At 41.5% G+C, this 72,089-nt stretch overlaps 1 protein-coding gene across 1 annotated transcript; it reads left to right on the forward strand.

Moving 5' to 3' along the window:
• Window positions 1–26,072: 26,072 nt before the first annotated feature.
• On the forward strand, window positions 26,073–55,520 carry LOC122927984 (V-set domain-containing T-cell activation inhibitor 1-like). Its single transcript, XM_044280388.1, has 5 exons — window positions 26,073–26,353; window positions 38,539–38,606; window positions 43,675–44,010; window positions 54,243–54,368; window positions 55,254–55,520. Exons 1-5 carry the CDS (start codon window positions 26,346–26,348, stop codon window positions 55,325–55,327), a joined length of 612 nt encoding a protein of 203 aa, XP_044136323.1. The 5' UTR covers window positions 26,073–26,345; the 3' UTR covers window positions 55,328–55,520.
• The last annotated feature ends 16,569 nt before the right edge of the window (window positions 55,521–72,089 follow it).

A 72,089-nucleotide genomic window follows, 5' to 3' on the forward strand; every position in this document is an offset into this window, starting at 1 on the left:
CAGAGGTACAGTAGAGGGCTCATACACGTCCATGACAGCTCTATTATGGCTCTGTAATACGGTTGTGCAGATGAGCCCTTAGTAAATGCATACTAAACTGCAGGATGTTTTTCCTCTATGTGTACTTGTTTCTCCTGAATAATATGTGATATCCGATATGTACGCATATTGTATTATTTGTATCGATTGTATATCTCTTGCTGAAATAATAGAAAAAGTGATCATTCTAATACATTAGTAGAAGAAAATTAAACAGTGTGCTGCCTTCATTTAACCACAATTGATATTCAGCGAACAGGCTAAAGTTGGGTAACTGCTGCACTGGCAATAATAAAATCTCTCATTTGACATAAAATATTTGCTATGTTCTGAAATTCTAATTAGAGAGGGTTTAATCAGTCTTAAAATCACATATGCACTAAATCAAAAGAATTAATCCTTGCAGTGAAACTATTATGTGGCCATATAAAACCAGCATTCCTGGCCATTTCGACGCTAGAAATTTGGCAAATATTAATCCATCAAGTGTCCATATAATCCCAAAATTGTGCTGTGGATATTAAATAGCTCTGTTTAGCTGCTGGATCATGGTAAGTCGAGCAGGAAAGATTTCCAAACAGAAATAATTCATGATTTTTTTTTTTTCTGTTCAAAAGTAAGGTAGATATATTACCGACTGACTGCACTTTTAGTCCAACCAGTTTAAGATGGTCGGATTTTAAAGGGCATGTGTAATCAGAAAATGACCTATTGTTTAACCCTTTAAAGTCAACCATACTCGCCTTCTCCCTGCCGCTCCATTCCAGCTTCTTGGCTCCTTGCCTCTTCACTTGTCCTCCAGTCTCCATCTGTCAACTTCTGCATGGACGGGGTCTGGTGCGCCACTGCATCCATTGCCTATCTTCAGTGATGATGTTCCCCAAGCAGCACATCACTGGCTGCAGCCGCACACATGACCCTGATTGTGTAGAAGTTTACAAGACCGGAAAACCAATGGTGAGAGGTAGGAGTAGTGTTCCCTCAGGCTCGGGTGCAAATTAAAACAACCTGAACAACCCCTTTAAAGGGACTATCCACTAAGTAGGGGCTAGAGAAATCAGTACAAACCTACCTTTTGTGGATTATTTATTATAAGGAATAGTGTCAGTATGTACTTTTATTCCGTCGGGGATGGCTTCTGCATGTCCCCAGGAGGTGGCGCTTTACTGTGAAGTTCTCTCTGCCTTTAACTGTTTCACGGCCCCTTTTTAGTGGTCTCCTTTTTGGATTCTACAGTTGTTACTCATAATAAAATCTCCACAATGCATGTTTTTACTGCTTTACCCGGCCCCTACCTAATGGTATAAACAGTTTGGCATAGTCAAAAATGCTGACAGATTCCTCTTGAAGATGTTATGTTATTTCTAGAACCAGCCCTGTACCTCATATGGATCCAGAGATCTCCTCATTTGTTGCTCCAATTGCTGTAGTATCTTCAGGCTGGCAACTCTCGGGGGTGTGTCCTTCCTGTTGCAGCTCTCTCCCTATCACAGTTGGGAGAGTGTCCTTCCTGTTGCAGCTCTCTCCTTATCACAGCTGGGAGAGTGTCCTTTCTGCTGCAGCCCTCTCACTATCACACCTCAGGGGGTATGTCCTTTCTGCTGCAGCCATCTCCCTGTAACTGTCACAGCTTCTAGCAGTAGATATGACTGGTGGCAGCTGACAAATTAAACTCAACATGCGAGCACCGCAGTAGGTTAACGTACACTGTTCTGAACTCAATAGCTAGGCTGAAATGTGAGCTCATGAGACAATATGGCTATACTTGTCTGGTTTGATCAATTTCATCTGATGTAGGTGGTGATGGTGAATTCACTAAAAGAGTTCAAGAGGGGCCTGGATGTATTTCTGGAGTGTAATAATATTACAGGCTATAGCTACTAGAGAGGGGTCATTGATCCAGGGAGTTATTCTGATTGCCTGATTGGATTTTTTTCCCCCCTAACGTGAGGAAAATTGGCTTCTACCTTATGACTTTTTTGCCCTCTTCTGGATACACTTTGCTGGGTAACAGGCAGAACTGGGTGGAAAGATGTTTTATTTAGCCTTACAAACAATGAGGGAGATTTATCATACTGGTGTAAAGTAGAACTGTCTTAGCTGCCCATAGCAACCAATCAGATTCCACCTTTCATTTTTGACATCTCCTTTGGAAATTGAAAGGTGGAATCTGATTGGCTGCTATGGGCAACTAAGCCAGTTCTACTTTACACCAGTTTAATAAATTACCCCCTATGTTACTATGTCATAAGATCCATTTGGTTCCTAAGCTGCTACAGTGTGTTTGTTATATCCACAAACCTACTTGCTTTCTCGACCTTGCTCTCCTGGCTGCCCTCCCTGTTGTCAGCCTGATCTCTGTTTATCCCCTTCCCAACCTGTGTCATACATACACTGGGCGGGAATTTAAATATGGTGCCTGCTCACAAGCGCTGCGGGCACCATGCCGAGTTCCTGCTGTTTTAAAAAGCTAACATATACAATCGACGATAATGTCGATCGCATACTTTTAACCCTTCAGATGTCATGGTCAAATGTGACTACTGCATCTGGAGGAGCAAAAACCCTGAAGCACGCGCTGTGTGGCAGGGCTGCATATGAACATAGTGTATTTCTCCTACACTCCAATACTAATGCTTTGGAGTCTATCTTATGATTGCTTGTTATAGTTCCCTATGACAACTATAAAAAATAAATTAAAAAATAAATAACAATTAAAAAATCTCAAAAAAATATAAAAATTCAAATCCCCCCCCTTTCCCCAAAATGAAAATAACAATACATAAACAATAAAAAAAATACACATCATGGGCATCGCTGCATGCAAAAACACCCAAACTTTTAAAATATAAAAATATTTATCCCAGACAGCAGACAGCGAAACGGACAAGTCAAAATGGACAATTCTCAGTTTTTGGGTCACTTTATCTCCCACACACAAAAAAATGTAATAAAAAGTGATCAAAAAGTCATGCACACCCCACCAAAAAATGAGCCCTCACTATACATATGTGGTATCGCTGTAATCATACTGAAATGTAGAATTAAAGTTAAAGGTTAGTTTTACCGCATAGTGAATTTCATAAAAACGGAATCCATAAAACTGGTGCGGCATTGCATTTTTTTTTTCCAGCTCCCCACTACATCATATGCAATTAGAAATCGAACTTGTCCTACAAAAAACAAGCCCTCATATGGCTATGTGAACTGAAAAATAAAAAAGTTATGGCCACGGAAATGCAGAGAGGGAAAGCAAAAAAAAAAAAAAAAACCTCTGGAGGTGAAAGGCTTGAGTGAATTGACCTTCGGATCATAGATCTGAAGTCAATTTGTTCAAAAACTTTGATATTAATGCTGCTTCTGTACATCTGTACTAAAGCCCACTTCAGATTCCTATTTTAATCTGTTTTTAAATATGTATATATGAATACAGTAGTAATTCACCGAAGTCTCGCGTGACTTCGGTTCATACGAACTTTGGCTCCATGGAGCTAATACATTTTAATGTTGTATGGAAACAGCATTAATATCTAAGTTTTTGAATTAATCGACTTCGGATTTATGATCCGAAGGACGATACGCTCAAGCCTATTGAAAGGGCTAAGGTTGATCTCATTCTTCCTTGACCTATACTTTGAGTGACTGCTAATGCTAATTGAGACTACTTCAGAGGTAGCCATATGGACATTGCCTAAGGAAAAGTCCATACCTCCTTGTACAGTTTAAGGCTTCATGCACAGAGCGTATGTATTTCGCAGTCTGCAAACCGCAGATCCACAAAACATAGATACTGTCCATGTGCAATTAGCATTTTTTCATGGGCCCATTAACTCTAATCTATTTGTTGTCTGTAGCCGCATGTCCGCTCCACAAAATATAAAGCATGTCCTATTCTGGTCTGCAAAATGCCGGTCCTGATGAGGGGGACACTCCGTCCCAGAAACGCGCTGACATTTTATTATTACAATAAAGAAGAACTTCTGTTTCTGCATCTATACTGCTCACAGCGCCGACTTGTGGGTTTCGTCTACTTTTTCTCCATTATCTACAAACTATTCTGATACTCGCCCGTTCGAGCCAGGAAGAGACCTGGACAGCAGCACAACATCACCTTTTGCTGGTAAGAATTTAAAACAAGGAAGCCCTTATAGCTGTTGTGACTGCTCACAACGGTATTCTGTAAGCGCATATATATCCATTATATTTGCGCATACACTAAGACGATATCGCACATGAGACGCTGTATGTTTTTGTCTTTGTTTTCTTTATATATAGTCTGCAAAATGTAAGAGAAAAAGACACAGACAGTATCTGTATTTTGTGGATCCACAGTTTGCAGACTGCAAAATACCTAGAGTCGTGAGCATGAGGCCTGAGGATGAAGAACGCACAATCCCTTAGACCAGTGATGGGCAAACTACGGCTCTCCAGCTGTTGTAAAACTACAAATACCATCATGCCCTGCTGTAGGCTGATAGCTGTAGGCAGACTGGTGGTGTGCTTTTCCATGGACGCAGTAATCTTCCCATGGACCTACTTCAGCCTACATGAAAATCCATACAAAATAGTGAATATGAATCAACATTGCTCTTAAAGGCAATGAATACCCATTATAATTACAAAACGGATTCCAAAAAAGTTGGGACACTATACAAATCGTGAATAAAAACTGAATGCAATGATGTGGAGGTGCCAACTTCTAATATTTTATTCAGAATAGAACATAAATCACGGAACAAAAGTTTAAACTGAGAAAATGTACCATTTTAAGGGAAAAATATGTTGAATCAGAATTTCATGGTGTCAACAAATCCCCAAAAAGTTGTGACAAGGCCATTTTCACCACTGTGTGGCATCTCCCCTTCTTCTTACAACACTCAACAGACGTCTGGGGACCGAGGAGACCAGTTTCTCAAGTTTAGAAATAGGAATGCTCTCCCATTCTTGTCTAATACAGGCCTCTAACTGTTCAATCGTCTTGGGCCTTCTTTGTTGCACCTTCCTCTTTATGATGCGCCAAATGTTCTCTATAGGTGAAAGATCTGGACTGCAGTCTGGCCATTTCAGTACCCGGATCCTTCTCCTACGCAGCCATGATGTTGTGATTGATGCAGAATGTGGTCTGGCATTATCTTGTTGAAAAATGCAGGGTCTTCCCTGAAAGAGATGACGTCTGGATGGGAGCATATGTTGTTCTAGAACCTGAATATATATTTTTCTGCATTGATGGTGCCTTTCCAGACATGCAAGCTGCCCATGCCACACGCACTCATGCAACCCCATACCATCAGAGATGCAGGCTTCTGAACTGAGCGTTGATAACAACTTGGGTTGTCCTTGTCCTCTTTGGTCCGGATGACATGGCGTCCCAGATTTCCAAAAAGAACTTTGAATCGTGACTCGTCTGACCACAGAACAGTCTTCCATTTTGCCACACTCCATTTTAAATGATCCCTGGCCCAGTGAAAACGCCTCAGCTTGTGGATCTTGCTTAGAAATGGCTTCTTCTTTGCACTGTAGAGTTTCAGCTGGCAACGGCGGATGGCACGGTGGATTGTGTTCACTGACAATGGTTTCTGGAAGTATTCCTGAGCCCATTCTGTGATTTCCTTTACAGTAGCATTCCTGTTTGTGGTGCAGTGTCGTTTAAGGGCCCGGAGATCACGGGCATCCAGTATGGTTTTACGGCCTTGACCCTTACGCACAGAGATTGTTCCAGATTCTCTGAATCTTCGGATGATGTTATGCACAGTTGATGATGATAGATGCAAAGTCTTTGCAATTTTTCGCTGGGTAACACCTTTCTGATATTGCTCCACTATCTTTCTGCGCAACATTGTGGGAATTGGTGATCCTCTACCCATCTTGGCTTCTGAGAGACACTGCCACTCTGAGAAGCTCTTTTTATACCCAATCATGCCAATTGACCTAATTAGTGTAAATTGGTCTTCCAGCTCTTCATTATGCTCAAATTTACTTTTTCCAGCCTCTTATTGCTACTTGTCCCAACTTTTTTGGGATTTGTTGACACCGTGAAAATTTGAATCAACATATTTTTCCCTTAAAATGATACATTTACTCGGATTAAACGTTTGATCTGTTATCTACGTTCTATTACAAATAAAATATTGACATTTGCCATCTCCACATCATTGTATTCAGTTTTTATTCACAATTTGTTTAGTGTCCCAACTTTTTGGGAATCCGGTTTGTAAAATAAGTACCGTATTTTTCGCCGTATAAGACGCACTTTTTCTTCCCCCAAAATGGGGGGAAAATGCCCCTGCGTCTTATACGGCGAATGCAGTCAGTTTTACATCGCTGGCAGCGATGTAAAGCGAGCGGGGACTCTGGGAGGGACTGGGAGGAGGAGCTGGGGCCAGCAATAGCGGCGGGGCGGTGCAGTCACTGTACTAAAGGCCCGCCCCGCCGCTCCGGTGTACTAATAAAATATGTCATATTCAATTAATTGTTATTAAATATGCCGCTTTATGCCTAATAGTACCTTAAATCCTAAGCGCATCCGTACAATGCAGGCCGGGCGGGCGGCAGCGTTACTCCCTGATGTCACGTGCCTGCGCCGCCTACTTTATGAATGAAGCAGGCGGCGCAGGCAAGTGACGTCAGTGAGTGACGCGCCGCGCCGGCTGCCCGGCCTGCCGGCATTGTACTGAAGCGCTTAGGATTTAAGGTACTATTAGGAATAAAGATGCATATTTAATAACCATTAATTAAATCAGACATATTATATTAGTATACTGGAGCGGCGGGGGATCTGTGGATGGCACAGTTATGGGCTGGGAGGGTCTGTGGATGACACATGTATAACAGTGCCATCCACAGATCCCCCCCCCTGTAACAGTGCCAGCCACAGATCCCCCCATAACAGTGTCTGTCATCCACAGTTCCCCCATAACAGTGTCCGTCATCCACAGTTGCCCCCATAACAGTGTCCGTCATCCACAGTTGCCCCCATAGCAGTGTCAGTCATCCACAGATCCCCCCATAACAGTGTCCGTCATCCACAGATCCCCCCATAACAGTGTCCGTCATCCACAGATCCCCCCCATAACAGTGTCCGTCATCCACAGATCCCCCATAACAGTGTCCGTCATCCACAGATCCCCCCATAACAGTGTCCGTCATCCACAGATCCCCAGTAATAGTGCCATCCACAGACCACCTAGTTCCAAACCCACAGCACACCTTTTGGTTAAAAATATTTTTTTTCTTATTTTCCTCCCCAAAAACCTAGGTGCGTCTTATACGCCGGTGCGTCTTATACGGTGAAAAATACGGTAGATATAACTGTTTACACTAACAGTTATAAATACTTATTTTAATTATAATGGGTATTCATTGCCTTTAAGAGCAATGTTGATTCATATTCACTATTTTGTATGGATTTTCATGTAGGCCGAAGTAGGTCCATGGGAAGATTACTGCGCCGTTCAAAGAGCTAGTGTTATTGTAACAATATATTATACATTTAGACAGTTAGAAGATACACGACACCTGCAGATTTAGAGGCTTCATTGTATTTCTTATCTGAACATGAATTCCACAGTGTGAGAATTGTCTAGATGTTCCTCAAAGTATACATTCATGTATCAAAGTTTGTCCATCGGCTCTAAGACAAGGCCTCTAGATGTCAGAGGTGTGTAGTATTGAAAATATCAGGCATGTATGAGTTAACCCTTAATGGTATGATGCTTATAGCTTATACAACAGTGCCATCTAGATATGAGCAGTTAATACTACACCAGTAGCAAAAGTGCATTCTGGGTAGTATTATGACGTCACATTCCTTATCAATGCACACGCCCATCCAACAATGATTGGAAAGTACCAAACTAGGAGGGTGTGTTCATCTGATAAGTTTTGGGTTAAGAAACCAGATACCAAAAAGAGGGAAAAAAATAAAAAAGACAGAAAGAAAAAAAGAAGAAAGAAAGGGAGATCTCTGGAGAAAGATTTGGATTATCGGAAAAACTCTTGAGAGCTGACTGCCCCAAGACTCTGCACATCACTTGACCCTTGGGTAATGTATATTTTTGTTTTTTGTAGTATTGATCTAAATTAATTGGCTTGATACTTAGCCAGATACCTGCTCATTTGTGGATGTGTAACGTTAGTTGCTACATCAATATTTTCGCTTGATTTTAGTTACGATGCATAAATGTAATGACCGGTGTCACGCACAGGGAGGAAAACAGGGAAAGCCCTGCCTAAGGGAGAGGGAAAGGTGGTGACCCCTAACTCACCTTGCGGCTGGCACCTGACTGCCCTGACGTCCCTAGACAGGTTCCTCACCCGTGCGGCGATCACGTGCCTAAACCCTGGCTTTCCCTGAAATGAGCCCTAGATAGTGAACGGGCCGGTGGGATCGCTAGTCCTCACCACTGCACTAAGAGGGAAACACCAGGGAGAGGACAGACAAACACAAACACCCAGGTGGACGACAACAACTGTCCACAAAGGTCCAACAGGGATCCGGAGGGTAGCGTTCTGAATCAACAGTCAGAGAACGCAGCAACACAGCTCCAGTGGGTCAGGATAAATGTCCAGGCAGGAAGCTCTATCTCTGGCAACCAGAGAAGTGTGAGAGAGGAATATAAGGAGGTTTGGGAGTGCTGGACAAGGAACAGCTGAGGAGAAGGAGCTACGGATCCCTGAGTGAGCCAAAAGGGTTTGCAAAGCAAACCCAGAAAGCTACCATAAGGAAAACAGCCCTATCTTAAATAGAGCGTGCAGCCAACCGCTACGACTTCCTGACCCCGGGTATAACGGAGTCAGGCGTGGTTCTCGATACCCTCGTGACAATATAACTGAATAAAGGGAATAATATTGGAGAAACTCTCTGTTGGGAATCTTTATATTCCCTAGTTTGATATCAAGCCAATAAGTTTTGTTTCAATACTTCCCCATATCTGAGATTGGTCATCATTTTGGGCAGAGCAAGGGCTCGTATCTGTCATTTTCTTGATTGAGTTTTTGCGCATAATCCATTGATTTTATATCTCTCACAATTTTAAAGCCATATTGCATAATATTTTTGTGTTGGTTGAGTAGTGTTTTGTTGGCACCATATAGTGGCGAATTCTGGGTTCTGCATATCATTGTATATTATTGAAATTTACGTTGATTAATTTTTGATTGTATTCTAAACTATTGTATAATAAACGATTTATATTTTTGCATAGACGCTTGTACCCTGTTTTACTGATTGCAAAAAATAATCAGGTTCTCGATTGGACTGTTTTTGAGATGTTTATGTCCATCTTGCGGATTGCATAATTTTTATTTTGATCCATTTATTTATATATATATATATATATATATATATATATATATATATATATATAGCATTTGCTTTATATACCCGACACTGGGCATACTGAGAGTTGTAGTTTTTCAACAGCTGGAGAGCCGCAGTTTGCCCATCCCTGCCTTAGACTCTTCTCCCTGGTTTAGTCCTAGGCCATATCCATTAACGAACCAGTAGGATTATTTTACAGACACAAGAACGTACAATATAGGCCCATAGATTTCTATGGGCTCCTGGCCAATGATTTGGGTTCCATGAGACCTAAGTGCTAATATCTCTACATTCACATGGTCCATCTCCACTCTGTATCCCGTGTATGCAGTGTATATATTTTTAAGACAATATACATTTTAACAGATGGAAGAAGAAAGAAAACCTTTCCTTTTAAATCAGCCCTCCATCTGTTGGTTTGATCCAAAAAAGAAGTAAGAAGCAAAGCAGACAGGATTTAGGCCTCTTTCACACGAGCGTGACGGATTAGGTCCGGATACGTTCAGTGAAACTCGCGCCATTTTCAAGCAAGTTCAGTCAGTTTTGTCTGCAATTGTGTTCAGTTGTTCAGTTTGCGGGTGCAATGCGTTTTGATGCGTTTTTAACCGGCGTGATAAAAAACTGAAGGTTTAAAAACAACATTTCCTAGCAATCATCAGTGAAAAACGCATTGCATTCACTTCTATGGCGCCAGGGCTGCGTGAAAAATGCAGAATATAGAACATGCTGCGTTTTTCACGCAACGCAGAACTGAGGCGTGAAAGAAAATGTACACAGACCCATTGAAATGAAAGGGTCAGGATTCAGTGCGGGTGCTATGCGTTCACGTCACGCATTGCACCCGCACGGAAAACTCACTCGTATGAAAGGGGCCTTATAGAATAATTGCCTGGAGTTACGAATTATTAAATTAACATTTTTAAAGAACTTTTTATATACTAACACGTTTATTCTGTGTCTGTCAGCGTGATGACATACAGGTCACTTGTACAGCTGGTATATTTAATGGAATTACTATCAGCAATACTTAGGAATTCCAAGCTGATGCCAAACATGATCTTCCATCTGTTTCTGTCTCTGGTCCATTGAGACAAATGTTAAAGCCACAAGTCCTTTTTTCCTAACAATATCAGACTATTACTTATTAATGTCTCACATATGTTATCAGAAGATCTGTAGAGCACATTCAACCTAATTTAAATTTCCCTATTAACACAGAAAAAATGCACGATATGCTTAAAGACTGAAGAAAAAAGTAGTTCTGCAGTTCAGATAATGCTGCACTCTAAGAAAGGCTTAAAGAGATTGTTCAGGACTTAAAGGGTTTTTTCGTGATTTTGTCCTTTTTAATTAGCCCCTCTAGCGTGTGTTGCCTAATGAAAGAATCATAGTCAGCTGGTCCGGTGCCTTGGCTCGGTTTGGCATTCTTCCAGTCACCATTTTGTTTACTGGGTACAGAAGGGGTTATGTGTGCCACTTCAGTCAAAGACTGCAGTGCATATGACCGTGGCCATATCCAGTCCAGAAGAAAATAAGCCAGGGGCCGGAAGATCACAAAATGGAAAAACTCCTGGAAAAACTCTTTAAATATTGATGACTTGTCCTCAGGATAGATCAGATCGGTGGGGGTTTGACTCTTTGTGTCCCCCTCCGATTAACTGTTTGCAGGAGCCATGGCACTCAGGTGAGTGCTACCAATCACAGCATCAAATATTGTATAGTGAGTGTTCTTGATATTTTAGCTTAATTTCATTTGCTTGAATGGAACTGAGTTGCAGAAAGAACATGTAACTGAAGAACATGATATCAAATGCTAAGGAAGAGGCCATAAGCCTCACCAAAGCACCACAGCCCCTTCCAAAAGCCGATCAGTGAGGATGCTGGGCGTCGGACCCCCACCGAACAAATATTGAGGATCTGTCCTGAAGATAGATCTTTGATATTTAAGTCCCAATCTCTTCATAATTAGCATAACATAACAATTTTTATGGAATCTACACCTAAATATCACAACAGGATACAGTACAATGAACACAAAGTACAGTGAATGGGGTTTGACAAAACATATTGACTCAGTCTAAAAGAATCTGCGACGGATTCTAGGAACACCGCAAATTTTCTAATGTCCTATCTCTTGCATAAATTTCACTGATTTTCACATCTGTTTTCATTCTTTTACTGCCGCGCAACTGTGTGATCAACAGATTTTCACCCCCTGGGTGTAAGCCATGTTGGTTCCTTTTGAAAGATAACAAGCCAAAATGCTGAAAATCATGAGAAAAATTAATGGAAAAAATTGATTGAATCTTTGGCACTGGAATATTATACAGGTTTCTACGTAAATTAAAATGATGATGGAATATTTCAAGTACCATGCCATTACTATATGTTCATGATTTTGCTCTCCTAAATAAAAGACTCCTGTTGAAGTTGTCCATTCTGATAGAAATGTTATGCCACCATTACCCTCCAAATGCAAAGCTTTTGTTCTGAAACACCTGGCACATGCGCAGTGTTTATCATGCCATGGTAGAGGCATGGGGGAAAAAGTTGACAGTTTCCCTTTAAGGAACTGTGGCTACAATTCTGTAATATATTTCAGCCAACACAGGTACAAGCTGCAATACATGAAATGCACAATTTATCCAGACACTGCACAAGGCCTCAGTCTGTTGACCGGATGATCATCAGATCTCACTGGGGCAGGACTACCTATTTCTCCGGTAGCATCTGCTACAGCAGGAATGTAGTATTACTTTCAGTAGGCAATCTTGGTTGAGTGTACCAGAGCAGGATCCATTTGTAGGGTCTCTCTGCTCTATGACAAGTGATCTAGAGCAACTCACCATATCCTCCATAATTTTCTTTTTTCTTGACCTGCATGCCCTCAGAATTAAAATTACGCTTACAATAACAATGTTTCAAATGGAGAGTAAGTGAAAATAGGGAGTAATGAACTGTAGTAATTGCAATGCCAAGTTAAATTGCACCAGTAATAATCCAGATTAATGGCTCATGAACAGTAGTTTACTAATATGTTCCTTATTCATCTTCCGCTGATTAAGATTATCTATGGATGTTCACTGTGCCTTCAAGTATCATAGTGCTGCCTCGGTTTCTGCTGGTGTTATGGTATGTGATTGTCCCGATGACTCCTAATTGGGCAGTTAGAAGCTGTGAAAATGTCTACAATGTTATACACAGGGGGGTGCATATTGAGTCATGTTATACAAGCCCTCATGTCTCACCTGTTAACCACCTATGCAGTTATCACTACGGTCTTAAACTCTGATGTCTCATGTCTTTCAGAATAAATATCCTCATTCCTCTGTTCTTAGTTGTATTAATATACTCTAACCTACTAAAACATTACATTTGGCAGTCATTTTGGGCTTGGGATATGCATTTCAGTTGCAACATTATGATAAGCCGATGTTACCACTATTGTGGATAGCAGAATACATTACTGTTTACTTGCTGGTTGCTTGATTAACCCCTTCCCGACCAGCGCCGTAATAGTATGGCGCAGCAGGACGTGACTTGCCGCCCAGCGCAGTACTAATACGGCACGCTGATCGGGCAGGTGCAGGAGCTGTTCGCGCCCGATCAACTGCAAGGGATCAGCTGTTCCCGTTAGCTGTACCCCTTCTGTATGTGCCGGCATCAGTGTTTTCATTGATGCCGGTGCATTAACCCCTTCTATGCCGCGGTCAGTGTTGACCGCGACATAGAAGGGGTTTGCTGCGGGTGAGGAGGCATCCGATGTGTGAGAAGGCAGCCCGATGCCATGCAGAGACTGCCCAATGCCTTGCACGGCATCGGGTCCTGCCTTCTACGGGTGCCCAGGAGATCCAGCCTCAGGCTGGGTCTCCTAGGCAACCTGTTAGTGTATTGCTCTGTGTAATACACTAACAGGCAATGCCTTACAATACAGATGTATTGTAATGCATTGCAGAAGAGATCAGACCCCCAAAAGTTAGTCAGAAATAAAGTAAAAAAAAGTTTAAAACTGTGTTTTTAATTAAAAAAAGTGAAAAAAGAAAAACGCTCCTTTTCCCCTGATTTTATAATACAAAATTGAAAAAAAATAAAATAAATACACATATTAGGTATCGGCACATCCATAACGACCATAAAAAAAATAATAATAAAAAAACTGTCAGAAAAAAGCAATTTTTGTCACCTTACATCACAAAAAGTGCAACACCAAAAGGGCGTATGTCCCACAAAATGATACTAATAAAACAGTCACCTCATGCCGCAAAAAATGATCCCCTACATAAGAAAATCGCTCAAAAAATTTAAAAAACTATAGCTCTCAGTACATGAGACACTAAAACCAAATTTTTTTGTGTGTCAAATATGCTATTATTGTGTTAAAGTGAAATAAATAAAAAGAAGTATACAAATTAGGTATCGCCGTGTCCGTTACATCACCTAACCCCTCAGATGAACACCGTAAAAAAATAAAAGCTGTATTAAAAAAAAACAAGCGATCAAAAAGGCGTATGCTTCTAAAATTCTAAGCCTTCTAACATCCTAAAAAAAAAAAAATTGCATTTACAAAATGAGGCTAACATAAAGCAGACATATGGGGAATTTTAAGTAATTAACATTTTTTGAGGTATCACTTTCTGTTTTAAAAGCAGAGAAATGGAAATTTTGAAAATTGCAATTTTTTTTATTTTTTGGGGTAAATTTGTAATTTTTTCATAAATAAAGGTGAAATATATAGACTCAAATTTATGATTGTCATGAAGTACAATGTGTCACGAGAAAACAATCTCAGAATGGATTGGATAAGTAAAAGCATTCCAAAGTTATTACCACATAAAGTGACACATGTCAGATTTGCAAAAAGTGGCCTGGGCAGGAGGGCGAAAACTGGCCCGGAGTAGAAAGGGTTAATATTTTCCATCGCATTATGCACTACTTGTCTCCAGGGGTAGCTGCCACCAATGCAGCACATATACAAGGTGGGTGGGATGGGAGCTGCTGCGCATGTATCCTTTGGCCTGCTTCCGGCCAAGAGAGGTCAGAGCTTTTTCCTATAATGTGCAAGCACTATCACTGCTGGACTGTAAGATGGTCATAACCATGGAAAAGAGCAGTGTATAAGGGGATGGAAAACAGAATCAAGCCAGCAAATGAGGCAATACACAATACATTAGTAAGTGCCTTTTATTAAAAGGGGTTGTCTCACTTGGCACAATGATAGTTATGTTCAATATAAGCCCATAATAAAGAACTTTCTAATATACTTCATGTTTTAAATCTGCCTCCTCTCCTAGATAATGCTCATCTTGTACTCTTTTAGAGCATGCCCGTTGTCAGGGGTTACGGCCACCGCTGCAGTGTAGCAGCATTAGAAAGTACAGCGCTGGCTTGTATAGTGGCCGGGATCAGGGGAGCGCGCTCTCATACCTGCACATGCGCAGTAGCTCCCTCCTGCCCCGGCCACCTCCTATGTAATGTGCTGAACAGCTCTCGGCAATGTCAGAAGCCTCAGAGCTGTTCAACACAAGACAAAGCAGCTCCAGGCATGGGGGAACTAACCTATTATATGTGCAGGATCGGCTGTCATCTGGTGATAGGGGACTGCTGTTCAGGGCTGTTCGGCCTGCTTTTAACTTCCTAATATAGTGTGCCTGTTCGCTCACAGCCAGGGGAGCAAACACTGCACAGACAAGCTGTGGGCGTCATTACAGCGCTGCCTATGCCATCAATCAAGTGAAGTGAGACCGCCCCCAGAATGAACTGAAAGTGCACAGCTGAGCGAACTTTCACACTTGCGACAGAGGATTCCAGCAGGCAGTTCCGGAACTGCCTGCCGGATACGGCAATCCGGACGCAAACGGATGGCATTTGTCAGACGGATCCAGATGCGGATTTGTCTGACAAGTACATTAAAATACTGGATCTGTCTCTCCGGTGTCACCCAGAAAAAAGGATCCGGTATAAATTGTTTTTGCATTTTTAAAGCCGGAGCTGTTTTGTCGGAACACTTAATGTCGGATCCGGCACTAATACACTTCAATGTAATAGATCCGGCATTCTGGCAAGTGTTCAATATTTTGGGCCGGAGAGAAAACTACAGCATGTTGCGGTATTTTCTCTGTCCCAAAAAACCAAGAGGGACTGAACTGATGCATCCTGAATGGATTGCTCTTCATTCAGAATGCATTAGGATAAAACTGATCAGTTCTTTTCCGGTATTGAGCTCCAGTGATAGAACTCTACAGGAAAAGAATAGCGCTAGTGTGAAAGTACCCTAAAAATCCACGATGTGCTCAAATTGCAAGGTGAGACAACCCCTTTAACTTTGTCTATATGATGAATGCTATTTGCTGAAGTGAGACAACCCCTTTAAGACCATTCTGAATCTGAGGAATGAGGACACATTCATGTAGTTTTCAAGGGATGATATTTGGGCAAGGAGGGAATTCATCTGTTTCTCACACTGCTTTTTAACCCTAGGGAAAGTTTGCTACATAATAAATGCCATAATCTGGACGTAGTGACCTCGGAAGTGTCATTGAGGTGGAAGAATTCAGTCAGTTTTTTTTTTACATTAAATCCACTTGTGCTTTATCTTCAATAGGGGTTTCTTTTAAGCTTCATGACTGTGAGTGAGTAGGAAGGTCCATAAGCGACAGAGTCACCAAAGTTGGTGCATAATCTGAGATGTAGTTATGGAAGATATGGAGCCAATTTCCAGTAAAGTGTCAGAACTGACATATCTATTGGGTATGAAAATATGAACTAGCGTCAGGAGGGAATAACGGACATGGGAATAAAATGTATAGTCTTTGACCTTCAGGTTGAATGTGCACCAGATATCAATGAGGTGTGAGTGTCGGAGGGCCAAATTCCCTTTCTATAAAGCTCTATGAGATAAAGAAGAACTACTAGAAGAGGTGTCCAATTGGGGGTCTAGAACCATGTTATTATCTCCTCGGAGAATGATCAAACCAGATGCAAAGTCAGAGAATTTACGTAGAGTGTGCCTAACCATTGGACCTATTTCATGTTAGGGACATAAAAAGAGGTTTAAGAGACATTTGTATGAACTGTTGTGCCTTTGTATATTTGCCTTCTGGGTCAATAATGGACACAAAGAGGTGAAAAGAAACAGTCTTACGAATAGGTGTGGATGTCCCTCCTGAAGCTAGGGAATGTGTGCAAGCATCTCTTGCAGAAAAACTGAGTAGATGTTATGTAAGGTAGAGAAAACCTGACTTCCTTTTTGCTGAGTGTTCATGCCATTGACACTAAAGAAGGTAACTTTAATGGATGCACAGAAGACTTCTCATGTCTGGTTACAGGGGGGGATGAAGTAGGAGGCATATGGTAAGCCTACCAGACTGCTAAAAACAGTGGAGAACATACTATAATTTGTATGGTAAAAAAGGAAGACTAACATTTAAATATAAGAAACACAAACCAAGTGCTAGTAATACTCAAACTCAACACTAATCTTATCTTGAGAGGGAGCATGTCTTGGATCCAGAATGGTGAAGTATGAATGAGGTGGGTAACAAAGAGGAGCCAAAATAGGAAATTGTTGAAGATATAAATGGTCAAGAATTGACAAACCTGAGGATTCAGTCCTGAAAATTTGGGTGAACTCCATCTACAAGTGAAATCAAAAGGGAGACAGACAAATGCAATATCTGAGCAAGTGTTCAAGTTGCGTCTTTGCTTGCAGTAAACTTTCAACGTTTTAAAAGACTTCATCTTGGAGTTAAGTTGCCAGTGTCCTCAAGGTGGTTTATCTAGGGGCACAATATACAAAATGTCCTACAGTTTTTGCAAGTCGGAAGGCAACTTAGCGTAAATGCAAAGGAAGCCTCTTGGCATGTAAGGGGTTTTAATATTTGCCACTTTGTCATAATGCTTGCGGCTACATCCTGGAAAAGTTGCACCCTATAGCCCCCAAGGGAGAGGTCAGAGGTCTCTCTGTATTATTTTTTTTTGTATGGCAGCAGTATCCACAAAACGGAATAAGCCACATATAATGTTTCTAGGAGGGTCAGTTGAGAATGATTTGGGGTGCAGAGCCAGGTAAATGCACTTTATGTCAATCTCATTTGCTCTATTTTCACTTAAAGACCTAAAAATTTGTTGAGCGGTTGGTTTTACTGCCTCGTTGGTAATAGACTCAGGTATGCCGCAAAAATGAATATTCTTCTATCTACTTCTATTCCCCTGGTTTTCCAGTATAGGAAAAGCATGATTCAGATGATCTTGTTGTGAGAGGAGGTTAGCTTCGCTGTGACATACCATGGAGGAGTGAGACACTTCCAGTGAATTGACCCTGTGGCCAATTTGACTGAGATAGGCCTTTATATCTGTGAAGTCTTTTATCACAGGAGACAGGGCTCAGGTCAGAGCTTTTTTAATAATGAAACGAGAAATAAATCTTGGGTCTTGACCCCCTGAGGTTCAGATGCACTGTCATTGTCCAAATATTCCACTTCTGGGTTCGGAGTTATATTATTTGCCGCTTTGCCCTTACTGGAGGCCAGTGAGAGGACTTTCTTTTTAAGGATTTTGTCTATAGGAGCCTATTCTTTGCCAGGTCTAGTGGTGTCCGAGGGATCTTTAGATTTGTCTTTGTTGATCTTGACCGTGTCAAACGTGGTTTGTGAGAAATCCACTGAATTCCACGGTCCAGTAGAAGTATCTTAAATTACTGTGACATGTAAGACATCATACCATTATAAATGGGCAGGAAGGGGGGAGAGATGAAGAATATCAGATGTCCAGTGAAAAAATACAGGTCTGTAGTCCTAGTAGTATGATGCATGGAGGAGTTTTGTAAGTCAATAGACGCAGTAATGTACAGTATGTCAGAAAAATTAAGATTATGGCTCTTTAAAAGCAGTGTGTGTGTAGCAGATATCCAGTGGGAAACAATTATTCTCAGTCAAATAGATGGTGCAAACAGCAGTTCAGCACAGTGGAGTAAACTGTCCCAGGAGAGGAGCTGCGGGAGGCAAGGAGCTTCAGGAGCCTCTGTGCATACTGGGCTCAGAATATACATGAAAGTACATTACAAATGCTAAGGGCAGATGTCTGTGAAAAAGTTCAGCTGACATTTTTTAGACTAAGTCCGGTACTGTCCTTGGCATAGTTTAAAAGTCATTAATGGCAAAAAATATAATGGACCCTGTGTGATGTAGTTCAAAATGGCAGCATTTTCGAAATATTTGTTAACAACAGAAAAGGCTTTTGTCTTAAATTTAACTTACGGCCGGTGGAACACACCAGCGGGAGGGACTTCCAATCAGTGGAGCGCACCATAGCACTAATAAACAAAGTGTACTTGCTGAGAGGGGGCCGTGTATTCAATTTAAGACTGGTAATATTGTACTCTAAGGGAGCATTATATAGACAGCGCCAAATCAGTAATATTCTTGATACAAGGGAAAGAACCCCCTTCCCCCCCGTTCCGGTGGAACACACGGGCGTGAGGAACTTCCGGTCATAATTGACCAATCATGGTCCGATATATAAAGGGGGTACTTTCTATCAATCTTTGCGCCTACATCATCCTGGTTGCCATTATCTTCATCAATCTGCTGCTTAATTTCGTCCCCTGATGAACCAATGACTACCTTCAGCGGGGAAACGCATCACCTTCAGTGACAGATCTTCTAAGGGACTTCTAGGGTTTTCACAGGGTTTAGCCACCGATAAGTGGGGTCGCCCCTTTCAGGGCGCGTGCTCCACTTTTAGGCAGGGATAGCCTGAAAGGGACACCCAGGGACAGATCCTACCCCGACATCATACCTTGCGGTCACAAAACCTGGTGGGCGCTCCTCTTTCCAGATACATTGCAGGAACCATGAGTAAACATATCATGCTGCCCACATTGTCTGTGTATAGCATTTATCTATGTACCGTATATATACCTAAAAATTCCTTTATTATCCAATTCTTTGTATCTAGCCACACTGTTTTGTTTGTGGGCATTTAGGCCTCCTGCACAGAACGTGTGCTGCCTGTTGCCGTATTGTGGGCCACATTTGCGGATCCGCAATACACGGGTGCCGTTCCGTGGGCATTCCGCATCAAGGATGTGGACCCATTCACTTCAATGGGTCTGCAAATCCGGAGATGCAGAATGGTGCGGAACGGAAGCACGGAACAGAAACGCACGGAAGCATGGAACAGAAACGCACGGAAGCACTACAGAGTGCTTTCGTGGGGTTTTGTCCCATACTTCCGTTCCGCAAAAAGATAGAACATGTCCTATCTTTTTGCGGAACGGATGGATTGCGGACCCATTAAAGTGAATGGGTCCGCGATCCGCTGCGGCTGCCCCACAGTTGGTGTTCATGCCGCACGGCCACGGGGCACACACGTTCATGTGCAGGAGGCCTTATTTTTTTTATTGATTTTTGTTGGGGTTATTTATTTTAGCATTATAAAATAAAAAAGTTATATTTTAGAGGTTCTTTCTAAGTAAGCCGGTTACATTTTTTATTACATGCTATTACAAAAGTACTCAGATCCAAGTGATGGTTTGAAAACTGTAGAATATTTTTCATGGGACAACCACTGTGAGACAAATATCAGATATTTTATATGGGCATGAAAATTCTCTCTTGGAGACAAGTTGATATACGCCATGTCATAGATAAAGCAACTTGTGAATTCTGGGTATAAAATATGCAAATTAGCAGGTCTAACATCTTCTGCTATAGGCTTTAGAAAAGCTAATTTAAATATCTTTCCCACCATGCCATAGGAGCATTGCCTGGCCTATAATACTGCACACATTTATTCTTTATAATAGGGGTTTTAAGCATGCGGAATCCACAAGGGGGGGGGGGAACAATGTAAAATATACCAAGGTCTAGAAAATATGTATGTACTGATATCCAGCAAACAAATTTAGGCCTCCCTCTTTCACGCAAACGATACGGATTATGTCAGGATGCGTTCAGGGTGCGCTCAGTGAAACTTGCACCGTTTCGCAAGCAAGTTCAGTCAGTTTTGTACATTGCACCCGGTCTGTATCCGGATCCGGATGCAGTGCGTTTTTCACTGAAGCCCAATTCACTTCTAGGGCCCAGGACTGCGTGCAAAATCTTGAATATAGAACGTACTGCGATTCTCACACAATGTAGAACTGATGCTGACTGACTTATTTTATTGGTACTGCCCCCCCCCCCCCCCATCTAAAAGGACCTTTAGTAAGCACTTCCTAACACAAATCTGATGTGGCTTAATGCACATGGCGGTCACAGCAGATTTGCACCTACACATTTACTTTGCCTTATTAGGAAGTGCTGAACAACTTTGGGGTCAAGACCAGTATTTTGTATACCTTGTGATAAAGACTATGAATCACGGCACTCAAATGAAGAATAAAGAAATATATTTGCAAGTGAAAAAAAAGTTGTATTCTATCCTTAGAGTACACATATGTTAGTAGTGGCCACTAGAAACATACAGTATGTGTAAGGATGGAATAAAACTTTTTTTTTCTTGCAAAGATATTTCTTCATTTGAGTGCCGTGATTCATAAAGTCTGATTATACCTGAGCTTCGCAACATATCATCATTTTAAGTGGAGTGTCAACCAATTTTAGTCTGTACACCTAGAATGAGATCACCACAAGCTGGTGTAGATTTCAGTCATCATTTATGCCAGAAAAATGTCTTAAATGATAATAAACATGCTGGGCCATGGCCCTGTCCACATCACACCCATGACCGGTGTCGGACTGGGGAGCACACTGAAAAACTACTTATCTACTCACACAATGACAGTGTCCAAGCCACTACAAGATGATTGATTATGGAGGTGCAACGACTTCAAGAAGGTGGCTCCTTGGGAAAAGATGACAACGCTGGCCTGCCTCTGGACCTAGAAATCATCTCAGCCATCCAATGCATCTCTAATAATAAAATGGATAGCAGAAATAAACTACCCAGTCTTTTATATGAACATAGGCTGGTTGAGATGCTGTACACTGCGCATTTGTATGTAGTGCTGTGCAGGGTCTGGAAGACAAGGGGCTCACCTTGCTCAGGGGCACAGCGGGGAAGTCACCTGTTCCCCTGTGGGCCAGTCTGAGCCTGCCCTGATACACCCCTTTTTCCAAAAGTGGTGAGGGCAGCATAAATATGTTATTTGTGCAAACATTGTTGCACTTTTGCACAAATGGGGTTCAGAAAAGTTGCAAACCCAAGTGTGGCTTTCTTTTGAAAGGAGAACTGGAGTATGGGCTTTGTAAATAACCCCTATCATATTTATTTATTTAAATAATAGTTTTTTTCTTAAACCAAGCCTAAATAAAAACCTTGTGATATTGTATTACAGAAAAAGCTTCTTTCTCCACTTATCAGACTCCTCTTACCCCTAACCTGCCTGATGCACTGATCCTCATTCTCATTTGGCTGATAAAATCCATACACATTTGTCACAAGCAAATCTGCTACGGATTTGCCAGAAAATCTGCAGCTAAAACTAGATTTATATCATGGATTGTGTAGCAAATCTTCATGCTCAATTGCTATTCAGTGAAGCTTGTGCAGAATCTGTAGCAATAATGAACCTGCTGTGGAATTTAAAGGGAACCTGTCATAAACTTTGTGCAGCCCGTACTAACGGCAGCATAAAGTAGAGACAGGTGAGTTGATTTCACCAGTCTGTCATTTATAAGCTAAAAGTAAGCGGTTGCCGAGAACTAACTTCACAATCATTGCAGACTGGGCCTGGAAAAGACTCACTACCACGTGACAGGAGTCATGGTTATCCATGGATTCCTGCTCTCCCTGCCCACCTGCTGATGACTGACAGTCTTCTACCTAGTTTTCTCCCTAGGAGAGAACTGTCAATGATCAGCAGATGGGTGAGAGAGCAAGAGATTAGAAATAACCAGGACTCTTCTCAGGTAGATTTGACTCTTTTCAAGGCCTGAGCTGCAATGGTTATGATGATGGTTCTCGGCAACCACTTACCATCAGCTCATACGTGACACACCGCTGACATCAGCATTTCTGTCACTATTTTATGCTGCCCTCAGGGAGGTCAGTGTAAAGTTGATGACAGGTTCTCTTTAAATTTGCAGCATGATATTATTCTGCATTGCTCTGTCTAGGGGCACATTAGTGACATTTAGAATACCCCATTCACATGTATTGTCAGCAGAATGTCACTTGAATCTTTCCTTAACCACCTCAGCTCCCCTAGCTTAAACACCCTTAATGACCAGACCACTTTTTACACTTCGGCACTACACTACTTTCACCGTTTATCGCTCGGTCATACAACTTGCCACTCAAATGAATTTTACCTCCTTTTCTTCTCACTAATAGAGCTTTCATTTGGTGGTATTTCATTGGTGCTGACATTTTAACTTTTTTTGTTATTAATCAAAATTGATCAAAGTTTTTGCAAAAAAACAAAAATTTTCACTTTCTGTTGTAACATTTTTCAATTAAAACTACATTTCTATATACATTTTTCTCTAAATGTATTGTTCTACATGTCTTTGATAGAAAAAATGCAATAAGTGTATATTTATTGGTTTGGGTAAAAGTTATAGTGTTTACAAACTATGGTGCAAAATGTGAATTTACGCACTTTTACTTTCTGAGCACCTGTCATGTTTCCTGAGGTTCTACAATGCCCAGACAGTAGAAACACCCCACAAATGACCCCATTTCGTAAAGTAGACACCCTAAGGTATTCGTTGATGGGCATAGTGAGTTCATGGAAGTTTTTCTTTTTTGTCACAAGTTAGCGGAAAATGTTTTTTTTTTTACAAAGTCTCATATTCCACTAACTTGTGACAAAAAATAAAATTTTACATGAACTCACCATACCCCTCACGGAATACCTTGGGGTGTCTTCTTTCCAAAATGGGGTCACTTGTGGGGTATTTATACTGCCCTGGCATTTTAGGGGACCTAAAGCGTGAGAAGTAGTTTGGAATCCAAATGCGTAAAAAATGCCCTGTGAAATCCTAAAGATACTCTTAGGAATTTGGGCCCCTTCGCGCACCTAGGCTGCAAAAAAGTGTCACACATGTGGTATCGCGGTACTCAGGAGAAGTAGGACAATGTGTTTTGGGGTGTATTTTTACATATACCCATACTGTGTGAGATAAATATCTCTGTAAAAGACAACTTTTCCCATTTTTTTTTATAAGTTGTCATTTTACAGAGATATTTCTCTCACCCAGCATGGGTATATGTAAAAATACACCCCAAAACACATTGCTCTACTTCTCCTGAGTACGGCAATACCACATGTGTGACACTTTTTTGCAGCCTAGGTGCACAAAGGGGCCCAAATTCCTAAAAATAAAATTTTACATGAACTCGCCATGCCCCTCACAAAATACCTTGGGGTGTCTTCTTTCCAAAATGGGGTCACTTGTGGGGTATTTATACTGCCCTGGCATTCTAGGGGCCCTAAAGCGTGAGAAGAAGTCTGGAATATAAATGTCTAAAAATGTTTACGCATTTGGATTCCGTGAGGGGTATGGTGAGTTCATGTGAGATTTTATTTTTTGTCACAAGTTAGTGGAATATGAGACTTTGTAAGAAAAAACAAAAAACAAAATAAATAAATAAATTTCCGCTAACTTGTGCCAAAAAAAAAATCTTCTATGAACTCGCCATGCACCTCAAAAGTGATCTTTATAACGCCGCAGCGATTTTACTGTGTTTTTGCAAGCAGTGATCAGAAAAAAAAAATTCCTGTCACTGCAGTGGGGCGGACTGAACGCAAGTGTGCGCACAAGATCAGGCCTGATCGGGCGAACACTGCATTTTTTGTAGAGCCTATAGAACTATGTGCGGACAAGAAAATGCATTTTCTATATAGTTCTGGCAATGTGCGGATCCGCAAAATGCGGAAAGCACATTGCCGGTGTCCGTGTTTTGCGGATCCACGGATCTGTGGATCCGCGGATCCGCAAAACACATACGGATGTCTGAATGGAGCCTTACAAGGGGGTGATCAATGACAGGGGGTGATCAGGGGGTTAATAAGGGGTTAATAAGTGGTTAATAAGTGACAGGGGGGGGTGTAGTGTAGTGTGGTGTGGTGCTTGGTGCTACTTATTACAGAGCTGCTTGTGTCCTCTGGTGGTCTGGTGGTCGATCCAAGCAAAAGGGACCACCAGAGGACCAGGTAGCAGGTATACCAGACGCTGTTAACAAAACAGCGTCTGATATACCTTTCAAGGGTTAAAAAAATCGCATCTACAGCCTGCCAGCCGCTTGTGTTTTTTTGTTTTATTTTAACCTTCAATTCTTTCATTTTTTCCCCCTTTTTATAAGACAACTTGTCACACACAAAATAAGCCCTCAATTGGCTATGTGAATAGAAAATTTAAAATATTCTGGCTATTGGAATGTGGGAAGGAAGAAACAAAAATGCAAAAACAAAATTAAATCCAATCCTTAAAGGGGTTGTCTGAGGTTTTTTTTCTTTTCTTTGTATGTTTCTAACTAGACAAATGTATTCACTTTATAATTCACTTACTTTAGCTCTAGTTGCTGCTTTCTCAGATTTCACTGAGGGTCACATGACATGTGATGTCAGCTTCTCTCCCTGCTCTGATGATGTTTCCTGCACAAGCCTGAGAGAAGCTATGTGTCTGTACACCAGATGTCACTGTGCTGGCGACACACCCCTGCACTGCTGGCTGCTGCTTATTGCTCTCTCTGGATTCTTGAGGAAAAACATTAACCCCTTTAGTTGCACAGATTCAGGGCTGAAGGCTTTACTGAGTAGCTGCTGGCAGTGAGGAGACAAATGCTGGGCACAGGAACTGAAAAAGGAGCTCTGCAGAGCATTGCACAAGAACAGTGTGACGGTCATGTTCACACACACACAGGGGGAAGGATAGTGACCACTGCGCTCCACCATCACCCCTGGCCCTGCCTACTTGCCTCAAGAGTCCTGATGACAGGGGACAACTGGACGACAGTCCCTTACTTAGGATATGTGCAGGGAAGACAGACAAGACAAAATACGGAACGTGAACGGACCGGGTCAGAACCAGGAGAGCTACGCAGTACAAAGGGTTAAGCAAAGAATGGTCAGGAGAAGCTAGAGGAGTACCAGAGGAGTCCGCAAAGAGTAGTCAGGTGGGAGCCGAGGTCACAATACCAGGAGGGATGCGCATTACAGGAGGAGCAGGCAAAGGATCGTCAGGGAACAGGATCAAGTGAGTATTCAGTAGTCCAACAAATAGCCAGGAACCTAGAATTAACAGGCAACCTGTGGTCAGCAGGCTGCCTGTATTTATAGTGGGGTCTGAGGTCATTTGACGTGGCAGACCTAGGAGCAGGGAGCCTCCTAGCTAGCAAAGCCGCCCTGGGAACGAGACCAAACACAGATCCTTGCTCCCGAAGCTAAGCAGCAGGTCTGCGGCTGATGGGAGACTCAGTGCGCCTTTGGCATGCTGTGATAAACAGGTAGGGGGAAGATCCGGTGTGTATCGGCAGTGTCATTGTACAGCTGGGACTTGTAGTTCTACCCATACACCATGCTGCTGAGTCTCCCAGCAGGCAGACATGCTCACTCAGGGCAGGACTTGTATTCACTCCTTTTGCAGAGCAGGGGGAAGGGCAGAGGTTGTTTTTATTGCAGGTAAACAAAGGGCCAGAAGAGAACCAGCTAAATTAGGAAATATACTAAAAATTGCCTAGCTTAGTTATATATTGCTGCCCATCAGATTTACAGTGCTATATTTTATTTTTTTCATAACTCGGACAACTCCTTTAAGGACTTTAACTACAATACAACAAAAGCGAAACTGAAAGTAGTTTAGTGTTATTACTTCCTTATTCAGCAGCGATTGTATAGAAGCCAGGCAGCACTGTAGTCAGGCAGCACTTTAGGGTACGCTGCCTGTGACTTTCATCCGGGCACAAGTCAAGAGCTTCTACTTGTTCTAGGCTCTAGTAATGTGTGAAGATTTACTCAAGAAAACGATGAACTTCTAGCTGGATGGTGGGGTGAGTCTTATAAGACAAATGTAACCTATGTAACTGTGGGGCAGTTTGTTTGTTATGTGATCTAGATGTATACATTTCTTTTATTCTTGTAATGTCAGAAGTGCAACAAAAAAATCTGGAAGAAAGAAATGAATGTAGGAAAAAATATCTAAAAGACAATCATTTGTTTGCCCAAGGAGGTGTCAGATGTTTACCTCGAGATGTTAGACTCTGTGTGCACTGGATATCCCAACATATACCTCCATTGCAATGTTCCACTGTACAGCCATACATCTTCCATTGACCACTATCTTAAAAAACATACTGTGGTGGTTCACTGTATAGGAAAGTGCTGTCTGCTGTGCTTTCTGTACAGCTGAAAAATGGTACACGGACGTATATCAGCCTGACCGACACTAAGCAGAATCTCTTTTGGTCTTCGTCGAATGAACAGAGCTGTGACAGGCTTAGGCTACTTTCACACTCGCATTTGGTGCGGATCCGTCATGGATCTGCACAGACGGATCCGTTCAGATAATAAAACCGCATGCATCAGTTCAGAACGGATCCGTTTGTATTATCTGTAACATAACCAAGACGGATCCGTGTTGAACACCATTGAAAGTCAATGGAGGACAGATCCGTTTTCTATTGTGCCACATTGTGTCATAGATAACAGATCCGTCCCCACTGACTTACATTGTGTGTCAGGACGGATCCGTTTGGCTCAGTTTCGTCAGACGGACACCAAAACGCTGCAAGCAGTGGTGTCCGCCCCCAGAGTGGAATGGAGACGGAATGGAGGCAAACTGATGCGTTCTGAGTGGATCCTTTTCCATTCAGAATGCATAAGGGCAAAACTGATGCGTTTTGGACCGCTTGTGAGAGCCCTGAACGGATCTCACAAACGGAAACCAAAATGCCAGCGTGAAAGTTGCCTATTCATGCAGCATATAGCTATATTCTTATCAATAAAACTTTGGGCAATAAAACAGTGAGAAACCAGGGGAAAGGTTTATCATATTAGGCTACTTTCACACTGGCGTTTTGGTTTCCGTTTGTTAGATCCATTCAGGGCTCTCACAAGCGGTCCAAAACGGATCAGTTTTGCCCTCATGCATTCTGAATGGATAAGGATCTGCTCAGAAGGCATCAGTTTGCCTCCGTTCAGTCTCCATTCCGCTCTGGAGGTGGACACCAAAGCGCAGCTTGCAGCGTTTTGGTGTCCACCTGACGATGCGGAGGCAAATGGATCCGTCCTGACACACAATGTAAGTCAATGGGGACGGATCCGTTTTCTCTGACACAATATGGTGCAATTGAAAACTGATCCGTCCCCCATTGACTTTCAATGTAAGTCAAGACGGATCCGTTTTGACTTAGACTTTTTTTTAAAAGAATAATGCAAACGGATCCGTTCTGAACAGATACAAGTGTTTGCATTATAGGTGCGGATCCATCTGTGCAGATACCAGATGGATCCGCACCTAATGCAGGTGTGAAAGTAGCCTAACTCTGCTGCAATGTTCCAAAATATGACACTGTATAGCCAGCCATACAGTAGGATACATCCTCTATTGACCACTATCTTAAAACGCATACTGGGGGATATTTATCAATAATTGCGTAATCTGCGCCAACAAAACACTAACATTAGAAATCAAAAGTGGTGATTTGTTTCACCTCATATATCACACGGCGCACACCACTTTTAAAATGTGACTTTTTAAAATATAAACTTGATTATCCGCCTATTTCTCTCAATTTGCGACATTTTAACGCCAATAGCACTAAAATGTGACTTTTTTAAAACCGAAATGCGCCATTGCAGCCATCGTTGCCAGACTGCACTTGCGACATTTGAAACATATTTGTGGCTTTTGAAGCATGTTTGCGATATTTCTACTGGTAAATTGCAACATTTGTCTCACACTCGGGACATTTTTGTTATTGCTTTGTTTTTGTTGTTTAGCTCATTTATATTAGATAAAAATGAATACATCCTGTTTTAATACTTTACCTATCACTTGTTCCCACGACGAGTTGTTTTATAAAAATAATTTTATATTTTTTACAAAAAGTCGCATCTTTCTACCATAAATGCGATTTTTTTTTACACCACCACATATGCTGGCTTAATTGTCCCCAAAAATTTGAGCCATGTCTGCCTATAAGAGGCGTAATATGTACCAATTTGATAGCCCCTCCCATTTTGACATTTATAACTTATTTCTGGCAAGATGCATTCTTTATGGTAAAATTTTTGGAGAAAGCAGTTGATATATTTGGCGCAAATCAAAACGCCTTTCTTTTTGTCGCATTTTATGCCGTAAATCTGGCGCAAGAAGCTCAGTAAATGTCCTCCACTGTGTGGTGGTTCACTGTATATGAAAGTGCTGTCTGCTGGTACACAGATGTATATCAGCCTGACCGACACTAAGCAGAATGTATTTTGTTCTTCGTCGAATGAACAGAGCTGTGACTCACACAGGGTGTGCAGAGCCTTAGTCATGCAGCATATAGCTATATGCTTATCAATAAAACCAGGGTAAGGTTTATCTTATTATACATACCAGTTCGTTCAATAAAATGATTTTTTGGGGGAAAAGGAAGCATTTTTTTCTGGTTCTCTGGTTATGCAGACTATTTGTAGAATATTTTACAGTAGTGTATACTATGTATATTGAATGGTAGTTATTTTTGTGATCTTGGTTGACACTTGATCTTTTTTATAACTTTTTGTTTATCATGTAATAAACATTAAAGTGACCTTCCAGCTCTACCTAAAAATTTTACAGTAGCTGCTGAATGCTTAGTACATGTGCCTGGTGCTCTTCTTTTTAAGTTTTGTCCCAGGCCCCTCTTCTCTCACCTAAGATGGCTGCCAGCTTCCAAGACCTAAGCACAGAATGCTCTGCTGATCTGAGCATTCCCTGTGGTGTCAAACAAACCAGAGCTGATGTTCAGATTCAGGTAAACCTTGCACACCCTCCACAAAGTCAGCTGTAAGGGCAGAGTTGTGGAGGAGCTGTGCATTAGCTGTAGAGAGAAGGTGGCACTTGACCCATGACAGAACAGACATTCTTCAGCAGTCACGGCACATACTTCTTGGAAGGCTCCAGTACCTTTTGGAACTGGTCTCCTACAGCTTTTCCATTCTTTAGTCATGGCCAAAAGTATTTAGACTAACACAAAGTTCAGTTTTCACAAACTTTGCTTATTCAGCGCAGGGGCAGACTGACTATAGACCCTATAGGGAAATTTTTGGGTGGGTCGATGTCCACAGCCAAAGTCTTGCTCATGTTTGCCAGCAAAGTTCATAATGATCTAGCGCTCTCAGCTTTAATTAATTTAGGAGTATTGGGTTATTATGCACGTGGCTGGTGGCACTGTGCTATTTGGTTCTACTAGGGTGGTATTGTATGCTGTATTGTAGGCCCCACCTACAGGTGAAACTCGAAAAAATTTGAATATTGTGCAAAAGTCCATTTATTTCAGTAATGCAACTTAAAATTAGAATTTTGTGAAAAGGTTCAATGCCCTAGGCTCAAAGTGTCACACTCTAGTCAGCTAATTAATCCATACCCCCTGAGCAAAGGGGACCTCAAAATTGAGACTTTGGGGTTTCATAAGCTGTAAGCGATAATCATCCAAATTATAACAAATAAAGGCTTGAAATATCTCGCTTTGCATGTAATGAGTCTATCTCATATGTTAGTTTCACCTTTTAAGTTGCATTACTGAAATAAATTAATTTTGCACGATATTCTAATTTTTCTAGTTTCACCTGTACTTCTGTTAGCCCCGCCTATTTGTATTGGACTGCCTTCTGTCAATTTGGACCTGCCTACAACATAGGGCCACTTCTTTAAGTTACCAATTCAGCCCTTATTCAGTGTTTTTGAATCATTTTGTTAGCTGTATCTATGGTATACTGAAGTACAATTATAATCTTTTCATAACTTTTTATTGACAAATACATCCAGTTTATGCAAAGACTCAATACTTTCAATGTTGACCCTTCTTTTTCAAGACTTCTGCAATTCACTCACGCATGCTGGACATCAGTTTCTGAGCCAAATCCTGACTATTTGTTAATTATAGTAGATGGCACTCCTGGTGTGTGGTGTTCGGTGCTCAGTGGAAGGGGTCAGTCAGAATATATATAGAAACCACGACACTCGATAAGTGGTTTTTCAAAAGTGGCCAACGTTTCAGTCCTACTAGGACCTTGATCACGGCCTGAAAATAGTTATGTCATGTTTTAGTATTGCATAGATACAGTATCATGGGACGTTAAATAAATATAGACAATATCAAAGGATTAAACAAAATATTGTAGTTTCAGTGGATGTCTATCACTTCTAGATAGTTAGGTGCACCATATGACAGTAAGCAGGATGGAGATACAGCAGAACATAGAAATTTGGTAATTTCATAATCATTGTCTTCGTATGGTCTAGTAGGGTCGGTGTGAACGCCTGTATATAAGGAAATTATCATAAGGTATATTACAATATGACATGTTATACGAACAGGGTATCATCTTTTGACTATAGCATAGTAGTAAAATTATAGACATAGAATATGGCTATTGATAAGCCTATGATTGCTACTAACAACTTCTGCGCTTTTCAATTGCACTCTGCTTACAGCTCCATTTACTTGTTACTACCAACTCCTCATATTATACCTGTTACTACCAACTCCTCTGTCATTATCAACCCTGTATATGACTGCTATCAGCTACTCCTACTTTTACTTACATTCTACCTACAGCTCTCATTATTACCTTGTACTTATAGAACTTTAGCTTCACCCACTCCTACCTTTAACCCTGACTCTATTCTAAAGTTAACTCCATGTTCACTACTTACTAACTGAGAACATGATCAAAAAGGTATTAGAGTAAGGCTCATCAATCGCTCCAATAGTATATAGACATTGTTTATTCAACAGGTATGATCGCTTGAAACATAAAATGTTATTTTTCCTCGTACCTAGATAGTGTTAATATATGGGACCGAGATACGGGATCAATACAACTATGACTAAATCTATTGTCATTTTCCTCACTACTTTGACCCACTGTCTCTACCATATCTTAAATACACTATCTCATAGGCTTATCAATAGCCATATTCTATGTCTATAATTTTACTACTATGCTATAGTCAAAAGATGATACCCTGTTCGTATAACATGTCATATTGTAATATACCTTATGATAATTTCCCTATATACAGGCGTTCACACCGACCCTACTAGACCATACGAAGACAATGATTATGAAATTACCTAATTTCTATGTTCTGCCGTATCTCCATCCTGCTTACTGTCATATGGTGCACCTAACTATCTAGAAGTGATAGACATCCACTGAAACTACAATATTTTGTTTAATCCTTTGATATTGTCTATATTTATTTAACGTCCCATGATACTGTATCTATGCAATACTAAAACATGATATAACTATTTTTAGGCCGTGATCAAGGTCCTAGTAGGACTGAAACGTTGGCCACTTGCAATATAAAAAAGATCCTTTTGGGATGGACAACAAATAAATGAATTCATTTTGAAAAACGACTTATCGAGTGCCGTGGTTTCTATATAAATCCTGACTATTGACAACCCATTTTTGCCTAATCAGAGCTTGGAGTTTCTCACAATTTCTGTGTTTTTGTTTGTCCACCTGATTTGTGGAGACTGACCACAGGTTCGCAATGGGTATGGACATGAGCCCAAAATATCAGTCTTTTGTTCACTGAGCCTATTAGTTATCACTTGTGACATGGTGCTCCATCATGCTGGAAAAAAAAAATGTTCATCTCCAAATTACTCCTGGAACCTTGAGAGAACACATTTCTTTGGATGAGAAGCAACCCTACACAGGAATAGTCTGCTTTAATGTTGACATGATACAGGACTTATAACAATTGGAGATGCCCACGCTGCCACAGTCAAGGAGAAGGGAAAAGATATAGCACTGTGTAACTCTACTTAGAGTGCGTCGCTGCCGGTCTAGAAAGGGTTAATTGCCCAAACCCTCGATGAAAATATATAGATATAAAAGAGGTCAAATACTACACCCGCGCTGACTACTTAGTGCTAAATGGTAATAAGGTCACGTAACATTAATACAAGGCTGTTCGGTTATTGTTTGCCAATGTTGCCAAAATATACCAATTTTTTTATTGTTTTTTGTTGATATATTACTTTCCGGCAAAATTATTCAGGCAGAAATGCAGGATGGGTACTTGACTGTGTTGCGGTCGTGTGCAGAGTTCTTGTAAATGGTCCCGGTGGTTCAGTTGAAGTTATGAGATCTTCAGTTTCCTCTGCAAACGCACGTGGTTCCGGCTGGTGACACGTGCACGTGAGGGAAACCACGCTGGTAATCCTTGGGAGCGAGAGTTCCGTGTGACGTCACATTGGGGACGGATGCCTCCATAGACCACAATACCTCAGACGCGTTTCGGAATTAGCGAATTCCTTCCTCAGGGATGGTTGTGGTTCATCCTGTTTGGAAATAAGTAGGCGTTCGTTCCCATAGCTACCAGCCCTCCAATTATTGTCTAGGTCACAAGCTGCCGGTACATCTGATCTTTTCCAGTATTGCTCTGCCGTCTTTTCGAAAGCCGTTATAAACCTCCTTCACCCATATATCCAATTGGGGTAAGGGGATGGAGTATATATTTTAATGTTTAAAAGGTCAATTCATTTGGATATGTATTATATGTAATATGTGGCTGTCATGCTTGATTACTTCCCTTGTTAGAAAATGTATATACTGGGAAGTTTGGTATTTATCATTTATTGAATGGTTACAACTATGAGAAGGCAAACAGTTAAATTTCTTGGTTAAGTTCCCCTGGTGCGAGGCTATCCAAATTATAGATCCATTTCTTTTCATTTCTTGACATTAATTTTGATCAGGTTTGATATGTTCTAATGCTCCAAAAGTGGACCCCCCCCCACACACAATTCCCACTGTGTTTGTCTGCAAAGTGACGAGAAAGTGGGTGGCCCTCAAATTTTTTATTTATATTTCTAATATGTTCACCTATCCTAGTTTGTAGGGTTCTTTTCGTTCTGCCTACATATAGTTTAGCGCAGGGGCCTTTTATAAAGTAAATAACGCCGCTTGTATGGCATGTAAGATAACTCTCTATTTTGTATGTACTTTGTGTGTACCCTCTATTGTTTTTACTGGTCCATTTTATTTTGCAAGTTGACAAACTTTGCATGCTTTGCAGGGAAAGAAACCCAATTTGTTGTTACACACAGTTTGTTCTTTCTTCTTTTGAGTTGTTTTGAGGGAGGCGGCTATTAGATTCCCCAAGTTGTGTGCCTTCTTGAATAATATGAAGAATGGATGCTGGGATATTTTATCTCCTATGATTTCATCCTGTTTAAGGGTATCCCAGTGACGTTTAACAATCTTCCTAAAGAGGAACTCCCTCTCACTATATTGCATAATGATAGGGATTTTAAAGTCGGATTCCTCTTTTTTATTTTTTTTATTTGTGTCTAGTGGATCTTTTTTGCATTTTTTTTGTAAAAGGGTCCTCTTATCTATTTGTGCTATTTCAAGTTTTATTTTTTACAGGTCATTTTTCTTGTAGCCTTTTACCTCAACCTTATCAAATTGGTCCAATGTTGTGCAGTTGCGCCTCAATCTAATATATTGGCTGCGTGGGATGTTAGTTAACCAGACTGGTAGGTGACAGTTGTCCGAAAAGATAAAGCTGTTACTGTCTGTTGGTTTTGAATACGTCTGGGTACAGATCTGATTGTTCTGAATACTTATAGTTAGGTTTAAAAAATGTATTTGGTCCGTACTAAAAAATGGAGTGAATTGAAGATAAAATTATTTTTTATTTATTTCTAGTAAAAAATTCTTAAGTGAGTCCTCCCCTCCCTTCCAAATAAAAACAATATTGTCAATAAAACGGTGCCAGAGGACCAGATTCGCACGTAGTTGGCCGTTGGGAAAATGGAAAGCTCCTACCATCTCCCCATATACAAATTTGCAAAACTCAGTGTGAATCTGGTCCCCATAGCAGTACCCCATGTCTGTAAGTAAAAAGGCTTTGAAGAAATTGTGGTTTAAAATAACAAAATACAGGACTTATAGTAGCGTTCTCCTTTCCTTCTCTGGACAATTATTTTTCCACATGTCCCAAACAGTCTGCACGGGGCTTCATCAGAAAAATAACTTTGCCCCAGTCTTCTGCAGTCTAATCCCTGTACTTCCTGAAGATTGTCAGTCTGTCCTTGATGTTTTTCTTGGAGAGAAGTAGCTTTTTTGCTGCCCTTCTTTATATCAGGCCATCCACGAAAAGTCTTCGCCTCACTGTACCTGCAGATGCATTCATATCTGCCTGCTGACTTTCCTTGTGGTAAACCAATCCCATAGCTGAATCCTCTTTAGGAGATATTTTTGGCATTTTCTGGTCTTTCTTAAGCACTCTGAAGCCTTCTTCACAGCAATTGAACCTCTCTCCTTGAAGTTCTTGAGGATCCAATAAATGGTTGCATAGGTGCAATTTTAGAAGCAGCAATGTCTTTGCTTATGTAGGCCTTCTGATGCAAAGCAATGATGACTGCATGTGTTTCCTTGGAGATAACCATGGTTAACAGAAAAAGACAATGATGTCAATCACTCCCTCCTATAAAGCAACCAGTCTGCTCTTCTAATTCAGTCAGCATGACAAAGTGATATGAGCTGCCTTGTCATTGTTAACACTTTCTTCTAAGCTAACGAGATCACGGAAAATAGGTTTGCAAGTCATTTTGTGGCATTCTGTTTTTTTTAAATTAATTAATTTAAATGGAAAGGAATGACTTTGCAGTTAATTGCAATTCATTTGATCACTCTTCATAAGGCTACTTTCACACTAGCGTTTTCAATTTTGCTATTGAGATCTGTCATAGGACCTCAATAGCAGAAGAAAACGGTTCCGTTTTGTCCCCATTCATTGTCAATGGGGACAAAACTGAACTGAGTAAAACGGAATGCACCAAAATGCATTTGGTTGCGTCCCCATCGTGGACAGAAAAACGCTGCAACCGTTGTGGTGCCGAGAAATACGGATCCGTCCTGACACACAATGTAAGTCAATGTGGATGGATCCGTTTTTCTCTGACACGATAGAAAATTGATCCGTTCCCCATTGACTTTTAATAGTGTTCATGATGGATCCGTCATGGCTATATAAGACATAATACAACCGGATACGTTTATGACATATGCATGCGGTTGTATTATTGTAACGGAAGCGTTTTTTTCAGATTCATGACGGATCCACAAAAAACGCTAGTGTGAAAGTAGCCTAACAATCTAGAGTTAATGCAAATTGAAAAAAACTGAAGCAGCAAACTTTGTGAAAACCCAAATTTTGTTTCAGTCTCAAAATGTTTGGCCATGACTGTATACAGTAATAATGCTCGTAAGAGACTGGATCTCATTCTTTCCCCATTTACAGCTTGTAGCGGTCATACATTGTACAAATGTCCCCCTATTCAGCAGCTGCTACAAATACATGCCTAATAGTGTAGTACGTGAGCTTATCTCTCTTTTGTGCTTAGGGGCAGACTGGGAACTTAAAGTGGCCCTAGAAAAAACTAAAAGTGGTCCTTTGGCAGGTCCCACACTATCTCCCAAGCAGAACCAAATATCACAGTGCAACACAATATACTGCCCCAGCAGAACCAAATATCACAGTGCAACACAATATACTGCCCCAGCAGAAACAAATATCACAGTGCAACACAATATACTGCCCCAGCAGAACCAAATATCACAGTGCAACACAATATACTGCCCCAGCAGAAACAAATATCACAGTGCAACACAATATACTGCCCCAGCAGAAACAAATATCACAGTGCAACACAATATACTGCCCCAGCAGAACCAAATATCACAGTGCAACACAATATACTGCCCCAGCAGAACCAAATATCACAGTGCAGCAAACAATACTGTATCATCAGAACCAAACACCACAATTTCAGTACAATATACTGCTCCAGCAAGACTCAAATACCACATTGCAATACAAAACATTGCCTCAGCAGAACCAAATACAACAGTGCAACAAATTGTACAGAAGCAGAACCAAATACCACATTACAGGTTACAGCACAAAATACTGCCCCAGCAGAACCAAATACCACATTACAGGTTACAGCACAAAATACTGCCCCAGCAGAACCAAATACCACATTACAGGTTACAGCACAAAATACTGCCCAAGCAAGATCAAATACTACAGTGCAGCCCAAAATACCTCCCTGTCTCTCTGTGGTGGTCAGTGCCAACTGCCACTTTCTGTCCTCTTTCTTTTCCGGTTGTCTCTGATTATGGCTACTTTCACACCTGCGTTAGGTGCGGATCCGTCTCGTATCTGCACAGACGGATCCGCCCCTATAATGCAAACACTTGTATCCGTTCAGAACGGATCCGTTTGCATTACCATGAACAAAAAAAAAAAATTTTTTTTTTGTTCATGATAATGTAAACGGTTCCATTTTGACTTACACTGAAAGTCAATGGGAGGCGGATCTGTTTTCAATTGCACCATATTGTGTCAGTGAAAACGGATCCGTCCCCATTGACTTACATTGTAAGTCAGGATGGATCCGTTTGGCTCTGCATCGTCAGGCGGACATCAAAACGCAGCAAGCAGCGTTTTGGTGTCCGCCTCCAGAGCGGAATGGAGGCTGAACGGAGGCAAACTGATGCATTCTGAACGGATCCTTGTCCATTCAGAATGAATTGGGTCTGAACTGATCCATTTTGGGCCGCTTGTGAGAACCCTGAAACGGATCTCACAAGCGGACCCAGAAACGCCAGTGTGAAAGTAGCCTAAGATGTGGAGGAGGGGGCTGCAGAGGAGAGACACTGGTCACATCACCGAGCCCGCTCTACCTTCAGCCAGGTCTGCCTTCAGCATATCACCATCAAGTTATGAAAGTACATGATCCCTTTCTTCGTCTTCTGTTTTCTCACCAGACTGCTATGAAGACAACTTTAAGCCGTATTTCACCCCAGTGATGCCCACTATAGTTCCCTCAGTAATAATAAAGCCCTATAGCACCTCCACAAATAATAATCCCCTTATAGTGCCCCCAGCAATAAGATTGCCCCCTTTACTGCCTTTATCAAAAATAGAGTTGTCCTATTGTGTCCCTAGTTATAATAGTGCCTCATTAATGCCCTATAATGCCCCAGTATTAAAAAAGCTATAAAAGCTGCAACGTTTTGACTAGGCAAAACGTTGTAGCTTTTATAGCCTTTTTGTACATTTTTCATGGACTAACCACTAATAAAGACACTTTTGGAAGAATATGCTGCTGTCATCTACTATTTGAATTTCTATGAATGGACTTCAGTGGATCGGGAGTCATAGACGAGCTGTTGCATGCCTTCCAATGAGGAGTCAGTAAGGTACTGAAGTGCTGCTCTACAAGTTAATAATTATTCATTATTAAACGTCACCATTCAGGCGGTGGTTGGGATGATGTAATTGCACTACTTGAGACCCAGTGCAAGCGGTCGCGATGACATTATCGTTTCACAACTGCTTGCGCCATTCTACTTTCTCATAGGTCTCACGCCCAGTAGCCTGAGGCCTATGAGGGTAAATGGTGGGGCTGGGAGCCTGAGGATGGTGACAGTTAAATCTAGGAGTGCACCTGCGGCTGCTGGCCTGGTATATAAATACCTGGTACTCCTAACGTTAATTATTGCTGGACAGGTCATGGTCATCTGGTGGCCATGAGGAGGGCTCGAGTGGCCCACTGGGCATTGGAACACTGCAAATCTTCCCAGTAGGGTCTATGGCCAGTCCACCTCTGCCTGTGCTCTGTTCCCCACAAACACAGAGTCACAAATTACAGGCTGTGATAGGCTTTTCTCTATCACCAACGAGCACTTTCATTTAGTGCAAGGACAGCTCTCCTCACCCTCAACACTGGCACTGTATTACCAGTCACTCATATTACCAGAGATGTTTTTTACTTGAATAAACGATACCTCCTCAGTTAGATGTGCCCTAGATGGTGCTTACTTCTCATTCAGTGTGATGTTGATAGCCAAGGCTTTTCTACACACTGAAAAGTGTAATTTATGAGGTAAATGGCAATATACAACATTTGCTAACATTGTGGGTGCTTCTGATGTTTTATACTTACAGGGAAAGTTACTATACCAGAATGTGTCTCATTGCTGATCTTCTGTGGATTGTGTCCTTCTGGCCATCAGGTAAACAATATTTCAAAAAGTTTTTAGTTTTTTTTTAAGTAGGTTTAATCCTAGGACTAGTATTACATTTTATTTGATAATATAGTTTTACTGTATCAGTATTTAGCATAGTTGCTTTTTAATGAGAAATCTTCAAAACATGATCCAGCTAGGTTCCTTAAAATTTGAGATACAATGTTATAATACCTGAGTAATATCATAAATTACAACCTTTTATAACACATAAATGTTTGGTCAAGCTAAGCATGCTTGTCTTTGTTCAGTCGGACGAGATAGTGGTTAGCCGAACATCGAATAGCTTCTCTAATACACTACCTGGCCCAAAAAAGGTCACACACTCTAATATTTTATTGGACCACCTTTAGCTTTGATTATGGCACACATTCGCTGTGGCATAGTTTCCACAAGCTTCTGCAATTTCACAACATTTATTTCTGTCCAGCGTTGCATACATTTTTTTCCAAGATCTTGTAATGGGAGATTTAAACCACTGCGCAAAGTATTCACCAGCACATCCCAAAGATTCTCAATAGGGTTCAGGTCTGGACTCCATGGCCAATCCATGTGTGAAACTAATGTCTCTTTCTTCTTGAACCACTCTCTCACAATTTGAGCCTGTGCCATATGCCCGTTCCATCAGGGAAGGATACATCCATTGATGGAATAACCTGGTCATTCAGTATATTCAGGTAGTCAGCTGACCTCATTCTTTGGACACATAATATTGCTGAACCTAGACCTGACAAACTGGGAGGCTCTTAGCCATTTTTTATATAAATCTAGGTGGTGACCTTTTTTTGGCCAGGCAGTGTATGTATGGCCAGGTTTAGACCATGAAGTATATAAGTGTGTTGGGCATGATTCTAGATTTAAGAAATAAGCCTTCATGTTCATGCATAGAGCTTTGGCCACAATGAAAAGACATAGACTGGGAGTACTTGCCAAATCTAGCATTGGCATTAATATTAGAGGAGGAATGTATTCAGGTCCATGTAAGTTCCTACAAGAGAAAGCACATGGTACACCTACAAATTCATATAATGCAGCATCTTTTGTCTCAGTTGCCCGAAGAAGGCGGCGGTCCCTAGACACTTTGCAGATGCTTGTTTTCACACTTTTGTCTGTCTCAATCTTCAATTTCAATATGGACTAACTAACATTTTGTACTGCCACTGTATTGTGTATCTTTTTGGATCTAATCAAGATAAAAGAAACTGCGTAATACAGGGTGGCCCACCAAAAAGTAGCCCGCCTCCAATATCTCCAACCGTACCGAATAACGTGTGTGCAGGAACTGAAAGAGTCTGACAAAGCTAAACATAAATTACTGTATTTGGTTGCTGACTATGATTGCTAACAGACATTTGGTCCCATTGTACTTCATGATGGATGAAGCTTGGTTTCATTTATCAGGTCACATAAATTCCCAGAATAGGAGGTACTGTACTGTTCCGCTGAGAATCCCCATTTGACTCACAAAACACCACTTCAGGACCAGAAAATGCTGGTTGTTGCACATTGTCATAAACAGTAGGCCCAATTTTCTTCAAATCAACTGTGAATACCTAAATTTACCTGAACATCGTTGAACAGTTTTACAACCAACTAACACCAGAAGAAAAAATGTCCTGCTTTTTCAAACAAGATGGGACAATATGCCACACCATACGGAAATCACTGGCACGTGTTCATGAACTGTTTATGGAGGAGCGAATTGTGAGCAAGGGGTTATGGCCACCACGTTCCCCAGACTTGGCCACATGTGATTTTTATCTGTGGGGGAATTTAAAGCTGAAAATGTATGCTAACAATCCACATCCCCTGGATGAACTCAAGGAAAACATAACAAACACTATCCGCAGCATCGCAAGCAGTATTAGCCAATGTAATCCGACGTCCCCAAACATGCAGAGACATGAACGGTGACCACTTTCAGCATTTTTTGTGACTTGTGGGTAATAAAAAAGAAAAAAATCCTCTTGCTCGCTCATCTTGTCATACTATCGCTTGAGGTGGGCTTCTTTTTCGTGGGCCACCCTGTATAATGGAGGGTATTCCATGTGCTTTCCTTTTTATGTACTAAAGAAGACTAGAGAGGACTGCTTGTATGTGTTAGTCAGTCACCATGATTGACATATTCCTCTCCGGAGTGTTGCAGAGATTCCATTCAAGTGCCTGCTACCTTATACAGAATACCAATAGGATCATCCATCCATTGTCTATTCTGAGGGCTGCTTGAAAAAATGCATCTCCACAGGTCCCTATAGTAAGGATGCACCTGGCCAGTTTGCTTTGGCACATGCTGCTATTCCTCCATGACTGAGACATTATTTTGACTCCCAAATTGCAGTTTCCCCCTGCTCTGCATCCTCAGACTAGTATGAAGAAACATATATTTTTTTTTATATAGGAAAAAGACAATATGGAATTCCAATGTATTTATAGTTATGTACTTATATTTGCTTATGTGATATTTGCTTATACTTGTATTACAGTTCAAAGTTATATTTAATGTTAATGATTCACTTTAATAGTCATGTTATGGCCATTGACCCCCAATCCCTTTAGTCTGTTACCCAGCACTTAACTAGGGATAATCGCCTTTCTGGTTTAATATTCAGACTGGTGTAGCGTATGTGAAATCAGATGCAGAGAAATCTCAACTGAAAATTATGTTTTCCTGAAAAGCTGTAGAGCATAGGAACTATGAATAAGATTATCATGGTCATAAATGTATCTAGATTGCTAAATTACTATGGTTCAAAATCCATAGAAAATCATTTGCTCACTGTGTGTTAAAATGGTTACAGATGAAATAGCAATCATTAGGGGGGTTTCCAGGAATTTACAGAGGAGAAGGAAGTGTGACCCCTGGGACAACCACAGATCAGCAGAATGACTGTTGGTGCTTGGTGGAGCACTATGGCCCCTTTGTCCCATTCTATGATCATATATTTATAGGCTGGACTAAGGGTCAATGTAAAATCTTGGGAATCCCTTTGATATTCTGACCGTACGTGATCACCTAAATGGTAGTTATAACATACCTCCCAATTTTTCGAAATCACAAAAAATGTAGCAACCCGCTCAAATGTTTTAATACTAAGCCATGCCTCTAACTTCCCCCAATACCTCTCTTTACATGCCAAATGCCACCCAGTCACCTTAGTGATCCCACATGGTAAATATTCATCCTTTGTGCCCCCAAAAGGTAGTTTTGCCCCCTTAATTCCCCCAGAGGTTAGGCCCACATTGTGCCCCCACACAGTAGTTATGCTCACAATGTGTCTCCCCATAATAGTTATGCCCACATTGTCCCCCCGTAACAGTAGTTATGCCCACATTGTGCCCCTGTCACAGAAGTTATGCCTACATTGAGCCCCCTCACAATAGTTATGCCCACATTGTGGCCCTTTCACAGTAGTTGTTCCCCCCTCACAGTGGAGTCCTTTTCACAGTAGTTATGTCTACATTGTACCCCCTTGCAGTTGTTATGCCCACTTTGTTCCCCTTTCACAGTAGTTATGTTCCTCTTACAGTAGTGCCCCTTTCACAGTAGTTATGCCTACATTGTGCCCCCTCACAGTAGTTATGCCCACATTGCGCTCCTTTCACAGTAGTTATGCCCATTTGCATTCATGCCCCTTTCACTGTTATGCCCATATTGTGCCACTTCACAGTAGTTATGCCCACACTGTGTCCCCTTCAGAGTAGTTATGCCCAAATTGTGCCCTCTCGCAGTAGTTATGACCCCTTTCAGTATTGCCCCTTTCACAGTAGTTATGCCCCATTTCAGTGGTGCACTGTTAATAAAATAAAAAAATAAGAACAGTAAATACTTTCTCAAATGATCGGAGCACCTCCTGCGTTCCCCAGCAGGCATGATGCAGTCACAGACACATCGTGGTTGCCAGGCTGTGTAGAAGGAGCCCACTGGCCAATTTCTGGAATTGCATGTTCCTCTTACACAGCCCAGCAAACTCCATTCTTCACCCTTTGCAATTAGCAATGGTCTTTATAATGCAGAGACAGTTGAGCATGGGACATACATCTGTCATCCCGGGACTGTGGGACAGCAGCCAAAATTGGGGGGTATGATATAATATAGTGTATAATATGAAAATAATTGACTTTCCTGTAGACTTTCCAATAGTCTTGTATGGGGCAGGCAGCATGGATCATTATGAAAGGAAGTGTAACAAGGGTCTAACTCCTACCAATCTAACATTTATCATCTGTCCTCTGGATAGAATATATGTGACGATACCAGCAAATCAGTCAAAACTAGGAGAAACAAACTTAGCTTTGCCAATAGACCAATTTCCTATTACACAGCCAAACTTCCCCCTTAGAAGACAGAAGGTGGGGGAGGCTAAAATACAAACATTTCAACCAGCATTGTCTTATATGCAGGAACAAATTGACAGAAAAGTAACAATTTTAGTCTAGGAGAAAGAATGAGAAATGATAACTACCTACAGTGTACAGTATATCTATGTTGTGTTCCTTCTGTGGATACAAATAAAGCCTGCAAAGGTTTGAGGAAGATAGCAAACTGATTATTTCTCCACTTTTGTCTTCCTTCAATAAAAGGAAAAGTTTAATGATAAGCATATGAGCAATAAAGTATCTAAATGACACTGTTATACAGTTTACAAGACATACAGTGCATAAAATACAATCATATTAACATTTGCAGCAGGGACACTGCGCATGTTCACAGCAGCGGTATGAGTCTCCGTTGTTTGGCACTGTTATAGGAGCAGAACAACAAAATAACAGAAATGCTGGATCCAGCACATAGCTTAAATGAATGAAGGAGAACAAAGTGCTATACACTGTTTTTAGTGGAAAAATAGTCCTGCATGCAGGACTTTTTTATCTGCAATTTTTGGCAGAATCTGTGATGAAGGCTCCGAATGAAGCCTTAATGTGGTTTCTACTTCCTTTAGAAAAAATGGATAGTTGGGTTCCTCTTGGGGATGTTGAGAGAAAAAAAAAACATGGTAAAGTAATTAAACCAGAAGACACACACCCTATTTTTACTTCAATATGCTTTGGTTTTCAGCCTCCAGTAACATAATTGTTTTGAGGAGTGAAGGTGAAGATGTGATTCTACCTTGCATTGTTAAATACAAAGAAGAGTTTTCATATCATGAGCTCTTTGTTAGGTGGAAAACTGACAACAACATTTTTGTTAAACTTTTTTTTTATGGAGACTATCAAAAAGAAAAGCAAAATGACATTTTTAAGGAAAGAACAGAACTATTTTATAAAGAGTTTCCAAAAGGAAATTTGTCTCTGTTACTACACAATGTACAGATATCTGATACAGGAATATATGAATGTCTTGTAATGACACAGAAATCTAGGTATACAATGAAAACAGAGCTTTTGGTACAAGGTAAGAAACATATATCAGATATATAGATACATGTAATGATGCATTCTTAGGGCTCTTTCACACTTGCGTTGTTCTGTTCCGGCATAGAGTTCCGTCGTCGGGGCTCTATGCCGGAAGACTCCTGATCATTTTTATCCTAATGCATTCTGAATGGCGAGAAATCCGTTCAGGATGCATCAGGATCTCTTCAGTTCAGGACCAGAACATTTTTTGGCCGGAGAAAATACCGCAGCATGCCGTACTTTTTGCTCCGGCCAAAAATCCGGATCCGGAATTAATGCCCATTGAAAGGCCTTAAGCTGATCCGGCCTTAAGCTAAACGTCGTTTTGGCGCATTGCCGGATCCGACGTTTAGCTTTTTCTGAATGGTTACCATGGATGCCGGGACGCTAAAGTCCTGGCAGCCATGGTAAAGTGTAGTGGGGAGCGGGGGAGCAGTATACTTACCGTCCGTGCGGCTCCCGGGGTGCTCCAGAGTGACGTCAGGGCGCCCCACGCGCATGGATGACGTGATCGCATGGCACGTCATCCATGCGCATGGAGCGCTCTGACGGCATTCTGAAGCGCCCCGGGAGCCGCACGGACTGTAAGTATACTGCTCCCCCTCTCCCCACTATTACTATGGCAACCAGGACGTTAATAGCGTCCTGGCTGCCATAGTAACACTGAACGCATTTTGAAGACGGATCCGTCTTCAAATGCTTTCAGTTCACTTGCGTTTTTCCGGATCCGGTGTGTATTTCCGGCAAGTGGAGTACACGCCGGATCCGGACAACGCAAGTGTGAAAGAGCCCTTAGTAAGATTCATTTGTATAGAACTGGTATACTTTTGACAACATTGTATACCATGAATTATTGATTTGTGTGCAAGAGTATATTAGGCTTCGTTCACATCACCGTTCAGCCTTTCCGTTCTCCTGCCCCTTTTAGGGGCAGGAAAACGGAAAGGACGGATTCGGCACATAACTGAGCCGAAAGGAGTCCACGGGCCCCATAGACTATTATGGGGTCCATTAGGTGTCCGCTCAGAAGAAGATTTTTGTAGCGGAGACAAAAGTCCTGCATGCACAACTTTTGTCTCCACTCAAATGTCTTCTGAACGGAAACCTAAAGGATCCCATTATAGTCTACGAGGCCTGTGGACTACGATGTGAACGAAACCTTAGTCAAATCCTTTCCTGTATTGATACATGCAAATATTCAACTTTTCTCTTGATAACTCCAAAACTGAAAGTTTTTATCTCACTAAAGCATCCTCTGTTTTAAAGTGGTTGTCCAGAATTGCAATAAAATACAGTTGCAAGAAAAAGTATGTGAACCCTTTGGAATGATATGGATTTCTGGACAAATTGGTCATAAAATGTGATCTGATCTTCACCTAAGTCACAACAATAGACAATCACAGTCTGCTTAAACTAATAACACACAAAAAAAAATTAATGTTACCATGTTTTTATTGAACACACCATGTAAACATTCACAGTGCAGGTGGAAAAAGTATGTGAACCCCTAGACATCTCCAAGAGCTAATTGGAGTGAGGTGTCAGCCAACTCAAGTCCAATCAATGAGATGAGATTGAAGGTGTTGATTACAGCTGCCCTGCCCTATAAAAAACAAACACCAGTTCTGGGTTTGCTTTTCACAAGAAGCATTGCCTAATGTGAATGATGCCTCGCACAAAAGAGCTCTCAGAAGACCTACGATTAAGAATTGTTGACTTGCATAAAGCTGGAAAGGGTTATAAAAGTATCTCCAAAAGCCTTGCTGTTCATCAGTCCACGGTAAGACAAATTGTCTATAAATGGAGAAAGTTCAGCACTGCTGCTACTCTCCCTAGGAGTGGCCGTCCTGTAAAGATGACTGCAAGAGCACCACGCAGACTGCTCAATGAGGTGAATAAGAATCCTAGAGTGTCAGCTAAAGACTTACAAAAGTCTCTGGCATATGTTAACATTCCTGTTAGCGAATCTACGATACGTAAAACACTAAACAAGAATGTATTTCATGGGAGGATACCACAGAGGAAGCCACTGCTGTCCAAAAAAACCATTGCTGCACGTTTACAGTTTGCACAACAGCATCTGGATGTTCCACAGCAGTACTGGCAAAATATTCTGTGGACAGATAAAACCAAAGTTGAGTTGTTTGGAAGAAACACACAACACTATGTGTGGAGAAAAAGAGGCACAGCACACCAACATCAAAACCTAATCCCAACTGTGAAGTATAGTGGTTATAGGGCATCATGGTTTGGGGCTGCTTTGCTGCGTCAGGGCCTGGACTGATTGCTATCATCGAAAGAATAATGAATTCCCAAATTTATCAAGACATTTTGCTGGAGAACTTAAGGCCACCTGTCCACCAGCTGAAGCTCAACAGAAGATGGGTTTTGCAACAGGACCACGACCCAAAGCATAGAAATAAATCAACACCAGAATGGCTTAAACAGAAGAAAATATGCCTTCTGGAGTGGCCCAGTCAGAGTCCTGACCTCAACCCGATTGAGATGCTGTGGCATGACCTTAAGAAAGCGATTCATACCAGACATCCCAAGAATATTGCTGAACTGAAACAGTTCCGTAAAGAGGAATGGTCAAGAATTACTCCTGACCGTTGTGCACGTCTGATCTGCAACTACAGGAAACATTTGGTTGAAGTTATTGCTGCCAAAGGAGGCTCAACCAGTTATTAAATCCAAGGGTTCACATACTTTTTCCACCTGCTGTCACGGCTGAGGATGGGGAAAACCCTCAGCCGTTCGATGCCGGATGATGGTGGTCGCTGCTCGACCAGGGCAATTAGGGAGAATTAGGGAGCAGGTCACCTCCTATTGCGTCCCTAACACTGACCCTGTCTCCTGTCCGCATGAGCAGACCCTGATGGTAGAAGGGCTCATACTCTGGAACCTAATAGTCCCTACAAGCCCTCAGGATGGCCCTGAACTAAGGAGCAGGGTAAGACAACCTACTCCTCCTAGGCACGGAGGAACAGGAGTCTCATTGGCCAAGCAGCATGAAAGAAGGGGAACATGAACAGATCTATGAATATGACAGGTGAACCAAACAGTTCCACACTAACCTGCCACAGCCTTGCTGACTGGAACCAGTGCTCAGAAAACGCTGTCCACATAAACATAAGACAAACAGCACACACATAAAAACACACAGGAACCAGGACATCCATAGCTGCAAAGAATAGATAAACCACACAGACATCATCTAACACCAGACATAAAGTTTATGACCACAAGGGTGGCCCCCACTGGCAGATGGTATAACAGGATGATGTCTCCAGCAACCATGGCTGAAGAACCCCTCAGCTAACTGAAAACAGCAGAGGCTTTATAGCCCAAAGTAGCCACACCCACACTCAGACACACCCAGTGAACACACACACAGAAGGGAGTTAACCCTTCAAACACAAGGCAAGGGAAGACGGCCACTTAAAGGGGAAGTACACACATAAACACACACTTCACCTGTTGCCGCGGGCAACGACATGCGAGGCAACCATGTCCTGGGGATCAGCCATAGGGCTGAGACACTGCCACCACATGCACACAACACCACACGTTGCCATGAACAACCAAGTGAAGGAAAGTGTCACAAAACATACCATAGGCCGTGACACCTGCACTGTGAATGTTTACATGGTGTGTTCAATAAAAACATGGTAGCATTTAATTATTTGTGTGTAATTAGTTTTAGCAGACTTCGATTGGCTATTGTTGTGACTTGGGTGAAGATCAGATCACATTTCATGACTAATTTGTGCAGAAATCCATATCATTCCAAAGGGTTTACATACTTTTTATTGCAACTGTATGTCTGCCTTCTTCCAAAAACAGCACCACACCTGTCCACAGGATGTGTATGGTATTGTAGCTCAGCCCCTTTCCCATCAGTGGATCTAAGCAGTAATACTAGACACAACCTATGGCCAGGTGTGGTAGTATTTCTGGAAGAAAGCAGCTATTTTAAAGATAGTGCAGAAAAATGCATTGCAGTAAACAGGTATTCTGCTTGGTGACACCTACCACCTATAGTTTGAAAGGGTTGTCCATATTTTTAATATTGATGGTTTATCCTCATAATAGGGCATCAATATTAAAATACTGTAATAGAGTTGAGCGAATCCGAACTGTAAATTTTTGGACCCCGAACCCGAATATTTCAGTAAAAGTTTGGGTTCAGTGTTTGGCGAGTTAATGGTGCTTTTTGAAAGGCTGCAGAGCAGCCAATCAACAAGCTTTTAACTTGTGTGCCCTTAGAAGCTATCACAGCCATGCCCACTAATGGCATGGCTGTGATTGGCCAGTGCAGCATGTGACTCCAGCTGTAGTCACTAGCACTGCACGTCACTCTGCTCTGATTAGTGTAGGGATAGGATGCTGCTGCTGTGTGGGAGAGAATAGGACAGAATCTTTAATCAGAAGTGCTTGTTAACTCAGCGATCTACCTAGATTTTGTTTTGTGGGTGCAGTGCACAATCTTTTTACCCTGCCCTGAGCCCAGTGACCCAGAAAAATAACTTTTATCTGTCTGTTAGTTAGGTGGGTGGCAGCGGAGGCCATTTTATGCAAGTTCGTATATGCATTTGTGACAGTTAAATAGAAGCTTGAACCACTGCAATTATATTCTGGGTTTAAAAAAATCACCCATTTTTGGAAAGACCCTACATCTGTAGCCTTTGCTGCATTAGTCAGTGTGCAATTTAGGCTAGAAATACTACAATAATTTCCTGGGTTTTAAAAAACACCCTTTTTGGGCAAAATACTATATTTTACAGCCCTTGCTGCATCTGTCAGTGTGAAATTCAAGTGTTATATACTGCTGTCATATTCTGTTATTAAAAAAACACCCTTTTTGGCCAAAGTACTTAATTTGCGGCCTTGTATGCATCTGTCAATGTGAGATACACGCTTTAGATATTGCTGTTCTACTAAATTAGAGAAATATGAGGAGAGCGTTTAATAAGGGACGTGGCCCCGGTCGTGGTGCTGTTGGTGGAGCTCCTGTTGCAGGGAGAGGATGTGGTCGATCTGTGCCAGCTACACGCACAAGTGAAACACCTTCCTCAGGTGCGAGTAGGCGACAGAACCCTCAGCTTTATTTGGTCGGGCCTAATGCGGCTCTACGAATGGTGAGGCCAGAACAAGTACAGACGATAGTAGATTTGGTTGCTGACAGTGCCTCCAGTTCCATCACATTGTCTCCCACCCTGTCTCCTGCTGAAAGATCAAAGTTGGCACCTGCAGCCGATGTCCATCAGTCTTTCACCTCACCCCCTTGCAAATCAGCCAAACAGTCTGAGCCCCAAGTCATGCAGCAGTCTCTTCTGCTTTTTGATGACTCTTCTAGCAGGGTTTCCCAGGGCAATCCACATAGCCCTGCCCCAGAAGTGGAAGAGATTGAGTGCACTGATGCCCAACCACTTATGTTTCACGATGAGTACATGGTAGGACCACCGCAGCTCAGATGATGACGAAACACAGGTGCCAACTGCTGTGGCTTTCGAAAGTGTGCAGACCGACAAAGAGGGCAGGGGTAAAGACTGGGTAGAAGATGATATGGAGAACGAGGAGGTCCTCGACCCCACATGGAATCAAGGTCATGTAAGTGACCTATGTAGTTCGGAGGAAGAGGCGGTGGTCGGACTAGCTGGTTTGATGCACATCCCTTGCCTGGCGCATGTGCTGAATTTGGTGGTGCAGAGGTTCCTTAAAAATTACCCCGATCTGTCAGAGCTGCTGCATAAAGTGCGGGCTGTCTGTGAGCGCTTTCGGCGTTCTCACCCTGCTGCTGCTCGGCTGTCAGCACTGCAGCGTAACTTCGGCCTTCCCGCTCACCGCCTCATATGCGACGTGCCCACAAGGTGGAATTCCACCTTGCACACGCTGGAATTCCACCTTGCACACGCTGGCCAGACTGTGCGAACAGAAGCAGGCGATAGTGGAGTTTCAGCTGCAGCACGCACGGGTGATTCGCTCTGCGGAACAGCACCACTTCACCACCAATGACTGGGCCTCCATGCGAGACCTGTGTTCCTTGTTGTGCTGTTTCAAGTACTCCACCAACGTGGCCAGTGCCGATAACGCCGTTCTCAGCGTTACTATCCCACTTCTATGCCTCCTTGAAAAAACGCTGCTAGCAATAATGGAACAGTATGTGGCACAGGAGGAGGAGGTAGAGGGATCATTTCATAGGGTTTCCGGCCAGTCATTCATTCACAAGTGGCTCAGAGGGTGGGTTCCTGCACCCACAAACGCCAGGTACACAATTGTCCAGCCAGGGCACAGTTCTGGAGGACGACAAGGTGGAGGATGAGGAGATGGAAGAGGAGGAACTGTTCACAGCAGGGTGGCACCTAAACCAGCTCATGGCCATCACTGGTGCATGGCTGATGGGATACAGAGGACACAGAGGATACACCTTCCACAGAGGACAGCTTTTCATTGCCTCTGGGCATCCTGGCACACATGAGCGATTACATGCTGCAGTGTCTTCGCAACGACCGCCGAGTTGCCCACATTCTAACTTGTGCTGATTACTGGGTGGCCATGCTTCTGGATCCCCGTTACAAGGACAACGTACAATCCTTAATTCCGTCACTGGAGCGTGATCGTAATATGCGCAAGTACAAGCGCACGCTGGTAGACTCGCTGCTGGTGGCATTCCCACTTGACAGCGGGGGCACAGTGGAAGCACAACGTGAAGGCAGAGGAAGAGGAAGAGCCAGCACCTTAGGAGGCAGGGTTAGCATGGCCGAAATGTGGAAAAGCTTTGTCAGCACGCCACAACAACCAACACCACCAGCTGATATGGAACGTCAGGAGGCAGCATTTCAGCAACATGGTGGAGCAGTATGTGTGCACACGCCTACACGTGCTGAATGATGGGTCTGCCCCTTTCAACTTCTGGGTCTCCAAATTGGGCACATGGCCTGAGCTTGCCCTTTACGCCTTGGAGGTGCTGGCCTGCCCTGCAGCCAGTGTATTGTCTGAACGTGTGTTTAGCACGGCAGGAGGCGTTATCACATACAAGTGCAGCCGCCTGTCCACAGCCAATGTGGACAAGCTCACATTCATTAAAATGAACGAGGCCTGGATCCCACAGGACTTGTCGGTACCTTGTGCAGAATAGACATGTATACCGGACTTACCTAGCCATTGTTATACTACAGCGCAATTGCTCATTGCTGTATTTTGAATATTTCACTCTCTTTTGGAGTGTACCCTAATTTAAAAAAATTAATAAATGAAAAAATTAAAACCAAAAACAGTGTTGGCTACCTCGTCCTCCTCCACCGCCGCTTCCACCTACACTGCTACGTCCACCTCCTACTCAAACTCTACTCCATATGGACCTCCACCTCATAAATCAATTTTTTTTTAATTTGTATGTATTTTATTTTATTTTATGTCATTTCACTAATTTGTCTGTTACATTTTTGGGTGAAATTCACCAATTTTTGAGTGTGACATACCACTGCTATACCTAGTAGACAGTCCAAAAAAATCATTATTTTGTCTATTACATATTCGGGTGAAATGCACCAATTTTTGGGTGTGATATACCCTGCTGTACCTAGTAGACAGGTAAACAAATTTCACAAATTTGTCTGTTACATTCTTGGGTGACATTTGACCCTTTTTGCCGTGATTAAACCCCTGCTCTGCATAGGTGATATAAATTTTAAAAAAATCATCTGTTACATTGTCAGGTGACATTTTACCAATTTTGCCGTATACAAACCCCTGCTCTGCAAAGGTGACAGGGAATTCAATTTCAATTTCCTCTCCTGTCTAACGTTTCCAAATCCTAAATACCCCAGTGACATTCCCTATAATGTTTTATTAATCATTCCAATAACAGGGCATCTTAAGAGTCCTGTATTGTTATTTATCGTCACTACCTCCCCAAGTCGGGAGTGGGTAATTGCCGTGTGCCCCTTTCTTTCCTTCGATTCTTCCGTTTTAATAACTTCTGCCACATTTCCACTCGATCACAATTACATTTCATCCATTGATCTCCCTTGGATGTGCTATCTCTTTCTCGCGCTCCCTCTCCAGCGTGCAACGCTGATTCGCCGATAACCGTGATCAACATGGTAGGTGCACACAGTGTCGGACTGGGATACCTAGGGCTCACCAGTAAAATGTACAGATACATTCAAATATAATAAATATTTTAACAAGTTTTTTATATGAACATGGGCTGGTAGAACATCGAAAGTTGATAAAGCAGATATCAAATTGGATCGTGACCATCACGGGGACGTGCAAAATGGTGGGGCAGCATGTGTGCACACGCCTACACGTACTGACTGATGGGCCTGCCCCCTGCAACTTCTGGGTCTCCAAATTGGGCACATGCCCTGCGCTTGCCCTTTACGCCTTGGAGGTGCTGGCCTGCCCTGCAGCCAGTGTATTGTCTGAACGTTTGTTTAGCACGGCTGGAGGGGGTTATCACAGCTTATATTTCCCAATGTTTTGGTGTGTACCCTAATTTAAAAAATAACATTTAAAATAAAAAACCAATGTGGGCTACCTCCTCCTCTTCCACCGCCACTGCCACCTACACCGCCACATCCACTGCCTCCTCAACCTCCTACTCCATATGGACCTCGTCCTCTTAGATCAAGATTTTATTTTAATTTTTTTACATATTTTATGTTATTTTAAGTCATTTCCCTATCCACATTTGTTTGCAGGGCACTTGCCATGCTCTTAACCACATTTGCTGGCATTTGCAGCCCTCTAGCCCTTTTCGACTTCAATGGGGTTCGGGGGTCAAGTTCAGATCAAGTTTGAGTCCCGAACTCAAACTTTTTTGTGAAGTTCGGCAGAACCCGTCGAACCCGAACATCCAGGTGTCCGCTCAACTCTATACTGGAATACCCCTTTAATACACATTCAGATCACTGAGGTGAAGAAGCCATAGGTAGATATTGATGCTGTAATGAAGTCACACAAGGAGGAAACCAACTGAATTTCAACAAGTTCTATAGAAATAACAAAAAATAAACTGATAATATGTGATAAGCTGAGTGGTCTCATGGATAGTTTTAGGTGTTTGGAAGTAAATAATACATTTAAAATCTGAAGTATAATGTATAGACAAACACTCCTCATCCGGTCTTATGCAGAAATTATTATTTATTGGTTAAAAGATGAAAAAAATATATAAAAAAAGGATATATATATAAAAAGTGTGTGATGTACAGATAAAATGGCGTATACAAATGCTTATTGGAGTTCCCACAAAAAAAGTGCATGTGCAGTAAATACTGTGAAAAAGATCAATTAAAAAAATATATATTAAAAAAAATATATATAAAAAAATGAAAAAATATATGATAAAAATATAGTAAAAATATAGTAAACTAAAGTGTCCAATCTAGTTGGCGAGTTGATCCTAGTGCTGGTGAGTTACTTGGTGTTAATATTCTTGATAGATGATCAAAGGGTAGATCAAAAATATGTCTAAAATTAGACACACATTTTTGATCTACCCTTTGATCATCTATCAAGAATATTAACACAAAGTAACTCACCAGCACTAGGATCAACTCGCCAACTAGATTGGACACTCTAGTTTACTATATTTTTTATCATATCATTTTTCATTTATTTAATTTTTTTATATTTTAATATTTTATTTTATTTTAATATTTTTTATTGATCTTTTTCACAGTATTCACTGCACGTGCACTTTTTTCACACAATTGCACCAATGCAATCAAGTTCATATTGATTTTATGTCTGTGCTCTAATAGGCATTTGTATACGCCATTTTATCTGTACATAATCACATTTTTATATATATATATCCTTTTTTTTTTTTTGATTTTTTTCCTTTTAACCAATAAATATTAATTTCTGCATAAGACCGGATGAGGAGTGCTCGTCTATACACTATACTTCAGATTTTAAATTTACTGATTGGGTGAATCAGATAGATTTAAGCACCCGATACATGGTTAAAACCAGATGAGCCACCTAAAACAGGCTGTAATATTCAAACAATACACTTAGAAGCCATAAGAAGGAGACTGGCTGAGATACATACAGGGCTTATCATTTTCATTTGGTAGAGAAGCAAAAGTAGTTTTAGAAACTCATGCTTAGCTGCTTTTGGATTGGGGCTTATTACAGATGGATAGAAGTATTTGTGTGTGATCAATGTAAAACTACAAATGTGTTGAAATAACTGCATATATTACATTTTAGGCAAAGTGAGTGCATCCACAAATGAAAGCTCAGCAGTTAAAGTCTCTGCCATAGTTCTGATTTCTTCTGTTCTAATGGGCCTTGTTGTATTTCTACGGAGGAGGAAGAGGAGCAGAGGCAGCACTGGTTTGTATGCATAGTACAAATTATTACACCATATTTTAATAAATCTTAACACATTATGATGAACATTGAGTACCAAAATACAAGGTAACCTCCTTTTCATCTCTTCAGTTGCAGATCTGCCAGTTCTTGTCCTCTCTTTCCGCATTCCAAGATGGCCAAACTGCTTTTTCAGACTACCTAATGCACACTGTGCATTGGTAGTCCAAAAGACTTCCTGCTGCCCTTAGATTGGCCAGCACTGGTCACATGAACAACAGTGATGGCCAATCCAAGAGCAGAGAAGGACAAGCAGGAAGTGTTATCACATCTGAGAAATGGTGCAGCCGTCTTAGATGGCAGAAGAGAAGGAATCTGCAGATCTGTAGCTGAAAATATCAAAAAGTGGTCACCAGGTAAGTGTTTTGTTCGTTCCCCAGTTGACATAATTTTTTTTTCTTGATCCGGTCAGTCGCTTCAACAAAGCTTGTGTCTGACCCAAACCGTCATGAAGGTTCTTACTGTCTGTTTGGTTCTGTCCCCATTGCAGCCCATCTTTTACATTTTGAAGGGTATATCCAATATTTTAGCACATTTTCCTACTATGGCACCACACTGCCAAAGCAACACATTATTTCCTCATTGTAACAGATTTTCGCTCATTGCAGCGCACCCTCACTCTGCATACAAAATCCACAACACATACGGGATATGTATAATTGGAGGCGGATTTTATGCCGCATGTGAGTTTACCCTTAATGGCGTGTCAAAAAGAGAACAAAGTTGTAATTGAGCCATCAGCTGCTTCTCATAATGAGAAGGGCATAATAAGCTAAAACTGTGCCACTTATGCAAGATGCAAACCATTAAATACATGAAATAAACCAATCTTCATTATGTTATTTTCAGTGTCAACACCTGAAAAAAAGCCAAAACATACTGCACAAGATAGAAGACAAACAAGAAAAGTGAAAAAAAGATAGAAGGCTGGTTTCCCACAGCATAGTTTTGAAATGATTTAGTTTTCATTGCATTTTAACAGCAATCGAATCTATAGTAACACATTAAAGGGCATCTGTCAGCAGATTTGTACCTATGACACTGGCTGCCCTGTTGTATGTGCGCTTGGCAGCTGAAGGCATCTGTGTTGGTCTCATGTTCTAATGTGCCTGCATTCCCGAGAACAATTATATTTAAATATATGCAAATTACCCTTTAGGAGCAACAGGGGTGTTGCCGTTACACCTAGAGGCTCTGCATTCTCTGCAACTGCCGTGTCCTCTGCACTTTGACATGGCCAGGCAGTGAAAATATCATCACGCCTGGCGCTGTCAATTACAGTGCAGAGGGCACGGCAGTTGCAGAGAGAGAACATCCTCTAGGTGTAATGGCAACACCCCCGTTGCTCCTAGAGGCTCATTTGCAAATATTAAAACATAATTTTTCGCAGCAATGCGGGCACATATGAACATGGGACCAACAGCCTTCAGCTGCCAAGTGTACATGTAACAGGTCAGCCAGTGTCATAGGTGCAAATCTGCTGACAGATACTCTTTAACCCTTATGATATTGGAGGTTTTTTTCATTTTTGCGTTTTCATTTTTCTTCCCTATTTTCCATGAGGCATAACTTTTTTAGATTTTCAGTCACATAGCTTTATGAGGGCTTATTTTTTACAGGACAAGTTGTTCTTTCTAATGCCACCATTAATTATGGGGTGGAATTTGAAAGAAAACGCGATCCCACCACCGTTTTACAGGTTTTGTTCCCATGGCATTTTGTTTACGGCCCTTCATTCTCTGGGTCAGTACAATTACAACGATACCCCATATGTATAGGTTTTTTAGGTGTAAACAGTGTAAAAATAATTTTAAACACCATATTCTGACCCCCATAACTTTTTTATACTTATGCCTACTGAGCTGTTTAGGGGCTCAGTTTTTGCGGGACAATTCATAGTTTTTATTGATACCATTTTGGAGTGTGCATGACTTTTGGATCACATTCTATTTCATTTTTTTGGGTAAGAGAAGCAATGATACGCCATTTGCCATATTGAATTTTTTTTTTTCCGATTTTAATATTATGGGCGTTTTATTGTTATTTACCGTATTTTTCGCCCCATAAGACGCACTTTCCCCCCAAAAAAAAGTGTGTGTGGGGGGGGGGGAAATGCCCCTGCGTCTTATGGGGCGAATGCTTCCATTTTACATTGCAGACTGCGATGTATGAGCCAGGAGAGAGGAGGGGCTGGAGTCCGGAATTAGGGGCGGGCCCGGTGCAGTCACTGTACTCTTACACCGGGTCCCGCCGCTCACCTCAGTATTTATAAAAATTAATCCTTATCCTGTTAATAAGTTTAAATAAAGCTGCGCTCTCCCCTGTTCCCCTGTATCAGTACAGCACTCACGAAAAAGCTTCCATAGCAGGCAGAGCGGAAGGCATCAGTAACGTCACTCACTGACGTCGAGCGCCTGCTTCTCCCATTTTATGAATGAAGCAGGCAGAGCAGGCCCGCGACATCAGTGAGTGACGTTACTGCTGCCGTCCGCTTGTTCATAAGTGCTGTACTAATACAGGGGAACAGGGGAGAGCGCAGCTTTAGTTAAAGTTATCAACAGGATAAGGATTAATGTTTATAAATACTGCGGTGAGCAGAGGGCCGGTGTATTGGGGGACACTGTTATGAGGGGGATCTGTGGATGACATATAGCAGTGTCATCCACAGATCTCCCTCATAACAGTGCCATCCACAGATCCCCCACCCCATAACAATGCCATCCACTGATCCCCCACCCCATAACAATGCCATCCACTGATCCCCCACACAATAGCAGTACCATCCACAGATGCACCATAACAGTGCCATCCACAGATTCCCCATAAACAGTGCCATCCACAGATCCCCCATAACAGTGCCATCCACAGATCCACCACATGACAGTGCGTCATCCACAGATCCCCCATAATAGTGTCATGCACAGACCACCATTAATTCAAAACCCACCAAAAGCACACCTAAATATTTTTTTTCTTATTTTCCTCCTCAAAAATCTAGGTGCGTCTTATATGCCGGTGCGTCTTATAGGGCGAAAAATACGGGTAGGTTTTTTTTTTATATGAAAAGGGGGTGATTTAAATTTTTATATTTTTTTTATTTTTTATATATTTTTTTACCTTTTAAAATAAAAAAATTATCATAATTTTAAGGCTCATAAATGATCTTATAAATTATGTTTTTGAATTTTTCATTTTGATCTATAAGCGATTAAAAAAATGACAATTTCTTTGCATTTTGCTAATTTCCTATGTTGGCCTGCCATCTGGTGGCCAAAATAAGAATTGCAGCATTAATGCTCTGAATTTCTTCATAGAGATTCAGAGCATTCAGCGCATGTACTGAAGTCCCGATTGGCCGCACGGGGCTTACTTGATCACGGCATCTAAAGCATTTAATTACTGCGATCGGCATTATTGCCGGTTGCGGTAATTAGCCGCAGGTCTCTGCTGTTTGATACAGCAGAGACTTGCTGGCCATGACGCCTGCTGCACGCGTGAGCGGGCGTCATGCTTGCACAGCGCTACCAGCGGTACCATGTACGGCGCTGGTAGCAAAATCGTTTAGCACACTATAAACAATGCATTTTTCTTTGTGCCATTTTTGTGGCCAGCAAAAAACACACCACCTGTGAAAAACACTTGAAATTAATGGAGTTTTATGCAAATGAAGACATCGTTGTAAAAATTGGTGTGGAACACAGATGAGCATCATGCACAACAGGAAGATCCTATTAAGTAATTATTGAAATGCTTATATGCACTTTTTATGGGTACGGGGTCTCAACCAATGCAGAGTCACTCACAATTCATGGTTAAATGGCAGCATTTTTTCAAAAACTTGATATATGAATGATTTTAGGAAGTTCACTTATACAAAGGGGTTGTCCGAATTATGGAAAAAAAATATATAGCACTGTAAATCTGATGGTCAGCGATATATAACTAAGCTAAGCAAGTTTTAGGCAAAAAAATATCTATTTCCTCATTTCCCTGGTTCTCTTCTGACCCTTTGTTTACTTGCAATATAAACAATGACTGCTAAGGGAGTGAATACAAGAGCTGCCCTGAGTGACATCTGCCTGCTGGGGGACTCAGCAGCATGTTGTATTTGTAGGACTACAAGTCCCAGCTGTATAATGACACTGCTAAGGGAGTGAATACAAGTTCTGCCCTGAGTGACATGTCTGCCTGCTGGGGGACTCAGCAGTATGTTGTATGTGTAGGACTACAAGTCCCAGCTGTATAATGACACTGCTGATACACACAGGATCTTCCCCCTACCTGTTCTTGTGCAATGCTCTGCAGAACTCATCTGTCAGCTCCTGTGCCCAGCATTTGTCTCCTCACTGCCTGCAGCTACACAGTAAAGCCTTCAGCCCTCTGCCTGTGCAGCTGAAGGGGTTAAGAATCCTGGGAGAGAGCAATAAGCAGCAGGCGGCAGTGCAGGGGGCCTGGCCAGATCTCAGGCTTGTAAACGACCTTTATCAGAGCAGGGAGAGAAGCTGACATCACAGGTCATGTGACACTCAGTGAAATATGAGAAACCAGCCACTGGAGATAAAGTGAGTTAATTGGAAAGCTGTTACATTTGCCTAGTTAGAAAAATAGAAAGAATAAAAAAAATAACTCAGACAACCCCTTTAAGTGTCGAACAAACTATAAAGTTTACATGAAAAAAAATTTGGAACAGGAAACAATCCTGTATACTTGGAAAAAAAAGGGATATTAATATTGTACTTGAATCAATTATTACAGATAAATTGACATGCTTAAAAATATCCTTTGGTTCATTTATTCCTACTATCAATAGTATCTATCTAAAAAGTTACCTGAAACAAGGTACACTTTAGAAATGTCTACCAGCCTTTGCTTCCCAAGTCCATTATTGAGCCTTAGGTGACTGTGTCTCTGTCCCTGGTTCATTGGTTGTATTCCTTGGACTTCCCTTGGTAGGTCCTAGCCACTACATACTGGGAACACCTCACAAGGCCTGTCATTTTGGAGATGCTCAGAACCATTCATCTATCCATCACAATTTGGTTCCTGGGACAGGTGATCACATGCTAAAATGCCTCCTTTTTTCCTGCTTCCAACACATCAACTTCAAGAACTAAATGTTCATTTGCTGTCCAACATATTCCACCTCTTGATATGATCTATGTAATTTACTTAATCTTTCATTGGTTTTAATGTTAGAATCACTATATGTTATATGTATACATCGCTAAATGTTATAAGTAGACATAGAAGTATGGCTACCAAGATTCAAGTTTTTGTTGGATGTAATAATCAGAATGTATTTTGACAGAGATAGTCGTTTACTCTTCTTCAGTGCGTGAAACACCTGATGGTCAGGTTGTTGGTTTAAGAAGAGAAGATTCCACTCCATCCTTTAAGACAGTCCAGATTTTGGGGTGTGTAATGAGCCTCATTAGGTGGTCAGTATGTTTTTGGAGTGAGGGAGAAAATCATAGAAACAAAAACACAAAGAACACACAAACTCCATGTAGAAGTTGTCAGGATTCCAGTTCTGCAAGACAACGGTGCCAACCACTGAGCCACCGTGCCCACTGAGGCCAGATTAAAAGAGAAAGCTCTGTCAATTATAGTATGTGAAATCACCTAAGGCCACTTTTACACAGCCAGTATTTTGGTCAGTATTTTACATCAGTATGTGTAAGCCAAAACAGGGAATAGGTCCAAAAACACAGCAGAAGTACAAATCTTTCCTTGACAGTTTTTCTGTTTAATCTTCTCTACTGGTTATATCTTAATACTATTGAGGCAAAATACTGACCAAAATACTGCAGTGAAAGTGTCCTATTGTTATTGATTCTGTTCATGCTTTGTATTATGCTTTGTATGTAAACCAAAAATATGTCTGTATGTGGCACTGTTTAGTTAATTATGCCCTGACCCAGCAGAGGGAATGAGCTTTCCCCACTGAGGGAGGAGCTATCCAACGCCACTTCAGTTTAGCTCCGCCTGTCATTCAGAATAGAAGCCAGTTCAGCTCTAGGAGAAACATCATTACTGTTGAGAGAACAATTCCTGAGGGAAAACTGGAGAAGACATTCATAGACTGTCTGGGATTACAAGGCCATGTATGCTAGCAAGGTATTAGCTTTTTATAGCCAATATAGATTTTGCTGTTTGTGGAAAGAGTAACAGTTAAGGGATCATTCACACGTATATAACGGATTTGTAGGATTTGCACCCAGTCATAGGACTGCAATACTTATTTTTCAGAGTTATGCACGAATGTGATTATCTTGTAAAGTGATTAGAAGGAGCTCAGGGACTACTCTTATTATCATCATTGTTACAGTTTGCCTACATAGAGCTATTGGGAAGAGAATGCACTGTGAATTGTTTGGAAGTGTGCCTTGATATCTTTGGATGTACTACAACTCCAATTCTGCACTTTAATAAAGATGTTTATTTTCTAAAACTGGCCTTGTTACTGACTTCAGCACCATTCGCCGGCCACAGAACCTACATCTCCTGCCCTGCACCCGTACAACACTCATAACACCAAGGGCACCTCAACTACCATCAGGTAGGAGCCCCAACATCAGGGTGTGCCCCAAGGAAAGAAAGGGTGTGTCCTCCTGTCATTGACCTGGGACTAGGAAGCATCTGTGAGAGGATTGCCACTGTGAATGATCATTGCAGCTAGAGCCACTACCACTCCCAACCTCCACTCTGCTCCTCCAGGGATTGCAGCATTTACACATAAGTGAACTTTTCATAAGTATTGATGAGGTAATGTAAATCTATAAGTCTATTTACATGGTCATATGTGGTCAAAACATTTGCATTTTTTTTTTCTTTTTAATCAGACATGTACTACTTTCAACCGTTCTGGATATGAAAAACACCCACTGATGTTCATGGAGATTGAATAAAATATGTGTGCATCTGTATGTGATCATCATTGCATCAGTATGTCATCAGTATTGCATCTATTATTCAAAATGGCTGCATGTAGTTCAATGGCATGTCTAGAAGAGAGAAAAAGAAGAAAACGACCCCAGGAGTCCCCCAACATATATAGCAAGGGCAGTGCCCGTATAATAACCAAATATAGGGGGACACCCGAAAGAAAATAACTCGGTACAAGCTCCGAGCATGACGGCAGAAAACAGAAGAAAAGAGCTTAGAGTACCATAACTTAGAAAAATATACGTTTTTATTAAATTCATGATAAAAAACACACATATAGTGAATGCCAAGGACAGGGTAAGGGAGCAGGGGAAAAGAGAACGAGCGCCATCCTGGATGGACACACTGGTCACAACATATAATGGTCTATCAGTAGGGTAACTGCAGATATGGGAAAAACAACTAGTAATGTATGGTACAATGACCAACCCATAGGTGCAGACCTTTAAGAATAATTGGTTGTAGAGGGTGAGTGGAGATCAAAAAATGGTCAAACCGCCATGGCTATAGTGCATAGTATATGGTACAAGAAACATAGATAATACTATGTATAAACAGTGTACCAAATGGATCAGCAGTAATGAACCAGGCGAAATAGCTCAACGTTAGCAACACATAGCCATGGCTGGGAACCTGTGATCAAGGACTCACCGATATGGGACCAGATGTGAACAGAAAAAACAGGATGGCGCTACCCCAACGCGCGTTTCGGCGTGCCTTCGTCAGGGGGTAGCGCCATCACTGCGGACCAGGTATTTATGTCTCCTTCAACCAATGGAAATAAAGCAGCACTCACTCATCTCCTGGTGTGTTGGTGGAGTGGCGCGCGCAATCCGCACACAGTCACTTCCGGCAATCCCACAGCCGGCGTCCCGCCGACACGCCCACACCACATGACAAGTCACATGATCGGGCAGCGTGACGTACGGACGCTCGGGCGCGAGATGCCGTGGGTGGCGACGAACGGCGCGCGCACGCAACACAGAAGGGGAGGAGGAACGGGACGTCTGTACCTCAAAAGAAAATGTGGCATATGAATTTAAAAACAACATATGTGCTGGCATATCAAATTTTACAATTATATGGACAGCCCTACATGCGCTAATCATAGGTATGCACATATGAAAGTGACAACATACATTTTTACAAATAAATAGCATAATGTAAATCTCATAATGACGTATGCATGGATATATGATAATACAATATAAACACTAGATATATTATATACATAATAGGCACATATATATACAATTTCATCATGCTGTGACATAGCATAAACATATAAATATATAAATGTACAATTCATTAGCATGATAAACAGAGTTAAGGAATGGGCAGCGAAAGACACGTCACATATAAATATATAAATGTACAATTCATTAGCATGATAAACAGAGTTAAGGAATGGGCAGCGAAAGACACGTCACATATAAATATATAAATGTACAATTCATTAGCATGATAAACAGAGTTAAGGTATGGGCAGCGAAAGACACGTCACAATTTAAGATAATGCCAACAATGATTGAATAGAGGATAACAAAAAATACATGAATCAAGTATAAAGTGGATTCCAGCAAAAGCCATGTATGATGGGTCAACCATGATTAAAAATGAACAATGAAGTTAGAAATGACAATCATATTAATACCCAAAATAAGATGCATGATAATGAAATAAATAGATATACAGATATGAATATTAGATATGCAATAAAAATCTATATACAAAATGAAACAGGGTACAAGACCCAAAGGACCAATCAAAGGATTCAATAAAGAAAGATAATAAAGTGACGAAAAAGTTTACATGCCATTTAAGAAATTCATGAATGGCGATAAAGATAAAAGTGCAATTGAAGTGCTGGTGCATAAATGTGAGGGGGTGAGAGATGGTGAGAAAACTGATGGAAAGAATGAAAAGTGCGGAAGAAAAAAGTGAAAAGGAATACAGTGCTAGAAGATGATGATAATCAAATAGATAGTCGATCCAAGATCCATAAACACGTGATAATGCTCAATTAACATCCATAATCAAAATATCATGTCAAATGGGTGAGTCGACAATGGCGTAGCTAGGCTTCTGGAAAAGTGGACAACCACAATAGCGGAATCCAAAATTGCTTCAAGCAGAAAAATAATAAAGCAGACGTCCCTACAGAGCGATGTAAAAGTGCTGTGGAGGAAGACAAGAGAATAGATAAAGGGATAAGAAAGTTAATAAAGTTAATAAAATTTGTAGGTAAATAACACACATGCTGTTAAAAGAAAAAATCGGGTCCACAGACGTGGGCCCAACGGCTACAGAAAAGCAGAGAATCCCAGGTTTTCATTTAGACCCTCGGGACGTAGTGTCCCCAGGGTCCAAATCCAGCGGCTTTCACACTGGGCTAGCCTTTTAGATACACATCCTGCACGGAGGTCCACCTGAATACAATCAATCCCCTTTATTTTGAGGAGTTTCGGGTTGCAAGAGTGGAATTCCCTGAAATGCCTTGCAATCGGTTTAAGAACCTCACCATCCTTTTGTTCTTGTGCATTTAGGATATCCCTCACATGCTCCCTCACACGGACACGAAGTTCTCGTGTCGTGAGGCCTACATAGATCTTGGGACAGGGACAATGGGCGTAATAGACTACTCGTGTGCTGGAGCATGTAAGAGTATGGTTAATCCTGAATGTTTTAGTGCCCGAGGAGTCTGTGAAGTCAAAAGACCGCTCCATATTGGGGCACGCAGAACATTTGCCACACGGTCTGAAGCCGGTCTTGGGACTACCCTGTCCAAAGAACAGGGGAGGGAGAGTTGGTTGAAGGTAACCTCTGACCAAATTATCACGCAGGGTGTTAGCCCTGCGAGCTGTGACCAAAGGTCGTGGAGGTAAAAGTCTTTCCAAGACCGGGTCAGTTAATAGGATCGGCCAATGTGAGGCTAAGCAGTTCCTCATTTCGTCCCAGTGGGAGTGATATTTGCTTATAAAGCGGATCCTATTGTCAGGTGTCTTATCTCCCTTTATTTGGAGAAGTTGGGCCTGTCCCTGCAGCTTTGCCCGCCGATATGCCTTTTTAATAGAGCGATGACTATAACCTCTCTTGAGGAAACGATCTTTCAGCTCACAGGCTCGCCTCTCAAAAGTTGCATAGTCGGAGCATATGTCTAGAAGAGAGCCTATCAGTGTTACTCATCAGTATTATTCATCAGTAGGCATAGGGAAATCGAGCTTTGGATCATAGATCCGAAGTCAAATTCGTTCGAACACTTCGTTTTAATGCTGTCATAATTCTTTTCACCCGAAGTCGCTCGAGACTTAGGTGAATGAATTCTGTAATCATTTATGCATCTTTAAAAACATTTAAAATGAGCAATCCGAAGTCAGGTTTGGTACCAAAGCCGATTTCAGATTGCTTTTTAAAAAAAAAATTTAAGACGCAGAAGTGATTACCGAATTCATTCACCGGAGTCTCTTGCAGAAGTGATTACCGAATTCATTCACCGGAGTCTCTTGCAGAAGTGATTACCTAATTAATTCACCGGAGTCTCTTGCAGAAGTGATTACCGAATTAATTCACCGGAGTCTCTTGCAACTTCATCTGAAACGAATTATGCCTCCACGATGGCAATACATTTTAATGCTGTACGAGAGACAGGTCTCTGACAGTATTAAAACAAAGTGTTTCAACTTGATTTGCTCAACACTACTGATCAGTAATACTGATGCAATACAGATTAAATACTGATGACATACTGGCACAATTTCATCTAATTCATACTGGAGTAGTTCCACATGTGATGGATTCTGATATAAAATACTGACCTAAATACTGCCATGTGAAAGCAACCTAAGGCTAGGTTATATATTTTAGGTGCAGAATTCACAACATAGTACATAATAATGCTAATGAATGAGGCTTTAAAAAAGCAAACGATTTTCACGCTGAGGAAACAATCAGTGCGGTTTGTATAGCATGCTTAGAATGGTTTACAGGTGACATATTTGTTCCAAATTGTGACATCTGCAAAAAAATCACAGCAAAATCTGTGATGCCGTTTTCTGCTGCAGCAATAGCTACTCCTTGACAGTTGCCGATGTTGGTTACTGAATAAAAAAAAACTTTTGCTATGTTATAACAGCATATTAAAAGTTTTGATTGTTGGCGGGGTGAGTACTCAGACCCCAATGATTACTAGAACGAGGAGAGAAGTGCTCACGTAGTGCATTCTCTATCCTCACGGCAATAGAAAGCCGATCAGCCTAGCTCCATGCCACCTCCTGCATTGAGGAGAGGGAACGTTCTATTTCAGCGCTTCTCTCTCCTTGTTCTAAGGATCGCTATGATATATCAAAAGTTTTCTAAAAGTTCAATAACCATTTAAAGGCATTGTCAGATTTAAACATCCACTACAATATGCACTTTAAGGCCACATATGGCAGAACTATTCAGCAAATCTTTGTTACATGCAAGCATAAACAACTGATTTTTGGGGAGGGCATACAGTATAAACCTGCATTATTCAACCTAGACAATCGTTGTAGTTATCTGTATATTATTATTAAAGGGGTTGTCCAGTCTTTACGATGTCACATGAAGTCAATGGATGCTGTAGTAACCAGTTTCCTCCACTACAAGGTTCATAGATTGACAGAGATGTGTAGTTCGACTTTCCTGCACCGAAACAGCTGATTGGCAGAGTGTAGGGTTTTGGACACCCGCCGATCAGCTAGTGATGCCCTATCCTGGGGATAGGCCATCACTTAGTAAAGGCTGGACAACTACTTTAACCAACTAACACTTTTTCCCAGTCCAGCTCGGGCTCTGGGAAAAGGACTTAACTGTTCTGCTGGAGCCTAGCACAGGGAGAAGGGGAAAGGGGGAGCTTTAGCTGCTCATATCTCCTGATTGTTAGCAGCTAGGGACATGGGCCTGGTCTTGTTTGAAAGCTGGTATTTCCAGTTTCATACAATGAAACAGCATTTGCACAACACAAGCAGGAGATATCATTAGAAATCGAGTCGGGAATAAACATGGAAAAACCTGCTTTTACTTTCAATTTTAGCTGCATTTACTGCATCCCGATTTCTAACAGCGATATCTTCCCATGTAGTAAATATAATGCAGTGATTCTGTTATTGTTTTAAAGCTTGGAATGTCAGCTTTTTAGCTGTTTTCTATCCAGAGACAGGGGCAGCTAAAGCAGCGCCCCCTCCTCTTAAGTCTGGAGGAGGAGTAGGGAGGCAGTGGGGAAGCTAACAGCCTGCAGGAGGAAAGACAAAATAATAAAAAATATATAGAAGTTTGACGTTATCATTGTAGTGACCCACATAATAAAGTTATGTTATTTTTACAACACAGTGAATGCAGTAAATACATTTCCTAAAATTATGTTAAAATTGGTGTTTTTTTTAATCTCTGGTGTTATTTAACACACTAACCAAAACTGTTTCTAAAAAAACCTACAACTAATCCTGCAAAATAAAATAAAAATTAGAAGAAAAAATTAAAATGTTATGACTGCTGAAACACGAAGGGGGGAAATGTTACTGGTCCTAAAAACCTGTTTCACACTGGCGTGACTCTTTCCGGCAGGCTGTTTGTAACTACAGTGTACATCCGTGGGCTGCCGGAAGGCCGCCCAGCCCCATTCACTAGAATGGGGAGAGGCATACATCCAGCAGTAAATAAATTTCACAAAATGTTAAAATTGCAGTTTTTTTTTTATCTTCCCCAATGCAGCTGTATTTGTCTGGCTGCCTCTCAGCATATTTTCCATGCTGCCGCTGGATCTATGCCGCTCCCCATTATATTGAAAGGGGCTGGGTGGACTTTGGGCAGCTCACGGATGTACACTGTAGTTACGGATCCGGCAGGCTGTTTCTTTGCCAGAACAGCCTGCTGGAATGAGTAACGCCAGTGTAAAAGTAGCGTTAGGCTAAAATTAATTATGTCACTAAGGGGTTAAACTTGTAATTGTGTCCTCTGAGTTGTATGCCAAGAAGATTTACTTTAGACACATATTAAAAATGTACAATAAAAAGTGACTTTTTGGGGGGAGGGTTTTTCCCATTTTAATGTGACTGTTATGAGGTGAAGAGGATGAACTTCAATAAGAATGAACCTCAGAGAATGGGGGCTCTTTTGAACCTCTTCAAAACATCTATTAATACAGTAATTAATGTCTAAAAACCACCGTGTAACCATGTATAAATGATGCAAGATGTACTTTTTATCCCTGAAAATAGTCAATTTACTGATTTATAATTGTCAATGAGTTTATTTTCAAAAACATAAACATCAAATTAAGATTTAAATAGATAGAACAAAGAATATCTTTTTAAAAGCACTGTCAACAATTTTTCTAACTTTACATACACAGTAGAATCTGCAGTATTTTAAATATATAAGTGCAGTAAAACACAAAAGAACCCAGGGAGTGGTAAAACACACTTTACTGTGGTTGTTTGACATAATTTTCTAATATCTATCAATTTTCTTTATGCTGGCTGTAATATTTGCATAATATTACCCATGTATATCAGCGATAACTGAATCCTAGCCGCACATAAATAAAAGCTATCTGTTTATACCACAACTTTATGGACGCTTATGAAGGCAATACTGTAAATTATAGTTAGTTCCCTCATACAGAACATCATAAAAAGCATAGAGCATAATAATTAGCATATTTAATAAAGATGCAATGGACCCCTTTTATTTTATTTCAGAATTATTAAGTGCCAGTGTACTGATCCTGTGCAATTTGCTAAGTCATTAAGACATAAACCTAACTGCTTGTAGAGAAATAATTACTAAAATCATTTAGGTCCTGCAGGAGAGAGGCTGATATATAACATTTTTCGTCCGTTAAACAGCAGTGTCATTGCATTGCTTAGCAGACATTGTGAAACTTTTTGGCTGTGTATTACTTTATTTTCTGCCACTCTACAGTCATTGGGTAATGTAGGCAGGAACAATGGGTCGTCATTGATGGTCAGTACGTGTCACTGAGGTTTCTGGACTCGGTGAGGTAAGAGCAGTTTTTTCTCAAAGTGTCAGTTTGCAGATGGTGGCCGGCAGGTGGACTTATGAGGTGGCCATCGCCACAAAGTTACATTATGAACTAATAATTGGGAGAGACTTCTCTGCTTTCCCATCACCGTGGCCTGAGGCGAGAGTCACAAATACCCATAAGACTGGGATAACCCTAGCAGAGTGGCCTGGCTCAGGGGGAGACCATAATCCTGGAAGCCTGAGACTGAAGGGCCAGCGGTAGGGGTGACCACCACTTCGGTAGAAGAGGGGGAGAAAACCCTGCTAAGTGTGATGGTGGGAGATGTGGAGGACTTGACGTCGGGTCCAGAGTTGGCAGATCTCAATGTCTCCAGAGACAATTTTAGTACAGCACAGCACCAGGACCCGATGTTACAGCTAGGTGTCATCGAGGAGTCAAAAAGTGAATGGGCCAGTCTGATAGTGTTGATACCCAAGCCAGATGAGACGTTATGATTCTGTAACGGCTTCCACAAACTTAATGAGGTTTACAAGTTTGACGCATATCCCGTGCCCCGAGTGGATGAGCTTATTGAGAAGTTAGGCCAAACCCGGTATTTTTCTGTTTTGGACCTCACCAAAGGGTACTGGCAGGTACCTTTGATGGAGGCTGCCAAAGAAACTGGTTTCATTACACCAGAGGGGCTGTATCAGTACAAGGTATTACCCTTTGGTCTACATGGCGCTCCCTCCACGTTTCAAAGGATAATGGACATTGTACTCTGTCCACATCGTCGGTACGCTTCGGCATACCTGGACAATATCGTTATCCACAGCACCGACTGGGAAAGTCACCTACCTGAAGTACAGGCTGTAGTGGACTTCCTTACGAAGGCTGGCTTAACTGCTAACCCAAAAAAGTGCGCGATAGTGTTAGAAGAGACCAAGTACCTGTGGTATGTAATTGGGCGCGGAATTATCAAACCTCAGGTAAACAAAATTGAGGCAATTCGGAATTGGCCCCGACCTGTCACTACTTGGCAAGTAAAGTCGTTCTTGGGAATGGTGCGATACTATATGTTTGTCCCCCACTTTGCTACAGTGGCCACACCATTGACAGGCCTTTTGAAGGGACTCAAGGCTTTCTCCGCTATGAAATCAGCCCTGTGTGGGTCCCCAGTTTTGGTGACGTCCGACTTCAAAAGGGAGTTTAAAGTGCAGACCGATGCCTCCGAGGTAGGTCTCGTTGCTGTACTGTCTCAAGAAGTCAACGGGGAGGGGCTTACCCTAGCCGAGACCAGGTATAGTATAGTGGAGAGAGAGTGCCTGGCTATCAAGTGGGTACTTGAGTCTCTCCACTATTATTTGTTGGGGAGAAAGTTTTGTCTGGTGAACAACCACTCCCCTCTCAAATGGATGAGCCAGGTCAAGGACAGAAATGCTCAGGTCACCCGATGGTTTCTGTCTTTGCAAAATTTAACGTTTTCGGTGGATCACAGGGCAGCCCGGTTACTAGGAAACGTGGATGCCCTGTCCCAGGTACACTCAGGGGAGGTATGTAGGAAGGATGATCATTGATGGTCAGTAAGTGTTGATGGTCAGTAAGAGGTTCCTGGATGATCATTGATGGTCAGTAAGAGGTTCCTGGCCTCGGTGAGGTAAGCGCCAGTTTTTCTCAAAGTGTCAGTTTTGCAGATTGCAGTCTGACACTTCAGCTGGGAGAATGGCAAGACCAGCCTATCACCCGGCAACCAACTAAAGACTGCCAGATTAAGTAGTTACTACCCATATATAACCTTTTGGGATTCACAGTGCATAATCACAGCAAACATTTTGAATTGGTGAATCTGAGGCCTTAGTCACACAGTGTTTGGTCAGTGATTTCTATCAGTGATTTTGAGCTAAAACCAGGAGTGGATCCTCCACCAAGATAGGATCTCAATAGTGGGAGAAAATGCTTCAGTTTTTCCCCTATTCATTGTCAATGGAGACAAAACTGAACAAAACGGAATGCACCAGAATGCATTCCATTCCATTTGGTTGCGTCCCCATCGAGAACAGAATAATGCTGCAATCTGCGTTTTTCTGTCCGCGATGTGGTGCGCAGCAAGACGGATCCGTTATGACTCATAATGTAAATCAATGAAGACGGATCCATTTTCTCTGACACAAAAGAAAACAGATCTGTCTCTCATTGACTTACATTGGTTTTAGAGGCAGATCCGTCTTGGCTATTTTAGACATAATACATACGGATCCGTTCAAAACGGATGCAGGCAGTTGTATTATTATAATGGAAGCGTTTTTGCTGATCTATGATGGATCCAGCAAAAACACTGGTGTGAAAGTAGCCTAAGGTGTAGTAGAAAGATTTACAACTGTTCTGTGTTTTTCATCCGCATTTGGTTTTGGCCCACAATCACTGATTGAAATCACTGACCAAACACTGACATTTGAATAAGGCCTAAACCTTTAAATTCCCAAATATCTTTTATTAGTTATAATGGCTCATTTTGTCTAGGTAGCAATCATTAGAAGAAATAAAATGGCCACTGTCCTATTAGTACACACAAAACCTGTCCTAATCACACAGCAGGACAAGTTACTTCAGAACACTGAAGTAAAAAGCTGCCTCATCCTCCTCTCTTTTCTGCTTGTCATGTATTATGATCCTGTATACAGTTTCATATGATCTTCAGCTAAATCTCTGTAGGAATGCAGTTCATGAGGTGACATTAAGTACAATCACAAGTACTAATCACATACATATGCCACCATGAAAGTTAAGCTGCACTTCCCCCCAAAAAAAAATTATAATTTTTTTTATTTTCAACCGTGTTAACCTGCCCCCCCCCCCCCCCAATTTTTTTTATTTATAAATTTTAATCGTGTGGAAAGTTAGTACATGGAAACTGACCCTCAGGCATTAGTGGCAAGATTCAAGCCCCAGAATTGCCTTGACTGTGATAAAATGTCAGTATTGATGCGGTAATCACGTACGTATGCTGCTTAATAAAATAGAATTCCCTCCAAAAAAGTTTACATTTCAACAGTATTGAAAGTGAGTACCCGGAAGCTGACCCTCAGGATCTAGTGGCATGATGCAGGCCCCAGCATTGCCTGGACTGTTATAAAATCTTGGTATTGACGCAGTAATCGTGTACATTTATGCTGTGCCATAAAGAAATTTATCCACCCCTACCCCTAAATGTATATAATTTTTTTTATCTGTAAGCAATGATGTGCAGAATTTAAAAATTTGAACCGTGTGGAAATACACGTAAACCGATGATTGATAGGCATTTGTAGCATGATGCAGGCCACAGCAGTGGTACAGAATGCGATAATAGGCAGACAGACAGCAACAGTGGCAAGATGGGGCTCTGCCAACAAGGGGAACTGGGCGAGGTCTATACATCGTAATCAGTCGATGGAGTGTGAAAATCTTCCTGAATCTAGGCTTGGTTCGTTTTGACAAAAGTGATGTTTTGGACACTTGCGGAGGACAACTTAGTCCGTTTGGGTGTCACCATGCTCCCTGCTGCGCTGAAAAACCTCTCCGAGATGACACTGGAGGCAGGGCAAGAAAGAAGATAGCGCTGTGCCAGTTTGGGCCACTGTTTCAATATGCCTGCCCAGAATTCCATGGGGTCAGGGAACTGGGTATGCGACCTGAAAATGAGCTATGAGATGGGAGCTGTTGGCTTGCTGACTGACCTCACCCAGACGTGACACATGGAAAAGCTGTTCCAT

The sequence above is a fragment of the Bufo gargarizans genome, chromosome 2 (assembly GCF_014858855.1).
Source record: "Bufo gargarizans isolate SCDJY-AF-19 chromosome 2, ASM1485885v1, whole genome shotgun sequence".
Taxonomy (NCBI): Eukaryota; Metazoa; Chordata; class Amphibia; order Anura; family Bufonidae; genus Bufo; species Bufo gargarizans.

Coding starts and splice junctions, on each gene's coding strand:
- LOC122927984 (XM_044280388.1), top strand. Junction 38,607..43,674: donor TGTGTCCTTCTGGCCATCAG/GTAAACAATATT, acceptor TTTGGTTTTCAG/CCTCCAGTAACATAATTGTT. Junction 54,369..55,253: donor GAGGAGCAGAGGCAGCACTG/GTTTGTATGCAT, acceptor TGTTATTTTCAG/TGTCAACACCTGAAAAAAAG.